This window comes from Somniosus microcephalus, unplaced genomic scaffold (genome assembly GCF_052327205.1).
Source record: "Somniosus microcephalus isolate GS21.2 unplaced genomic scaffold, FLI_Smic_1.0 scaffold38, whole genome shotgun sequence".
Taxonomy (NCBI): domain Eukaryota; kingdom Metazoa; phylum Chordata; class Chondrichthyes; order Squaliformes; family Somniosidae; genus Somniosus; species Somniosus microcephalus.
The window spans coordinates 769,595-841,683 of NW_028225225.1; the positions used below are offsets into that span (position 1 = coordinate 769,595).

A 72,089-nucleotide genomic window follows, 5' to 3' on the forward strand; every position below is an offset into this window, starting at 1 on the left:
AGGGAGCTTTACTCTGTATCTAACCCGTGCTGTACCTGCCCTGGGAGTGTTTGATGAGACAGTGTAGAGGGAGATTTACTCTGTATCTAACCCGTGCTGTACCTGCCCTGGGAGTGTTTGATGGGACAGTGTAGAGGGTGATTTACTCTGTATCTAACCCGTGCTGTACCTGCCCTGGGAGTGTTTGATGGGACAGTGTAGAGGGAGCTTTACTCTGTATCTGACCCGTGCTGTACCTGCCCTGGGAGTGTTTGATGGGACAGTGTAGAGGGAGCTTTACTCTGTATCTAACCCGTGCTGTACCTGCCCTGGGAGTGTTTGATGGGACAGTGTAGAGGGAGCTTTACTCTGTATCTAACCCGTGCTGTACCTGCCCTCGCAGTGTTTGATGTTGACACCAGGTGCTGAGAATGTTAAAATGTTCCTTTCCCTATAACGACATCCAGAATCTCGATGAGCACAAAAATTCACTCCACGAAAGTAACAGAAGCCCCTCAGCTTCTCTCCGGGACACAGTTATTGAGGACAGGGAATGTCTGTAACAAGTCATCAATTGGCTCTCGACTTATCTTACAAACAAGGACTCAATCGACTGTGTTTCTAATGAAACTGATTTATTGATACAGAATATAAAAATCCAGTCCAGTTATTGGGGTTTTTACATTAACAAGTCCCAGTTGCCTGAATTAACATGGTTCAGTCCTGGATGTGATTAAAGGCATCGGAAACAGTGGAATCGTCCCACCGCAGTCACACTGTGGACACTCTGGTGTGTCAGTGGGTGGGATACACCAGGGAATCCCTTTCCACACACTGAGGTTGACTCTAATGATCGGGAGTCCCAGGGTTTCGGATACCAGATAATCAAGCTCACAAGAACACAGATTGTCTCTCCAGACTTTATTAAGATCGCTGCATAACACAGATCGGGTGATAATTCCCTCAATCTGGAGAATAGAAGTACAGTGGATTCACGCGCGATCTTCTCGAGTCTGTTCCAACTGACAACGGCTTAAGTGGCCTGTTCTTATACACAAGCTTGGTTACCGCTCAGGAAATGGGATTGTTTGGACCCGTCTGTTGGCCGCCTCCTGAACTCCTGCTAATTCAGGGAATTTAGTCCATCTGTGACCAGACTATAACCACAAGCCCGTCTGGTTATCACACCTATACGGTCCGTGAGGTTATTATTAGATTCACACCCAGACGTTGTGCCTTTACTTGTCTGGCACTTCATCCCATAACACGGGTACAGGGGCTCAGTAATGTTTCATTCATCAGAAAAAGACAAAGTACAACAACATACTGGGCAGCTTAACAGAATCTCATCATATTTATGGGGCCATCAATATAAAAGGCACTAATAAATCCAGGAGGGAATTCAGGAGAAACTTCTTTACCCAGAGAGTGATGAGAATGTGGAACTCACTCCCACAAGGAGTAGTTGAGGCCAATGGTATAGATGTATTTAAGGAGAAGCCAGATAAACATAGGAGGATATGTCAGAGGAGGCTCGTGTGGAGCATAAACCCCGACATGGACCAATTGGGCCGAATGGCCTGTTTCTGTGCTGTACATTCGAAGTAATAACATGAACAGTCCACCGGCGCGCTCGAGGCCTTCCGTGACCGGTGGGTACCGGAGGGATTGGCGTGCATCATCACCACCGAAAATAGAATTTTAATTTAATTTAAGTTTCCTTTAAACTTTTTTTTGTTATGTTACAGGTTTTATTGGTAGTGATGGTTGACTTTTAATAGGCAATTGCCTGTGATAAGGAGAAAAACAAAAATAACCAACAGTCAAATCAAGGGAATCATCAGCACAACAGATTGAGAGTTTAAACAGCAGTACAAGAATTTATAAAACATTCATCCATTCCACGTTCATGTCACCCCAGCTGTCTACAGGGCCCTGCGCTACAGAACAGTGTGAACTCGCTGGTGTCTCAGCAGGTGATTGGAGCTTTTAAAGCTCTTCCCACAGTCAGAACATGTAAACGCTCTCATCAGTGTGAACTCGCTGGTGTGCCAGCAGGTTGGTGGACTGCAAGAATCCCTTCCCACACACAGAGCAGGGAAATGGCCTCTCCCCAGTGTGAACTTGCTGGTGTCTGGTCAGAGCCCCGGAGCTTTTAAAACTCTTACCAGTCAGAACATGTAAACGGTCTCTGATCTGTGTGAACAAGCTGGTGTTGCTTCATGTCCCGGGAGTATTTAAAGCTCTTCCCATAGTCAGAACATGTAAACGGCCTCTCATCAGTGTGAACAAGCTGGTGTGTAGTCAGAGCCCCGGATCTTTTAAAGCTCTTCCCACAGTCAGGACATTTAAAGGGTCTCTCATCAGTGTAAACAAGCTGGTGTGTCAGCAAGTTAGATGAATCAGTGAATCCCTTCCCACACACAGAGCAGGGAAATGGCCTCTCCCCAGTGTGAACTCGCTGGTGTTTGGTCAGAGCCCCGGAGCTTTTAAAACTCTTCCCACAGTCAGAACATGTAAACGGTTTCTCATCAGTGTGAACAAGCTGGTGTGTCAGCAGGGTAGATGAATTAGCGAATCCCTTCCCACACACAGAGCAGTGAAATGGCCTCTCCCCGGTGTGAACTCGCTGGTGACTGGTCAGAACCCTGGAGCTTTTAAAACTCTTCCCACAGTTGGAACATGTAAACGGTCTTTCATCAGTGTGGACAAGCTGGTGTTCCTGCAGATCCCTGGAGAATTTGAAGCTCTTCCCACACTCGGAACATTGAAACGGTCTCTCATCAGTGTGAACTCTCTGGTGTCTCAGCAGGTGGGATGTGCAAGTGAATCCCTTCCCACACACGGAGCAGGTGAACGGACTGTCCCCAGGGTGACTGTGCGGATGAACTTCTGATGTAGACGGGGAACTGAATCCCTTCCCGCTGTCCCCACCTTTACCCGGTTTCTCCCCGGTGTGACGGTGCACGTGTCTCGCCAGGTCAGGTGATCGGCTGAATCCGAGTCCACACATGGAACACGTGTGCGGTTTGTCTGCGCTGCGATCGCTGCTCTCTCCTTCCATGTGCAAAGGCCGATGATATTCAGGTCCTGATGAATCGAGCGACTCTGTCAGATCCTGACGTGATGTTTGGTCTGAGCTTCCTGTCTGTAAATGCTCCATTTCTAAAACCCTGTAAAAGGAGTGTAGAAAGGGGTAAGAGGGAGAATGTTGTCTCATGTCCCCCTTTCCCAGCCCAGGGGCAGTGAAGCTGATTTTCAGGCCCCAGCTGCTGCACAGGTTGGTTGAAAGTATCAACAGTAATGGCGGCTGCAATTCCCACAAGCCCCCGCGCTCCAGAAAGCGCTCCAGCCGCCGCGCTGAGTTGTGGCTGACACCACGCAGCGCCCCATGGCCCCGCCCTCTCCTGCTCCACAGGCGCCCGGCCCGCTCTGCGCATGCTCAGCACACCCCCTGGGCCCCTGTCAATCATCCTCCCCCGTGCCTGCGCGCTGGGCCCGAGCTCCAGGCTGCCGCGCGGGACTTTCTTTGTAAAGTCGGTGTTGGTGAAGAGCCGCAATCAGTGAGGGAAACATAGAAACATAGAAGATAGGAGCAGGAGTAGGCCATTCGGCCCCTCGAGCCTGCTCCGCCATTCAATGCGATCATGGCTGATCATCCAAATTCAGTAACCTGTCCCTGCTGTCTCCCCATATCCCTTTAGCCTTAAGAAATATATCCAACTCCTTCTTGAATATATTTAATGAATTGGCCTCTACTGCCTTCTGTGGTAGAGAATTCCACAGGTTCACCACTCTCTGGGTGAAGAAATTCCTCCTCATCTCTGTCCTAAATGGCTTACCCCTTATCCTTAGACTGTGACCCCTGGTTCTGGACTCCCCGGCCATCGGGAACATCCTTCCTGCATCTAGTCTGTCTAGTCCTGTTAGAATTTTATAAGTTTCAATGAGATCCCCTCTCATTCTTCTAAACTCCAGCGAGTATAAGCCCAATCGACCCAATCTCTCCTCATATGTCAGTGCCTCTCTATTTCTGTATCGTGTAAGAGCAGGGAGCTTGAACTGTACAAAACACCAGTTAGGCCACCGCTAGAGTGCTGCGTGCAGTTCTGGTCGCCCCATTGCAGGAAAGATGTGACTGCTCGAGACGGGAGATTTATGAGGATGTTGCCAGGACTAGAGAATTTCAGCTATGAGGAAAGATTGGAGAGGCTGGGGTTGTTTTCTTTGGAACAGAGGAGGCTGAGGGGAGACCTGATTGAGGTGTATAACATTGAGGGGCTTAGATAGAGTGGATAGGGAGGACCTATTTCCCTTAGCAGAGAGGTCAATAACCAGGGGGCACAGATTTAAAGTAATTGGTTGGAGGTTTAGAGGAGATTTGAGGAGAAATGTTTTCACCCAGAGGGTGGTGGGGGTCTGGAACTCACTGCCTGAAAGGCTGGTGGAGGCAGAGACCCTCATCACATTTAAAAAGTACTTGGATATGCACTTGAAGTGCCGTAACCTACAAGGCTACGGACCAAGTGCTGGAAAGTGGGATTAGGGTGGAGAGCTCTTGGTCAGCCGGCACGGACAAGATGGGCCGAATGGCCTCCTTCTGTGCTGTAGATTTCTATAATTCTATGAATTGTAGTTAAAGGGACAGACACCCCACAAACTCCGTTCCCTAGCCACTGACTCCATCCCTCTCCCTAACATTTGTCTGAGTCTGAACATAGAAACATAGAAGATAGGAGCTTACCCCTTATCCTTAGACTGTGACCCCTGGTTCTGGACTCCCCGGCCATCGGGAACATCCTTCCTGCATCTAGTCTGTCTAGTCCTGTTAGAATTTTATAAGTTTCAATGAGATCCCCTCTCATTCTTCTAAACTCCAGCGAGTACAAGCCAAATCGACCCAATCTCTCCTCATACGTCATTCCTGCCATCCCAGGTATCAGCCTGGTGAATCTTCGCTGCACTCCTTTCATGGCAAGAACATCCTTCCTCAGATAAGGCGACCAAAACTGCACACAATACTCAAGATGTGGTCTCACCAAGGCCCTGTGCAGCTGCAGCAAGACATCCTTGTTCCTGTACTCAAACCCTCTCGCTACGAAGGCCAACATACCATTTGCCTTCTGAACCGCCTGCTGCACCTGCATGCTTACCTTCAGCGACTGGTGCACAAGGACACCCAGGTTTCGTTGCACTTCCCCTTCTCCCAATCTATTGCCATTCAGATAATAATCTGCCTTCCTGTTTTTGACACCAAAGTGGATAACCTCGCATTTATCCACGTTATATTGCATCTGCCATGCTTCTGCCCAATCACCCAACCTGTCCAAATCATACTGGAGTTTCTCAGCATCCTCCTCGCAGCACACACGCCCACCCAGCTTTGTGTCGTCTGCAAACTTGGAGATATTACATCTAGTTCTCTCGTCTAGATCATTAATATATATTGTGAATAGCTGGGGTCCTAGGACCAATCCCTGCGGTACCCCACCAGTCACTGCCTGCCACTCGGAAAAAGACCCGTTTATTCCAACTCTTGGCTTTCTGTCTGCCAACCAGTTCTCTATCCAAGTCAATACCTTGCCCCCAATCCCATGTGCCTTAACTTTACACGCTGTCGAACGCCTTTTGGAAATCCATGTACACCACGTTAACCTCATTGCCCTCATCAACCCTCTCTGTTACCTCATCAAAAACCTCAATCAGAATCAGAGCGGCCGGGCCCGGTGGACGTGCGGCCAGAGCCCCGGTACCAGGAAACCCAGGGTGCAGTGCCTCCCCCATCCGAGCCGCTGCTTCCCGGTTTCTTCAGCCTGTTCCACCAAGTTCGACTCGGGACAAAGGACAGGAGCCAGGCTTCCAGAATGGCCCGCGGCCCCGGGGAGCATGCGCACTCTCAGTGGGGAAATCAGCCCGTTGGATAGAGCGGTTTCTGGGGCGCGGGGAATTGTGGGTGCTGCGGCCGCCATTAGTCAGCGGCTGTCGGGAAGAGTTTTATTGCAGGTGACGGAAGTCGGTCCCTGGCCGCCTGTGCAGGTCTTTTTGTTGCAGCAGTTTGAGCTGGAGTGGAGATGGAGGAGAAGCTGCTGGGTTTTCGATGGAATCTGGAGCAGTTCCCATGGATTGGAGGGTAGCAAATGTTACCCCACTCTTCAATAAAGGTGGGAGAGAGAAAACGGGGAATTACAGACCGGTAAGCCTGACATCGGTAGTGGGGAAAATGCTAGAGTCCATTATAAAAGACGTAATAGCAGAGCACTTGGAAAACAGTGACAGGATCGGACAAAGTCAACATGGATTTACAAAAGGTAAATCGTGCTTGACTAATCTACTGGAATTTTTTGAGGATGTAACTAATAAAATAGATAAGGGCGAACCAGTGGATGTGGTGTATTTGGACTTTCAGAAGGCTTTCGATAAGGTCCCACATAAGAGATTAGCGTGTAAAGTTAAGACACATGGGATTGGGGGGCAAGGTATTGACTTAGATAGAGAACTGGTTGGCAGATAGAAAGCAAAGAGTTGGAATAAACGGGTCTTTTTCCGAGTGGCAGGCAGTAACTAGTGGGGTACTGGAGGGATCGGTCCTTGGGCCCCAGCTATTCACAATATATGTTAATGATCTAGACAAGGGAACTAGATGTAATATCTCCAAATTTGCAGACGACACAAAGCTGGGTGGGCGTGTGTGCTGTGAGGAGGATGCCGAGAAACTACAGGATGATTTGGACAGGCTGGGTGATTGGGCAGAAGCATGGCAAATGCAATATAATGTGGATAAATGTGAGGTTATCCACTTTGGTGTCCAAAACAGGGAGGCAGATTATCATCTGAATGGCAATAGATTGGGAGAAGGGGAAGTGCAACAAGACCTGGGTGTCCTTGTGCACCAGTCGCTGAAGGTAAACATGCAGGTGCAGCAGGCGGTTAAGAAGGCAAATGGTATGTTGGCCTTCATAGCGAGAGGGTTCGAGTACAAGAACAAGGATGTCTTGCTGCAGTTGTACACGGCCTTGGTGAGACCACACCTTGAGTATTGTGTGCAGTTTTGGTCGCCTTATGAGGAAGGATGTTCTTGCCATGGAGGGAGTGCAGCGAATATTCACCAGACTGATACCTGGGATGGCAGGAATGACGTATGAGGAGAGATTGGGTCGATTGGGCTTATACTTGCTGGGGTTTAGAAGAATGAGAGGGGATCTCATTGAAACTTATAAAATTCTAACAGGACTAGAGGGTTTGAGTACAGGAACAAGGATGTCTTGTTGCAGTTGTGCAGGGCCTTGGTGAGACCACATCCTGAATATTGTGTGCAGTTTTGGTCGCCTTATCTGAGGAAGGATATTCTTGCCATGGAAGGAGTCCAGCCAAGATTCACCAGGCTGATACCTGGGATGGCAGGAATGATGTATGAGGAGAGATTGGGTCGATTGGGCTTGTACTCACTGCAGTTTAGAAGAATGAGAGGGGATCTCATTGAAATTTATAAAATTCTGGCAGGACTGGACAGACTGGATGCAGGGAGGATGTTCCCGATGGTCGGGGAATCCAGAACCAGGGGTCACAGTCTAAGGATCAGGGGTAGGCCTTTTAGGACAGAAATGAGGAGGAATTTCTTCACCAAGAGAGTGGTGAACCTGTGGAATTCTGTACCACAGAAGGCAGTAGAGGCCAATTCATTAAATATATTCAAGAAGGAGTTGGATATATTTCTTTGGGCTAAAGGGATCAAGGGGTATGGGGAGAAAGCAGGGACCGGGTACTGCACTTAGATGATCAGCCATGATCGCATTGAATGGCGGAGCAGGCTCGAGGGGCCGAATGGCCTACTCCTGCTCCTATCTTCTATGTTTCTATCTCTTATGCGGGACCTTATCGAAAGCCTTCTGAAAGTCCAAATGCACCACATCCACTAGTTCTCCCTTATCTATTTTACCAGTTACATCCTCAAAAAATTCCAGTAGATTAGTCAAGCACGATTTACCTTTTGTAAATCCATGTTGACTTTGTCCGATCCGGTCACTGTTTTCCAAGTGCTCTGCTATTACGTCTTTTATAATGGACTCTAGCATTTTCCCCACTACCGATGTCAGGCTTACCGGTCTGTAATTCCCCGTTTTCTCTCTACCACCTTTTTTGAACAGTGGGGTAACATTAGCTACCCGCCAATCCATGAGAACTGTTCCAGAGTCTATCGAATTTTGGAAGATGACCAGCAATGCATCTACTATTTCTAGGGCCACTTCCTTAAGTACCCCAGGATGTAGATTATCTTCTATGTTTCTATGTATTCAATCTTTCCTTGTAGCTGAAATTCTCTAGTCCTGGCAACATCTTTGTAAATCTCCCGTCTCGAGCAGTCACATCTTTCCTGCAATGGGGCGAGCAGAACTGCACGCAGCACTCTCGCCGGTGGCCTAACTGGTGTTTTGTACAGTTCAAGCAGAACCTCCCTGCTCTTACATGATACAGAAAGAGAGAGACACTGCCCCTTTAAATACCTGGGGGGCACCCATTCCCCTTTAAATGGCCAAGCAATTGTTTTTATTGAAAAGGGGCCGCAGTCCCCTTTGACTCACCCCCCACCCTCTCACCCACCACAAATACTCACAAGAGAGAGAGAGAGAGAGGAGGAAGAATGCTGGTCTTTGTCCCTTTAAAAGTGGCTGCCCACCAAAATGTTCACAGCACCACGACTCTTTGTTCTGGATAAAAGTCGAAAAGAGAAAAGGTTCACTTGTTTTTAAATGAATGCAGTTGATGAATAGCCTTGCAATAAAGGTAATGCAAAGGAATAAACACTCACAAACTGGGTTTTTTTCCCACCCCCTCCTCCCCTTCCCTTTAACAGCTCCTGCAGACAATGAAAGCAGGAAAGCGGCCTGCAGCCCACCGAGGTCCCGCCCCCCTCCCTCCCGCGCCGCCATTGGTTGGAGGACCGTCAGCCCGCCCGGTCCTCCCAGCGTTTTCCGCGCTCCTGATTGGCGGACGCCTCGCGTCAATCACCCCCCTCCGATTACGCGATGACGCCAGCACGCAACGCCCAAGGGTCGGTTGGATCGGCGCACGCCACCGCAGGGCCTCCGAGAAGCAGACAGAAGGCCGGGCCTGGGGAAGAGGCGGAATCAGCGGCCGGGGTAAAGTCAAGTGTTCGGGAATCGATTTAAATCGAGGTGAGGGGGGGAGCGGAGAGCGAGATTATAAAGTAAAATACGAGAAAAACCAAACCTGAGAATCGGGCGGGCGGGACCTCCGCGGAATCCAAACTGAGCTGCGCGGGGTGGCGGAGTGAGCCGGAGCAATGTGATTCTCACTGACGGGAGCGCTGACCAATAGGAAGAGGGCTGAGGTGGGAGGACTGACCTGGGCGGCCTGGTCCTCCAAGCAATGGCGGCGCGGCTAGGGGGCGGGACCTTCCTCCCCGGCGCTGAGGCTGGGGCTTGATTGTGATGTCATCAGAGGAAGAGGCCCAATCAGGTGGCTGGAGGCCGGCCCGGGCCTGTGACTGACGGGAGCGCTGACCAATAGGAAGAGGGCTGAGCTGGGCCGACTGAACTGGGCGGCCTGGTCCTCCAGCCAATGGCGGCGCGGCAAGGGGGCGGGGCGGGGCCCTGGGTCTCCAGCTCAGGTGCGCTGGGGCCGATTGTGACGCGCTGTCCCCAGGTGAGAGCAGCTCAGTCAGCACAGAGCTGGGGCTGGAATCTGGGAGAGGGGCCGCAGGCAGCGGGCCTGGCAAAGGGGCACAAGCTTCACAATACAAGCTGCTTTCAAATGCACAATTGTTTCCAACAGACAGCCTGGGTCACTCTGCAAAAAAAACTGTTTAACAATTCACCATAACTCCCCTGCATTTGCAGAGGCGTAGAGTGCAAAAGCAAGGAAGTTATGAGGAAACTGTGTAAAAGACTGGAGTCAGCTGTGGCTCAGTGGATAGCAGAGTCAGAAGTAACAACAGAAAATGCTGGAAAAACTCAGCAAGTCAGGCAACATCCGTGGAGAGAAATTTGAGTTGACGTTTCGGGTTTGACCCTTCTTCAAAACTGGAGAGAAAAGGAACTAGATCGAAGGCAGGGCTGCGATCGGACAAAAGAATAAAAGAACCAAAAGAAGTAAAAGAGATTAGAAGCTAGACGAGATGGTAATAGGCTGTGATTAGGTGTAAAGTGTACTGGCAGGGCAAAAGATAGCTGCCAGGTGTGAGAGAGAAACAAAAGGAAAGGGGGGGGGGAAAGGAAAGGAGTGGAAAAGTATAAGTGAAAATGAAATAGGGGCCGAGGTTATGATCTGAAATTGTTGAACTCGATATTGAGACCGGAAGGCTGCAGACTGCCTAATCAGAAGATGAGGTGCTGTTCCTCGAGTTTACGTTGAGCTTCCGTGGAACAGTACAAGAGGCCAAGGACGGTGAGGTCCGAGTGGGAATGGAGCGGTGAATTGAAATGACAGGCGACCGGAAGCTCGGGGTCACCCTTTACGGACTGAACGGAGGTGTTCCGCAAAGCGGTCACCCAATCTGCGTTTGGTCTCCCCAATGTAGAGGAGACCGCATCGTGAGCAGCGAATACAGTATACTAGATTGCGAGAAGTACAAGTAAATCGCTGTTTCACCTGGAAGGGGTGTTTGGGGCCCTGGACAGTGGGGAGGGGGGAGGTATAGGGGCAGGTGTTACATCTCCTCCGCTTGCACGGGAAGGTGCCAGGCGAAGGGGAAGGGCTGTTTGGGGTGATAGAGGAGTGGACTAGGGTGTCTCGGAGAGAGCGGTCCCTGCGGAATGCTGAAAGGGGATTCCGCAGGGACCGCTCTCTCCGAGACACCCTAGTCCACTCCTCTATCACCCCAAACAGCCCTTCCCCTTCGCCTGGCACCTTCCCGTGCAAGCGGAGGAGATGTAACACCTGCCCCTATACCTCCCCCCTCCCCACTGTCCAGGGCCCCAAACACCCCTTCCAGGTGAAACAGCGATTTACTTGTACTTCTCGCAATCTAGTATACTGTATTCGCTGCTCACGATGCGGTCTCCTCTACATTGGGGAGACCAAACGCAGATTGGGTGACCGCTTTGCGGAACACCTCCGTTCAGTCCGTAAGGGTGACCCCGAGCTTCCGGTCGCCTGTCATTTCAATTCACCGCTCCATTCCCACTCGGACCTCACCGTCCTTGGCCTCTTGTACTGTTCCACGGAAGCTCAACGTAAACTCGAGGAACAGCACCTCATCTTCCGATTAGGCAGTCTGCAGCCTTCCGGTCTCAATATCGAGTTCAACAATTTCAGATCATAACCTCGGCCCCTATTTCATTTTCACTTATATTTTTCCACTCCTTTCCTTTCCCCCCCCCCCCTTTCCTTTTGTTTCTCTCTCACACCTGGCAGCTATCTTTTGCCCTGCCAGTACACTTTACACCTAATCACAGCCTATTACCATCTCGTCTAGCTTCTAATCTCTTTTACTTCTTTTGGTTCTTTTATTCTTTTGTCCGATCGCAGCCCTGCCTTCGATCTAGTTCCTTTTCTCTCCAGTTTTGAAGAAGGGTCAAACCCGAAACGTCAACTCAAATTTCTCTCCACGGATGTTGCCTGACTTGCTGAGTTTTTCCAGCATTTTCTGTTGTTATTTCGGATTTCCAACATCTGCAGTATTTTGCTATCAGCAGAGTCAGAAGGTTGTGGGTTCAAATCCTGCTCCAGGGACTTGAGCATATAAAGCAAGGCTGACACTCCAGTGCGGTGCTGAGGGAGCGCCGCACTGTCGGAGGGGCAGTACTGAGGGAGCGCCGCACTGTCGGAGGGGCAGTGCTGAGGGAGCGCCGCACTGTCGGAGGGGCAGTACTGAGGGAGTGCCGCACTGTCAGAGGGTCAGTACTGAGGGAGCGCAGCACTGTCGGAGGAGCAGTACTGGGGGAGCGCCGCACTGTCGGAGGGGCGGTACTGAGGGAGCACCGCACTGTCGGAGGGGCAGTACTGAGGGAGCGCCGCACTGTCGGAGGGGCAGTACTGAGGGAGCGCCGCACTGTCGGAGGGGCAGTACTGAGGGAGTGCCGCACTGTCAGAGGGTCAGTACTGAGGGAGCGCAGCACTGTCGGAGGAGCAGTACTGGGGGAGCGCCGCACTGTCGGAGGGGCGGTACTGAGGGAGCACCGCACTGTCGGAGGGGCAGTACTGAGGGAGCGCCGCACTGTCGGAGGGGCAGTACTGAGGGAGCGCCGCACTGTCGGAGGGGCGGTACTGAGGGAGCGCCGCACTGTCGGAGGGGCAGTACTGAGGGAGCGCCGCACTGTCGGAGGGGCAGTGCTGAAGGAGCGCCGCACTGTCGGAGGGGTAGTGCTGAGGGAGCGCCGCACTGTCGGAGCGACAGTACTGAGGGAGCGCCGCACTGTCAGAGGGGCAGTGCTGAGGGAGCGCCGCACTGTCGGAGGGGCAGTACTGAGGGAGCGCCGCATTGTCGGAGGGGCAGTAATGAAGGAGCGCTGCAGTGTCGGAGTTGCCGTCCTACGGATGAGATGTTAAACCAAGGCCCCCGTCTGCCCCCTCAGGTGGATGTAAAAGATCCCGTGGTGCTATTTCGAAGAAGTTATTCCCGGTGTTTTGAGCCCAATATTTATCCCTCAATCAACATGATGAAGACGCAGATTATCTGGTCATGATCACATTGCTGTTTGTGGGAGCTTGCTGTGCACAAATTGGCTGCCGCGTTTCCCACATTACAACAGAAACTACACTTCAAAAAGTACTTCATTGGTGTAAAGCGCTTTGGGGCATCCGGTGGTCATGAAAGGCGGTTAACAAGGCAAATGGTATGCTGGCCTTCATTACAAGAGGATTTGAGTACAGGAGTAAAGAAGTCTTACTCCAATTATATCTTCTTAGGCAGTCCCTCGGAACCGAGGATGACTTGCTTCCACATTAAAAATGAGTTCTCAGGTGACTGATGAGTCCACACAGTTGGGCAGATGGTGGTTGAAGGGGCGGGTGGGTGGGGTGCTTGGGTTGACGTGCGCTCCTTGCGTTGCCTGCGCTTGGATTCTGCTTGTTCCCGGCGAAGAGACTCGAGGTGTTCGGCGCCTTCCCGGATGCGGTCTTGGGCCAGGGATTCCCAGGTGTCAGAGGGGATGTTGCACCTTTTCAAGGAGGCTTTGAGGGTGTCCTTGAAGGGTTTCCTCTGCCCACCTAGGGCTCTCTTGCCGTGCTGGAGCTCCGAGTAGAGCGCTTGTTTTGGGAGTCTCGTATCGGGCATGCGGACGATGTGACCCGTCCATCGGAACTGATCAAGCGTGGTCAAAGCTTCGATGCTAGAGTCCATTATAAAAGATGTAATAGCAGAGCACTTGGAAAGCAGTGACAGGATCGGACAAAGTCAACATGGATTTACAAAAGGTAAATCATGCTTGACTAATCTACTGGAATTTTTTGAGGATGTAACTGGTAAAATAGATAAGGGAGAACCAGTGGATGTGGTGTATTTGGACTTTCAGATGGCTTTCGATAAGGTCCCGCATAAGAGATTAGCATGCAAAATTAAGGCACATGGGATTGGGGGCAAGGTATTGACTTGGATAGAGAACTGGTTGGTGGACAGAAAGCAAAGAGTTGGAATAAACGGGTCGTTTTCCAAGTGGCAGGCAGTGACTAGTGGGGTACCGCAAGGATCAGTCCTAGGACCCCAGCTGTTCACAATATATATTAATGATCTGGACGAGGGAATTGGATGTACCCTGTAATATCTCCAAATTTGCAGACAACACAAAGCTGGGTGGGAGGGTAAGCTGTGAGGAGGATGTCGTGAAACTCCAGTACGATTTGGACAGGTTGGGTGATTGGGCAGAAACATGGCAAATGCACTATAATGTGGATAAATGTGAGGTTATCCACTTTGGTGGCAACAACAGGAAGGCAGATTATTATTTGAATGGCAATAGACTGGGAGAAGGGGAAGTGCAAAGAGACCTGGGTGTTCTTGTGCACCAGTCGCTGAAGGTAAGCATGCAGGTGCAGCAGGCGGTTAAGAAGGCAAATGGTATGTTGGCCTTCGTAGCAAGAGGGTTCGAGTACAGGAACAAGGATGTTTTGCTGTAGTTGTACAGGGCCTTGGTGAGACCACACCTTGAGTATTGTGTGCAGTTTTGGTCGCCTTACCTGAGGAAGGACGTTCTTGCCATGGAAGGAGTGCAGCGAAGATTCACCAGGCTGATACCTGGGATGGCAGGAATGACGTATGAGGAGAGATTGTGTTGATTGGGCTTATAGTCACTGGAGTTTAGAAGATTGAGAGGGGATCTCATCGAAACCTATAAAATTCTGTCAGGCCTGGACAGACTAGATGTTGGAAAGATGTTCCTGATGGTCGGGGAGTCCAGAACCAGGGGTCACAGTCTAAGGATAAGGGGTAGGACATTTAGGACAGAGATGAGGAGGAATTTCTTCACCCAGAGAGTGGTGAACCTGTGGAATTCTCTGCCACAGAGGGCGGTGGAGGCTAGTTCATTAAATATATTCAAGAAAGAGTTGGATATATTTCTTAAGGCTAAAGGGATCAAGGGATATGGGGAGAAGGCAGGGACAGGGTACTGAATTTGGATGATCAGCCATGATCTCATTGAATGGCGGAGCAGGCTCGAGGGGCCGAATGGCCTACTCCTGCTCCTATCTTCTATGTTTCTATGTTAGCCTGAGCGCGAACACGGACGTTGGTGCGTCTATCCTGCCAATGAATTTGCAGGATCTTGCGGAGGCAGCGTTGGTGGTATCTCTCCAGTGCACCTCAAATCACTGGAGAGGTACCACCAATGCTGCCTCCAATTATATAGGGCCTTGGTGAGACCACACCTGGAGTACTGTGTACAATTTTGGTCTCCTTACCAAAGGAAGGATATACTTGCCATAGAGGGAGTGCAACGAAGGTTCACGAGATTGATTCCTGGGATGGCGGGACTGTCGTATGAGAAGAGATTGAGTAAACTAGGCCTGTATTCTCTTGAATTCAGAAGAATGAGAGGGGATCTCATTGAAGCATACACAATTATTACAGGGCTTGATAGGGTGGATGCTGGGGGAATGTTTCCCTTGGCTGGGGAGTGTAGAACCAGGGGCCACAGCCTCAGGATAAGGGGTAGGCCATTCAGGACTGAGATGGGAAGAAATTTCTTCACAGAGGGTGGTGAATCTTTGGAATTCTCTACCACAGATATTCAAAACAGAAGTCGATAGATTTCTGACTAGTAAGGGCATCAAGGGATATGGCGATAGGGCCGGTGAATGGAGTTGAGGCAGAAGATCAGCCATGATCTCATTGAATGGCGGAGCAGGCTCGAGGGGCCGAATGGCCGACTCCTGCTCCTATTACTTTTGTTCTTTTAAATGCAAGTCTTTCTTTCTTTCTTATTGTGTCCAATTCTGGGCACCGCACTTTAGGAAGAATGTGAAGGCCTTGGAGAGGCTGCAGAAAAGATTTACCAGAATGGTTCCAGGAATGAGGGACTTCAGTGATGTGGAGAGACTGGAGAAGCTGGGGTTGTTCTCCTTAGAGCAGAGAAGGTTAAACATAGAAACATAGAAACATAGAGATAGGAACAGGAGTAGGCCATTCGGCCCTTCGAGCCTGCTCCGCCATTCAATGAGATCATGGCTGATCTTCGTCTGAGATCTTAGCTGATCTTACCAGTTCAGTACCCCGTCCCCGCCTTTTCTCCGTAACCCTTAATCCCCTTAGCCTTCAGAAATATATCCAATTCTCTCTTGAAAATATTTATTGAATTAGCCTTCACAGCCCTCTGTGGCAGGGAATTCCACAGGCTCACCACTCTTTGAGTGAAGAAATTCTTCCTCATCTCTGTTTTAAATGATTTGCCCGCTATTTTTAGACTGTGGCCCCTGGTTCTGTGCTCCCCGGCCATTGGAAACATTCTCTCTGAATTCAGCCTGTCCAGGCCTGCCATAATTTTATATGTTTCGATGAGATCCCCTCTCAATCTTCTAAACTCCAGTGAGTACAAGCCCAAACTATTCAATCTCTCCTCGTAGGTCATTCCCGCCATTCCAGGTATCAGCCTGGTGAATCGCCGCTGCACTCTTTCCATGGCAAGAACATCCTTCCGCAGATGGGGCGACCAAAACTGTACACAATACTCCAGATGCGGTCTCACCAGCACCTTGTACAGCTGTAGTAAGGTATCCCTATTCCTATACTCGAACCCCCTTGATATGAAGGCCAACATACCATTTGCCTTCTTAATCGCCTGTTGCACCTGCATGCTCTCCTTCAGTGACTGGTGCACAAGAACACCCAGGTCCCTCTGCACTTCCCCATCTCCCAATCTATTGCCATTTAGATAATAATCTACCCTCCTGTTTTTACCCCCAAAGTGGATAACCTCGCATTTATCCACATTATAGTGCATCTGCCACGTATCCGCCCATTCCCCCAACCTGTCCAAATCGCACTGTAGCCTCCTGACATCCTCATCAGAGCCCACCCCTCCTCCTAGTTTAGTGTCGTCAGCGAATTTGGAAATATTGCATCCAATTCCCTGATCCAGATCATTTATATATATTGTGAACAGCTGGGGTCCCAGGACAGATCCTTGCGGCACCCCGCTGGTCACTGCCTGCCACTCCGAAAACGAGCCGTTTATTCCAACTCTCTGTTTTCTATCCGCCAGCCAGTTCTCTATCCACGTTAATACTTTGCCCCCAATCCCATGAGCCTTAATTTTGCATGATAATCTTTTGTGTGGAACCTTATCGAAGGCTTTCTGGAAGTCAAGGTACACCACATCCACTGGCTCTCCCCCATCTATTTTACCAGTTACTTCCTCAAAAAATTCCAGCAGATTAGTCAAACACGATTTACCCTTTGTAAATCCATGTTGACTCTGTCCGATCCTTTCCCCATTTGTCAAGTGCTCCGCTATTTTATCCTTAATAATGGACTCTAGCATTTTGCCCACAACCGATGTAAGGCTTACTGGTCTATAATTCCCTGCTTTCTCTCTACCCCCCTTTTTAAATATTGGGGTAATATTAGCTACCCTCCAATCCACGGGTACTGTTCCCGAGTCAATGGAGTTCCGGAAGATGATCCTTAGAGCATCTGCTATCTCCAGGGCCACCTCCTTAAGTACCCTAGGATGTAGTTTTTCAGGCCCCGGGGATTTGTCGGCCTTCAGTCCCCTCAACTTACCCAACACCATATCCCTAGAGATACTAATTTCTGTCAGCTCCTCCCTCTCATTAGTCCCTATGTTTGTCGATATTCCTGGGAGGTTATTTGTGTCCTCCTTTGTGAATACAGAACCAAAGTATGAGTTTAATTGGTCTGCCATTTCCTTATTCTCCATTATATATTCTCCCGAATCGGACTGCAAGGGACCGACTTGGGATTTTACCAGTCTTTTCCTCCTGATATACCGATAAAAGCTTTTGCAGTCTGCCTTTATGTTTGCTGCAAGTTTACTTTCGTATTCTATTTTCCCCTTCCTGATTAATCCCTTTGTCCTCTTTTGCTGTATCCTGTACTGCCCCCAATCTTCCGGTCTGGTGCTTTTTTTTGCCAGTTGATATGCCCTTTTTTTTGATTTTATGCTGTCCCTAATTTCCCTCGTTATCCACGGTTGAGTCACCTTTTTAGGTTTATTTTTATGCCAAACCGGTATAAACATGTTCTGGAATTCTTCCATTCTATCTTTGAATGCTTGCCATTGTCTATCCCCTACCTTTTTGCCGATCCTTCCTAAATATTGTATATCCCTGGATGTTAAGTTCCCAGCCTTGCCCACCCTGCAGCCACGTTTCTGTAATCCCAATCAAATCATACTTGTTTACCTCTATTTCCACAACTAATTCATCCACCTTGTTCCTAATGCTTCTAGCATTAAGATACAAAGCCTTCAGGCTTGCTTTTTTCACACTCTCATTATGAATTAGTTTGGCCCTTTGTGTTACTCTCCTTTGCTTATTGCTTCTCACCTTTCTACCATCTATTTCTAACTTCATATGACTTCCCTCTTTTCCACTACCTAGGTTCCCATCCCCCTGCCAAATTAGTTTAAATCCTCCCGAACCGCCCTAGAAAATATTACCCCGAGGACATCGGCTCCCTCACAGTTCAGGTGTAGACCGTCCCCTTGGTACAGGTCACTCCTCCCCAAGAACTGGTTCCAATGCCTCAAGAATTTAAATCCCTCTCCCTTGCACCACTGCTCAAGCCACGTATTTAGCTTATCTATCTTACTCTCTCTAAACTTATTAGCTCGTGGCACTGGTAGCAATCCAGAGATTACTACCTTTGAGGTCCTACTTTTCAATTTAGCTCCTAACTCCCTAAATTCAGCTTGTAGGACCTCCTCCCTCTTTTTACCTACATCGTTGGTACCTACATGTACCACGACAACTGGCTGATCCCCCTCCCCCTTCAGAATGCTCTGCACCCGATCCGAGACATCCTTGACCCTTGCACCAGGGAGGCAACATACCATCTTGGAGTCTCGGTCTCGGCCACAGAAACTCCTATCTATCCCCCTTACAATTGAATCCCCTATCACTATAGCCCTATCCCTCTTTTTCCCGCCCTTCTGTGCAGCAGAGCCAGTCCTGGTGCCCTGAACCTGGCTGCTGGTGCCTTCCCCTGATAAGTCATCTCCCCCAACAGTACCCAAAACGGTAAACCTGTTTTGGAGGGAGATGACCGCAGGTGACTCCTGCACTACCTTCCTGCCTTTACCCTGCCTTTTGGTCACCCATTTACTGTCTGAGCTAGCCTTTACCTGCGGTGTGACCAACTCACTGAATGTGCTATCCACAACATCCTCAGCATCGCGTATGCTCCAGAGTGAGTCCATTCGCAGCTCCAGCGCCGCCATGCGGTCTGCTAGGAGCTGCAGCTGGACACACTTCCTGCACACATAGTTGTCAGGGACAGTGTCCCTGATTTCCCACATGGCACAGGAGAAGCATGACACGGGTCCGAGCTGCCCTTCCATGACTTAACCCTTACAATACCCTTTTATTTACTACGATTTAGCTTAATTATTGAATTCTACTTAGAATAAGTTTGTGAAAGTACTCACCAACCAGTCACCTACCTGTTTTCTGGTGTTGTATTTTCACTGCCGCCTCCTGTCCTGGAACCTTTTCCACCTAGGTTAGGCTCCTGAAATAAAATAAATTGAACCTACCTTTTCAACTTCCCCTAACCCCTAAAAGGTTAGAGGAGGTGGAAGGGTGGGAGACACTACACTGTAGTGTTTCGGGTTTAGCAACAGCTCCACCTATATAAGAGTTACTGGCCTCCTGCTCTCCCGACTGCACCAGCTGTGAAAGAAAAAGCCCGCGAAAGGTGAGCTTTTAAACTCACCAGTTACTGGCCTCCTGCTCTCCCGACTGCCCCAGCAGTTACTGGCCTCCTGCTCTCCCGACTGCCCCAGCAGTTACCGGCCTCCTGCTCTCCCGACTGCCCCAGCTGTGGTCTCGGGCCTCGCCTCTCTCCGGTTTTTATACCGGGCTCCGACTCACTGCTCCCGACTGGTCTCGGGCCTCGCTGGTCACCGGGTTTTCTCCCGAGCTCCTCCTCGCTGCTCCCGCTGGTCCCGACTCCGCCTCCACCCGCTGCCGATGCCGCACTGGGGCCTACCTGAGCCTCTGGGGCCTCTTGTAGTCGCTCTGCCGCTCAGCTCCGCCTCCACCCGCTGCCGATGCCGCACTGGGGCCTACCTGAGCCTCTGGGGCCTCTTGTAGTCGCTCTGCCGCTCAGCTCCGCCTCCACCCGCTGCCGATGCCGCACTGGGGCCTACCTGGGGAGATTGACCAGAATGGTACCAGGGATGAGGGACTTCAGTGATGTGGAGAGACTGGAGTTGTTCTCCTTGGAGCAGAGAAGGTAGAGAGCAGATTTGATGGAGGTGTTCAAAATCGTGAGGGGGTCTGGACAGAGTAGAATGAGGGAAACTGTTCCCATTGGCGGAAGGCTCGAGAACCAGAGGACACAGATTTAAGGGGATTGTCAGAAGGTCCAAAGGCTCCTCACAGCTTACTGTCCCACCTAGCTTTGTATCATCAGCAAACTTGGATACATTACACTCGGTCCCTTCATCCAGGTCATTAATATAGATTGTAAATAGCTGAGGCCCCAACACTGATCCACGCGGCACCCCACTAGATACAGCCTGCCAACCTGAAAAAGATCTGTTTATCCCTGCTCTCTGTTTTCAGTCCATTAACCAATCCTCTATCCATGTTACTATATTACCCCCAACCCCATGAGCCCTAATCTTGTGTAATAGCCTTTTATGTGGCACCCTATCGAATGCCTTTTGGAAATCCAAATATACTACATCCACTGGTTCCCCTTTATCTACCCTGCTAGTTACATCCTCAAAAAACTCTAATAAATTTGTCAAACACGATTTCCTTTTCATAAAACCATGTTGACTCTGCCTAATCATGTTATGATTTTCTAAGTGACTTGATACCACTTCCTTAACAATGGATTCCAGCATTTTCCCAATGACTGATGTAGCTTTCAAAAGCTGTTAATAATAATGTGTCCGTGACTACACAAACCACTCTGGGTACAGGTATATTGTGTATCAGTAAAACAGTCTGTGACTACACAAACCACTCTGGGTCCAGGTATATTGTGTGTCAGTAAAACAGTCTGTGACTACACAAACCACTCTGGTACAGGTATATTGTGTATCAGTAAAACAGTCCGTGACTACACAAACCTCTCTGGGTACAGGTATATTGTGTATCAGTAAAACAGTCCGTGACTACACAAACCACTCTGGGTACAGGTATATTGTGTATCAGTAAAACAGTCCGTGACTACACAAACCACTCTGGGTCCAGGTATATTGTGTATCAGTAAAACAGTCCGTGACTACACAAACCACTCTGGGTACAGGTATATTGTGTATCAGTAAAACAGTCTGTGACTACACAAACCACTCTGGTACAGGTATATTGTGTATCAGTAAAACAGTCCGTGACTACACAAACCATTCTGGGTCCAGGTATATTGTGTATCAGTAAAACAGTCCGTGACTACACAAACCGCTCTGGGTACAGGTATATTGTGTGTCAGTAAAACAGTCCGTGACTACACAAACCACTCTGGGTCCAGGTATATTGTGTATCAGTAAAACAGCCCGTGACTACACAAACCACTCTGGGTCCAGGTATATTGTGTATCAGTAAAACAGTCCGTGACTTACACAATATACCTGTACCCAGAGTGGTTTGTGATCAGTAAAACAGTCCGTGACTACACAAACCACTCTGGGTACAGGTATATTGTGTATCAGTAAAACAGTCCGTGACTACACAAACCACTCTGGGTACAGGTATATTGTGTATCAGTAAAACAGGTTTATTAAGCATTAAACATCGGTACAAAGAAGTAGTACTTAACAAGAAGATAGTCACGGTCTGTTCGTTCAAACCCCGGCGTTCCTTCCGAGTATCCGCGGCGCAAGTCTCCTGATGTATCTTGCTGTGTTCCGTTGACCCATGCGCGCTTCCTTGGGATCTTGCTGTGTTCTGTTGACCGAAGCTCCTATCAATCTCTGGTTACACGGTGCACGCTTTCGATGTTCAAAACCTGTATCTTTATACCCTTTTCCCTCTCGTTTTGCCTGCGTGGCAGTAATTAACCCTCTAACACCTGGTAAAAAGTCTTGCTCCCTCGTTACCCATCTTATGACCTTGTTTGATCCTTCTGACTTTTTCTCTCTACATTACAAAGTACCCTTATCTCAGATCTTCACTTTTCACAGAACACTTCCTAGAATGTTGACGACACAGTCGGTCCATCCGATAGCTGGACCAATGAAGGACGTCTCCAAATCTTATCTATCTCTCTAGTTTTTATCTCTTTAAGCATAATATTGCTGAATTCCTCGTCTCCATAAACTTAGCACAACATTCCATTACTTCAGTAATTTTAAACAGGTTTTTAGTCAGGTTGGCATAATCCCATCCTGCTTTGCTCTCAGCCATTCTCCATTTTATACAGGATTTTAGGCTCTTAACATACAATTTCACATATTATAGTTATATTAGAATGGTTATCGAATCTTAATAATGTTTACTAAATCCTACAGGTACACCCTATCCTACATATCCCTACCTTGAGGGCGAGGCATTTGCCGACCCCTCAAAACTAAAATCTTACAAATGGATTATTTTTCTTCCGTTTATGTAACTCTAGCATGTTCTGGGCTGTGATCATATTTAAATGTGATTGGGCATTGGACTTTAGGTGTTTCAGGTAGCAGGTGTAGAATAGTAAGCACATCATTACTGCAAGTTGGGATATGACCAGTACATGGGAAATTATCCTAATCCAATGAGGAATTTCCATGTTTGTCCCTATGTTGTCTTATTAGTCCTAACAATTTTTGACTCCCTACCTTGTGACATTTGTGTTTAACTGGGTAGATCTTAAACAAACTTCTGATCTTACATAGTTCAAAGTTTTACTGCATGGGTTACATATCTCAAATACAAAATCATTACAAGTTGGAGAACAACCAGAGCGTGTGAAATAATATGAGCCTAAGGGCATGCTGATGTATTAAGCCCAATATCCCACCAGTGTGTGTTGTTCCTTCTGCTTTCAATTTCAATATCTATTCTCCAGTTGTCTTGCTCCAAAACATAAAAAATGCTTTAGGGAGGAGTTCAGTCGTATCATGAGCTCACTGAAACCCTCAAACAATAGGGGAATGTCGGGTCTGAATTGTGCCACATAACTGTGCAGCTCGTACTTAAAAACATGTTGGTTGATGGGACAGGTCCTGTTAGACCCGTAAAGCATGGTAGTTGTGGTGGTAGTGACACAGGAGGCACCACCAAAATCACCTCATACTGGATTCGTACTGGTTTTTCCCCACGCTCTGTTACCTACAAAACACAATTATTACAGTCACAGTTAAATTCAGTCTCACAATCATTTCAAGCGACATTACAGTTTCACATCTACTTCCTGATCTTCCAAGTCGAGATCCATTCTCGCTTCCGTTTTTCAAAATAGCGGCCACGGGATCTTTTACACACACCTGAGAGGGCAGACGGGGCAGCGGTTTAACACCGCATCCGAAAGATGGCACCTCTGACAGGGCAGCTCACCCTCAGTACTGCCCTGGAGTGTCAGCCTAGATTACGTGCTCAAGTCTCCAGAGTGGGACTCAAACCCACGACCTTCTGACTCTAGAGGTGAGAGTGTCACCCACTGAGCTGAGGCTGACCCCTCTGAAACTCCAGCCTAGTTACTGGGGTTATTATCAGCATCTTCAAACAACCCCCCAACCCCGTAATTGCCATTATTAACACAGAACAGTCCTTCATGTGATTAACAGCAGAATGGGACCAGTGCGCTCAGGTGTGAACTCGCTGGTGTCTCAGCAAGTGAGATGGGCTGGTGAATCCCTTTTCACACACTGAGCAGGGGAATGGCGTCTTCCCGGTGTGGGCGAACTGGTGTTTCCGAAGATTGGATGAGTGGGTAAACCTCTTCCCGCAGTGAGAGCAGCTGAACTACCTCTCCCCGGTGTGGATGCGTCGATGCTTCTTCAGGACCTTGGAGCATTTGAAACTCTTGTCGCAGTCGGAACATTTAAACGGCCTCTCGTCAGTGTGAACCTGCTGGTGCAGCCGCAGAGAGGTGAGACAAGTGAATCCTTTCCCGCACTCGGAGCAGGAGAACGGCCTTTCGTCAGTGTGAACCAGCTGGTGTTCCCGCAGAAAGCAGGGACGAGTGAATCCTTTCCCGCACTCGGAGCAGGTGAATGGCCTCTCGTCAGTGTGAACTCGCTGGTGCAGCCGCAGAGAGGAGGGACGAGTGAATCCTTTCCCGCACTCGGAGCAGGAGAACGGCCTCTCGTCAGTGTGAACTCGCTGGTGCAGCCGCAGAGAGGAGGGACGAGTGAATCCTTTCCCGCACTCGGAGCAGGAGAACGGCCTCTCGTTAGTGTGAACCAGCTGGTGTTCCCGCAGAGAGTCCGAACGAGTGAATCCTTTCCCGCACTCAGAGCAGGAGAACGGCCTCTCGTCAGTGTGCCCACGTTCGTGTACCAGCAGAGTGTGGGACTGGACAAATCCCTTCCCGCACACTGAGCAGGTGAACGGCCTCTCCCCGGTGTGATGTCGCTGGTGTCTCACCAGGTTCGATGACTTAGCAAACCTCTTTCCGCAGTGAGAGCAGCTGAACGGCCTCTCCCCGGTGTGAATGCGTTGATGCTTGTTCAGATCCTCGGCGCTTTTAAAGCTCTTCTCACAGTCAGGGCACTTACAGGGTCTCTCGTCAGTGTGAGCTCGCTGGTGCACCCGCAGAGAGGTAGAATGGCTGAATCCCTTCCCACACACGGAGCAGGTGAACTCCTTGGTGTGAGCTCGTTGGTGTGTCAGCAGGGTGGAGGAGAGAGTGAATCCCTTCCCACACACAGAGCAGGTGAACGGCCTCTCCCCGGTGTGAACTCGCTGGTGCTGTACCAGGTCGCTGGATCTTCTGAAGCCCTTCTCGCAGTCGGAGCACTGAAAAGGTCTCTCATCGGTGTGAACATGCTCGTGTAGCAACAGGTGGCAACACCGGTTAAACCTCTTCTCACAGTGAGAGCAGGCGAACGGCTTCTCGTCGGTGTGCACTCGCTGGTGTCTCAGCAGGGAGAACGAACGAGTGAATCTCTTCCCACACACTGAGCAGGTGAACGGCCTCTCCCCGGTGTGAATGCATTGATGCCTTGCTACATCCTCGGCGCTTTTAAAGCTCTTCTCACAGTCAGGGCACTTACAGGGTCTCCCGTCAGTGTGAACTCGCTGGTGCACCCGCAGAAAGGTAGAATGGCTGAATCCCTTCCCACACACGGAGCAGGTGAACGGTCTCTCCCCAGTGTGTACTCGCTGGTGTGTCTGCAGGGAGAATGAATGACTGAATCCCTTCCCACACACGGAGCAGGTGAACGGCCATTTCACGGAGTGACTGCGTTGAAGAGTCTCCAGCTCGGAGAGGCAACTGAATCCCTTCCTGCATTCCCGACATTTGCACGGACTCTCCTCGCTTTGGTTACACTTGTGCCTCCCCAGGCTGCACCTTTGGTTGAATCCACGTCCGCACACAAGACACGTGTGCAGTTTGCCCGCATTCTGATTGCTGCTTTCCGCTTCCATATGTCAATGATATTCAGGTCCTGATGAATCGAGTAACTCTGTCAGATCTTCGTGTGAAGTTTGCGTTAAGCTGCCCGTCTGCAATTCTTCCCCTTGCAAGAGACAGTAAAAGAGGTTTATATAAGTAATTAATGTAAATACTGGAGAGAAATTAAAGAAAGACTGGCCTTTATACAGCACCTTTCACGAGCAACGGTTTTACAGCCAATGAAGTACTTTTTGAAGTGTAGTCGCTGTTGTCAACATGGATTTACAAAAGGCAAATCATGCTTGACTAATCTACTGGAATTTTTTGAGGATGTAACTGGTAAAATAGATAAGGGAGAACCAGTGGATGTGGTGTATTTGGACTTTCAGAAGGCTTTCGATAAGGTCCCACATAAGAGATTAGCGTGCAAAATTAAGGCACATGGGATTGGGGGCAAGGTATTGACTTGGATAGAGAACTGGTTGGCGGACAGAAAGCAAAGAGTTGGAATAAACGGGTCATTTTCCGAGTGGCAGGCAGTGACTAGTGGGGTACCGCAAGGATCGGTCCTAGGACCCCAGCTGTTGACAATATATATTAATGATCTGGACGAGGGAATTGGATGGAATATCTCCAAATTTGCAGATGACACAAAGCTGGGTGGGAGGGTAAGCTGTGAGGAGGATGTCGTGAAACTCCAGTACGATTTGGACAGGTTGGGTGATTGGGCAAAAACATGGCAAATGCACTATAATGTGGATAAATGTGAGGTTATCTACTTTGGTGGCAAAAACAGGAAGGCAGATTATTATTTGAACAGCAATAGATTGGGAGAAGGGGAAGTGCAAAGAGACCTGGGTGTTCTTGTGCACCAGTCGCTGAAGGTAAGCATGCAGGTGCAGCAGGCGGTTAAGAAGGGAAATGGTATGTTGGCCTTCGTAGCGAGAGGGTTTGAGTATGGGAACAAGGATGTCTTGCTGCAGTTGTACAGGGCCTTAGTGAGACCGCACCTTGAGTATTGTGTGCAGTTTTGGTCGCCTTACCTGAGGAAGGACGTTCTTGCCATGGAAGGAGTGCAGCGAAGATTCACCAGGCTGACACCTGGGATGACAGGAATGACGTATGAGGAGAGATTGTGTCGATTGGGCTTATACTCGCTGGAGTTTAGAAGATTGAGAGGGGATCTCATCGAAACCTATAAAATTCTGTCAGGCCTGGACAGACTAGATGCAGGAAGGATGTTCCTGATGGCCGGGGAGTCCAGAACCAGGGGTCATAGTCTAAGGATAAGGGGTAGGCCATTTAGGACTGAAATGAGGAGGAATTTCTTCACCCAGAGAGTGGTGAACCTGTGGAATTCTCTGCCACAGAGGGCGGTGGAGGCCAATTCATTAAATATATTCAAGAAAGAGTTGGATATATTTCTTAAGGCTAAAGGGATCAAGGGATATGGAGAGAAGGCAGGGACAGGGGACTGAATTTGGATGATCAGCCATGATCTCATTGAATGACGGAGCAGGCTCGAGGGGCCGAATGGCTGACTCCTGCTCCTATCTTCTATGTTTCTGCAGCCCACCGAGGCCCCGCACCCCTCTCTCCCGCGCTGCCATTGGTTGGAGGACCGTCAGCCCGCCCGGTCCTCCCAGCGTTTTCCGCGTTCCTGATTGGCGGGCGCGTCACGTCAATCAACCCCCCCCCTTCCGCTTACGCGCTGACGCATGCACGCAACGCCCAGGAGGTCGGTTGGATCGGCGCACGCAGCCCACCGATGTCTCGCGCCCCTCCCGCGCCGCTATTGGTTGGAGGACCGTCAGCCCGCCCGGTCATCCCAACGTTTTCCTCGCTCCTGATTGGCGGGCGCCTCACGTCAATCACCCCCCTCTGATTACGCGTTGACGCCAGCACGTAACACCAAGGGGTCGGTTGGATCGGCGCACGCCACTGCAAGTTAAAAAAAAAAGACACCCCACACAAATGAGGAAAAACAAAAATAATAATAATCGCACTTTAGAGGGGAGGAGGTTGGGGGAATTAATGAGTGTTTTCAATTTGTTTCGCAAAAAAAAATATTTGAAAAGCTTCCCAACGGTGCGAGGCGGGCGGCGCATGCGCTCCAGCCAGCCTTTGTCTCCCCCACGTGGGCCCGGGGGCCGGACACGCCCACTTGCCTTCCCCTGCACCAATCACAGCGCGGGCAGGCGCTTCTATCAATCGTCATCTGTCAATCACCCTCCCTTCCCCCTCGTGGTGTCGATTGACAGCGGTGTCAGCCAATGAGGTGCAGGAAGGGGCGGGACCAGGGCCAGGACTGACAGCAAGCCTGAACTCACTCAATTAAATACCTGCATGCAGCCAAAAATTTTTTTTAATATGGTCAGCCAAAAAACAGCAAAGCAAGCAAAGTCTATTTTAGAAACATAGAAGATAGGAGCAGGAGTCGGCCATTCGGCCCCTCGAGCCTGCTCCACCATTCAATGAGATCACGGCTGATCATCCAAATTCAGTCCCCTGTCCCTGCTTTCTCTCCATATCCTTTGATCCCTTTAGCCTTAAGAAATATATCCAACTCCTTCTTGAATATATTTAATGAATTGGCCTCCACTGCCCTCTGTGGTAGAGAATTCCACAGGTTCACCACTCTCTGGGTAAAGAAATTCCTCCTCATCTCAGTCCTAAGTGGCTTACCCCTTATCCTTAGACTGTGACCCCTGGTTCTGGACTCCCCGGCCATCGGGAACATCCTTCCCGCATCTAGTCTGTCCAGTCCTGTTAGAATTTTATAAGTTTCGATGAGATCCCCTCTCATTCTTCTAAACTCCAGTGAGTACAAGCCCAATCGACCCAATCTCTCCTCATACATCATTCCTGCCATCCCAGGTATCAGCCTGGTGAATCTTCACTGCACTCCTTCCATGGCAAGAACATCCTTCCTCAGATAAGGCAACCAAAACTGCACACAATACTCAAGGTGTGGTCTCACCAAGGCCCTGTACAACTGCAGCAAGACATCCTTGTTCCTGTACTCAAACCCTCTCACTACAAAGGCCAACATACCATTTGCCTTCTTAACCGCCTGCTGCACCTGCATGCTTACCTTCAGCGACTGGTGCACAAGGACACCCAGGTCTCGTTGCACTTCCCCTTCTCCCAATCTATTGCCATTCAGATAATAATCTGCCTTCCTGTTTTTGGCACCAAAGTGGATAACCTCGTTATATTGCATCTGCCATGCTTCTGCCCAATCACCCAACCTGTCCAAATCATACTGGAGTTTCTCGGCATCCTCCTCACAGCACACACGCCCACGCAGCTTTGTGTCGTCTGCAATCTTGGAGGTGTTACCCCTAGTTCCCTCGTCCAGATCATTAATATATATTGTGAATAGCTGGAGTCCAAGGACCGATCCCTGCGGTACCCCACTAGTCACTGCCTGCCACTCGGAAAAAGACCCGTTTATTCCAACTCTTGCCTTTCTGTCTGCCAACCAGTTCTCTATCCAAGTCAATACCTTGCCCCCAATCCCATGTGCCTTAACTTTACACGCTGTCGAACGCCTTTTGGAAATCCATGTACACCACGTTAACCGCATTGCCCTCATCAACCCTCTCTGTTACCTCATCAAAAACCTCAATCAGAATCAGAGCGGCCGGGCCCGGCGGACGTGCGGCCAGAGCCCCGGCACCAGAAAACCCAGGGTGCAGTGCCTCCCCGATCCAAGCCACCGCTTCCCGGTTTGTTCAGCCGGCTCAACCGAGTCCGACTCGGGACAAAGGACAGGAGCCAGGCTCCCAGAATGGCCCACGGCCCCGGGGAGCATGCGCACTCTCAGCGGGGAAATCAGCGCGTTGGATAGAGCGGTTTCTGGGGCGCCGGGAATTGTGGGTGCTGCGCCAGCCATTAGTCAGCAGCTGTCGGGAAGAGTTTTATTGCAGATAACGGAAGTCGGTCCCTGGCCGCCTGTGTAGGTCTTTTTGTTGCAGCAGTTTGAGCTGGAGTGGAGATGGATGAGAAGCTGCTGGGTTTTCGATGGAATCTGGAACAGTACCGATGGATTAGAGGGTAGCTAATGTTACCCCACTATTCAAAAAAGGTGGTAGAGAGAAAACGGGGAATTACATCGGTAGTGGGGAAAATGCTAGAGTCCATTATAAAAGATGTAATAGATAGCAGAGCACTTGGAAAACAGTGACAAGATCGGAAAAGTCAACATGGATTTACAAAAGGTAAATCGTGCTTGACTAATCTACTGGAATTTTTTGAGGATGTAACTCGTAAAATAGATAAGGGCGAACCAGTGGATGTGGTGTATTTGGACTTTCAGAAGGCTGTTGATAAGGTCCCACATAAGAGATTAGCGTGTAAAGTTAAGGCACATGGGATTGGGGGGCAAGGTATTGACTTGGATAGAGAACTGGTTGGCAGACAGGAAGCAAAGAGTTGGAATAAACGGGTCTTTTTCTGAGTGGCAGGCAGTGACTAGTGGGGTACCGCAGGGATCGGTCCTTGGGCCCCAGCTATTCACAATATATATTAATGATCTAGACAAGGGAACTAGATGTAATATCTCCAAATTTGCAGACGACACAAAGCTGGGTGGGCGTGTGTGTTGTGAGGAGGATGCCGAGAAACTACAGGATGATTTGGACAGGTTGGGTGATTGGGCAGAAGGATGGCAGATGCAGTATAATGTGGATAAATGCGAGGTTATCCACTTTGGTGCCAAAAACAGGAAGGCAGATTATTATCTGAATGGCAATAGATTGGGAGAAGGGGAAGTGCAACGAGACCTGGGTGTCCTTGTGCACCAGTCGCTGAAGGTAAGTATGCAGGTGCAGCAGGCGGTTATGAAGGCAAATGGTATGTTGGCCTTCATAGCGAGAGGGTTTGAGTACAGGAACAAGGATGTCTTGCTACAGTTGTGCAGGGCCTTGGTGAGACCACATCTTGAGTATTGTGTGCAGTTTTGGTCACCTTATCTGAGGAAGGATATTCTTGCCATGGAAGAAGTCCAGCCAAGATTCACCAGGCTGATACCTGGGATGGCAGGAATGATGTATGAGGAGAGATTGGGTCGATTGGGCTTGTACTCGCTGGGGTTTAGAAGAATGAGAGGGGATCTCATTGAAACTTATAAAATTCTGGCAGGACTGGACACACTAGGTGCAGGGAGGATGTTCCTGATGGTCAGGGAATCCAGAACCAGGGGTCACAGTCTAAAGATAAGGGGTAGGCCTTTTAGGACAGAAATGAGGAGGAATTTCTTCACCCAGAGAGTGGTGAACCTGTGGAATTCTCTGCCACAGAAGGCAGTAGAGGCCAATTCATTAAATATCTTCAAAGAGTTGGATATATTTGTTAAGGCTAAAGGGTTCAAGGGGTATGGGGAGAAAGCAGGGACCGGGTACTGAACTTGGATGATGAAAAGGGGACCACCACCACCACCACTCACAAGAGAAAGAGAGAGAGAGAGGAGGAAGAATGCTGGTCTTTGTCCCTTTAAAAGTGGCTGCCCACCAAAATGTTCACAACACCAGGGCTCTTTGTTCTGGATAAAAGTCAAAAAGGTTCAGTTATTTTTAAATAAATGCAGTTGATGAATAGCCTTGCAATAAAGGTAATGCAAAGGAATAAAGACTCACAAGCTGGGTTTTTTTCCACCCCCTCCTCCCCTTCCCTTTAACAGCTCCTGCAGACAATGAAAGCAGGAAAGCGGCCTGCAGCCCACCGAGGTCCCGCCCCCCTCCCTCCCGCGCCGCCATTGGTTGGAGGACCGTCAGCCCGCCCGGTCCTCCCAGCGTTTTACGCGCGCCTGATTGGCGGGCGCCTCGCGTCAATCAACACACCCTCCGATTACGCGCTGACGCCAGCACGCAACGCCAAAGGGGCGGTTGGATCGGCGCACGCCACCGCAAGGTAAAAAAAAGACACCCCACACAAATGAGGAAAAACACGAATAATAATAATCGCACTTTAGAGGGGAGGAGGTTGGGGGAATTAATGAGTGTTTTCAATTTGTTTCGCAAAAAAAAATTTGAAAAGCTTCCCAACGGTGCGAAGCGGGCTGCGCATGCGCTCCAGCCAGCCTTTGACTCCCCCACGTGGGCCCGGGGCCGCACACGCCCACTTGCCTTCCCGTGCACCAATCACAGCGCGGGCAGGCGCTTCTATCAATCGTCACCCTCCCTTCCCCTTCCCCTCGTGGTGTCGATTGACAGCGGTGTCAGCCAATGAGGTGCAGGAAGGGGCGGGACCAGGGCCTCCCAGCAGAAGACGGAAGGCCGGGCCCGGGGAAGAGGCGGAATCAGCGGCCGGGGTGAAGTAAAGTGTTGGGGAATCCATTTAAATCGAGGTGAGGGGGGAGCGGAGAGCGAGATTATAAAGTAAAATACGAGAAAAACCAAACCTGAGAGTCGGGCGGAACCTCCGCGGACGCCGAACGGAGCGGATTGAGCCGCGCAGGGTGGCGGAGTGAGCCGATACAATGTGATTTTGACTGACGGGAGCGCGGACCAATAGGAAGAGGGTTGAGCTGGGAGGACTGAACTGGGCGGCCTGGTCCTCCAACCAATGGCGGCGCGGCTAGGGGGCGGGGCCTCCTCTCCAGCTCAGGTGCGCTGGGGCCGATTGTGACGCGCTGTCCCCAGGTGAGAGCAGCTCAGTCAGCACAGAGCTGGGGCTGGAATCTGGGAGAGGGGCCGCAGGCAGCGGGCCTGGCAAAGGGGCACAAGCTTCACAATACAAGCTGCTTTCAAATGCACAATTGTTTCTTACACACAGCCTTGGTCACTCTGCAAAAAAACTGTTTAACAATTCATCATAACTCCCCTGCTTTAGGAGAGGCGTAGAGTGCAAAAGCAAGGAAGTTATGATGAAACTGTGTGAAAGACTGGAGTCAGCTGTGGCTCAGTGGATAGCAGAGGCAGAAGGTTGTGGGTTCAAATCCCGCTCCAGGGACTTGAGCGTATAAAGCGAGGCTGACACTCCAGTGCGGTGCTGAGGGAGCGCCGCACTGTCGGAGGGGCAGTGCTGAGGGAGCGCCGCACTGTCGGGGGGCAGTGCTGAGGGAGCGCCGCACTGTCGGAGGGGCAGTACTGAGGGAGCGCCGCACTGTCGGAGGGGCAGTGCTGAGGGAGCGCCGCACTGTCGGAGGGGCAGTATTGAGGGAGTGCCGCACTGTCGGAGGGGCAGTACTGAGGGAGCGCCGCACTGTCGGAGGGGCAGTACTGAGGGAGCACTGAACTGTCGGAGGGGCAGTGCTGAGGGAGCGCCGCACTGTCGGAGGAGCAGTGCTAAGTAGCACGGAGTCCAGTTCTACGGAGTACTGCTTCTACAGAGTACTTAACTCGGAGATTGGGTGAGTGAGCAATTTCGATGCGGTGGGGGTAAGAGGTGCTGCTTGATACGTAAAAAAAATAAACAACCAGAATTTAATTAGGACTGTGGGCTAAGTTACAGTAAAGATCTAAAGCATATAACTAAATGTAGTAAATTGAAGAAGGTTATATCCAGAAGGTAGCATTGGAGGAGCCTCAGCCCTTGCACTTGTCTAACAGGTACGAGGTTCTTGCAGCCTGTGTGGACGAGAGCAGGGACTGCAGGGAGGATGAGCAAACTGACCACAGCACCGTGGTACAGGGGGCCATTCAAGTAGCGGGAGTAAAAAGGAATGTAGTAGTGGTAGGGGACAGTATAGTTAGGGGGATAGATACTGTTCTCTGTAGCTGAGAGCGTGAGTCCCAAAGGCTGTGTTGCCTGCCCGGTGCCAGGGTTAAGGACATCTCCTCTGGGCTGGAGAGGAACTTGGAGTGGGAGGGGAAGGATCCAGTTGTCGTGGTCCACACAGGTACCAAGGACATAGGTAGGACTAAGAAAGAGGTTCTACTGAGTGAATATGAGCAGCTAGGGGCTAAATTAAAAAGCAGAACCACAAAGTAATCTCTGGATTACTACGTGAGCCACGAGCAAATTGGCATCGGGTCAATAAGATCAGAGAGTTGAATGCGTGGCTCAAGGATTGGTGTGGGAGAAATAGGTTTCAATTCATGGGGCACTGGCACCAGTACTGGGGAAAGAGGGAGCTGTTCCGTTGGGACAGGCTTCACTTGAAGTGTGCGGGGACCAGTGTCCTGGCGAATCGAATAACTAGGGCTGTAGATAGGGCTTTAAACTAAATAGTGGGGGGGGGTGGGTTCAGGTGAGGTGGAACCTAGAAAGTTAGAGAAAGGACAAGTCAATAGTGCAGGGTAGCGATAGGGGTAATGATAACCAGAGTGTGACAGGAAGGGACAGAGCGTACAAGCATAAGAGTGTACCAGCAAATAAGGTCAGAGTAGGGAAAAATGGTAAAAAGATAAAATTAAAGGCTCTTTATCTGAATGCACGCAGCATTCGTAACAAGATAGATGAGTTGACGGCACAAATAGAAATAAATGGTTATAATCTGATCGCCATTACAAAGACTTGGTTACAACGTGACCAAGGCTGGGAACTGAATATTCAGGAGTATTTGACATTTTGGAAGGATAGGCAGAAAGGGAAAGGAGGTGGGGTAGCTCTGTTAATAAAGGATGAGATCAGTACAGTGGTGAGAAATGATCTTGGCTCGGGAGATCAATATGTAGAATCAGTTTGGGTGGAGATAAGAAATAATAAGGGAAAGAAGTCACTGGTGGGAGTGGTCTATAGGCCCCCTAACAGTAGCTACACTGTGGGACAGAGTATAAATCAAGAAATAATGGGGGCTTGTAAGAAAGGTCCTGCAATAATCGTGGGCGATTTTAATCTTCATATCAAATTGGCAAAGGTAGCCTTGAGGACGAGTTCATGGAGTGTATTCAGGACAAATTCTTGGAACAATATGTTGTGGAACCCACCAGGGAACAGGTTATTTTAGATCTGGTAATGTGTAATGAAACAGGATTAGTGAATGATTTCATAGTAAAGGATCCTCTAGGGAACCTGCTCATTACATGATAGAATTTCAAATTTAATTTGAGGGTCAGAAACTTGGGTCTGAAACTAGTGTCTTAAACTTAAATAAAGGATATTACAAGGGTATGAAGACAGAGTTGGCTAAAGTGGACTGGGAAAATAGATTAAAAGTTAAGACGGTAGATAAGCAGTGGCAGACTTTTAAGGAGATATTTCATAACTCTCAGCAAAGATATATTCCAGTGAGAAAGACTCTGAGAAGGATGAACTAAGGAAATTAAGGAGGGTATCAATTTGAATGAAAAGGCATACAATGTTGTGAAGATTAGTGGTAGGCCAGAAGATTGGGAAATTTTTTAGAGACTTGCAAAGGATGACTAAAAAAATAATGGAGGGAGAAAATTGATTGATTAAACTAGCGAGAAATATAAAAACAGGCAGTAAGAGCTTCTACAAGTATATAAAAAGGAAGAGAGTAGCTAAAGTAAACGTTGGTCCCTTAGAGGATAAGACTGGGGAATTAATAATGGGAAACAAGGAAATGGCAGAGACTTTGAACAAATATTTTGTATCTGTCTTCACGGGAGAAGACACTAAAAGCATCCCAATAATAGCGGAAAATCAAGGGGCAAAAGGGAGGGAGGAACTTAAAACAATCACTATCACTAGAGAAAAAGTATCAGGCAAACTAATGGGACTACAGGCTGACAAGTCCCCTGGACCTGATGGCCTGCATCCTGGGGTCTTAAAAGAAGTGGCTGCAGAGATAGTGGATACATTGGTTGTAATCTTCCAAAATTCCCTAGACCCTGGAAAGGTTCCAGCAGATTGGAAAACTGCAAATGTAACGCCCATATTGAAGAAAGGAGGGAGACAGATAGCAGGAAACTATAGGCCAGTTAGCCTAACATCTGTCATTGGGAAGATGCTGGAATCCATGATTCAGGAAGTAGTAGCAGGACATTTAGAAAATCATAATACAATCAAGCAGAGTCAACATGGTTTTATGAAAGGGAAATAGTGTTTGACAAATTTACTAGAGTTCTTTGAGGATGTAACGAGCAGGGTGGATAAAGGGGAACCAGTAGATGTCGTGTAGTCCATTCTATTTCCCTCACTTCTGCTCTCACCCCTTCCCCTCCCTCCCAGAACCACGATAGGGTTCCCCTTGTGCTCACCTTTCACCCCACGAGCCTCCACATTTAACGGATCATCCTCCGCCATTTCCGCCACCTCCAGCGTGATCCCACCACCAAACACATCTTCCCCTCACCTCCCCTTTCAGCATTCCGAAGGGACCGCTCCCTCCGCGACACCCTGGTCCACTCCTCTATCACCCCCAACACCCCTTCCCCTTCACCCAGCATGTTCCTGTGCAAGTGCAGGAGATGCAACACCTGCCCTTTTACCTCCTCCCCTCCCACTGTCCAGGGCCCCAAACACTCCTTCCAGGTGAAACAGCGATTTACTTGTACTTCTTGCAATTTTGTAAACTGTATTCACTGCTCACGATACGGTCTCATAGAGTTATAATGGCACAGTAGGAGGCCATTCGGCCCATCGAGTCCGTGCGAGCTTTCTGTAGAGCAATCCAGTCAGTCCCATTCCCCCGCTCTATCCCCGTAGCCCTGCAAGTTTATTTCCCCCAAGTGCCTATCCAGTCTCCCCTTGAAAACATTGAGTGTCTCCGCTTCCACCACTTCCGTCGGCAGCGAGTTCCAGGTCATCACCACTCGCTGCGTAAAAAAGTTTTTCCTCACATCCCCCCTGTATCTCTTGCCCAAAACCTTAAATCTGTGTCCCCTAGTCCTTGTACCATCAACTGGTGGGAACAGCCTTTCCCCGTCTAGCCTTTCCAAACCCGTCATAATCTTGTACACCTCTATCAAATCACCCCGCAACCTCCTTTGCTCTAGTGAAAACAAATCCAGCTTCTCCAACCTGTCCTTGGAGCTAAGATCCCCCATCCCCGGAACCATTCTGGTAAATCTCCTCTGCACCCTCTCAAGGGCCTTCACATCCTTCCTAAAGTGTGGTGACCAGAACTGGACCCAATACTCCAGTTGTGGCCTAACTAGCGCTTTATAAAGGTTCAGCATAACTTCTCTACTTTTGTACTCAATACCTGTATTTATGAAGCCCAAGATCCCATATGCTTTGCTAACCACTCTCTCAATATGTCCTGCCACCTTCAGGGACCTATGCACATTAACTCCCAGGTCCCTCTGTCCCTGCACACTCTTTAAAACCGTGCCATTAAGTGTATATTGCCTCTCCCTGTTCCTTCTGCCAAAATGCATCACCTCACACTTCTCTGTATTAAATTCCATCTGCCACTTGTCTGCCCATTCTGCTCGCCTTTCCATGTCCTGTTACAGTCGATTGGTATCACCCTCACTGTCTGCCCATTCTGCTAGCCTTTCCATGTCCTGTTACAGTCGATTGGTATCACCCTCACTGTCTGCCCATTCTGCTCGCCTTTCCATGTCCTGTTGCAGTCGATTGGTATCACCCTCACTGTCTGCCCATTCTGCTCGCCTTTCCATGTCCTGTTGCAGTCGATTGGTATCACCCTCACTGTCTGCCCATTCTGCTCGCCTTTCCATGTCCTGTTACAGTCGATTGGTATCACCCTCACTGTCTGCCCATTCTGCTCGCCTTTCCATGTCCTGTTACAGTCGATTGGTATCACCCTCACTGTCTGCCCATTCTGCTCGCCTTTCCATGTCCTGTTACAGTCGATTGGTATCACCCTCACTGTCTGCCCATTCTGCTCGCCTTTCTATGTCCTGTTACAGTCGATTGGTATCACCCTCACTGTCTGCCCATTCTGCTAGCCTTTCCATGTCCTGTTACAGTCGATTGGTATCACCCTCACTGTCTGCCCATTCTGCTCGCCTTTCCATGTCCTGTTACAGTCGATTGGTATCACCCTCACTGTCTGCCCATTCTGCTCGCCTTTCCATGTCCTGTTACAGTCGATTGGTATCACCCTCACTGTCTGCCCATTCTGCTCGCCTTTCTATGTCCTGTTACAGTCGATTGGTATCACCTTCACTGTCTGCCCATTCTGCTAGCCTTTCCATGTCCTGTTACAGTCGATTGGTATCACCCTCACTGTCTGCCCATTCTGCTAGCCTTTCCATGTCCTGTTGCAGTCGATTGGTATCACCCTCACTGTCTGCCCATTCTGCTCGCCTTTCCATGTCCTGTTGCAGTCGATTGGTATCACCCTCACTGTCTGCCCATTCTGCTAGCCTTTCCATGTCCTGTTGCAGTCGATTGGTATCACCCTCACTGTCTGCCCATTCTGCTCGCCTTTCCATGTCCTGTTGCAGTCGATTGGTATCACCCTCACTGTCTGCCCATTCTGCTCGCCTTTCCATGTCCTGTTACAGTCGATTGGTATCATCCTCACTGTTTGCCACACCCCCAAGTTTGGTGTCATCGGCATATTTCGCAATTCTACTTTGTATTCCAATATCCAGGTCATTTATATCTATCAAAAAAAGCAGTGGCCCCAGCACTGACCCTTGGGGAACACCACTGTCTACCATCCTCCAGTCTGAAAAACAGCCATTTACCGCAACTCGCTATTTTCTGTCCTTAAGCCAATTCCTTATCCAAGCTGCCACTGACCCACCTATTCCATGAGCCTCAATTTTGTTAACCAGCCTTCTATGTGGTACTTTGTCAAACACCTTCCGAAAATCCATGTAGACAACATCCATTGCATTCCCTTCATCAATCCTCCCTGTTACTTCATCAAAAATTTCAATTAGATTAGTCTGTCACTTTAATTCTCCTCTGCATTGGGGAGACCAACCGCAGATTGGGCGACCGCTTTGCAGATCACCTCCGTTCAGTCGGTAAGGGTGACCCCGAGCTTCCGGTCGCCTGTCACTAATTCTCCGCTCGACTCCCACTCTGACCTCTCTGTCCTCGGCCTCTTACACTGTTCCAATGAAGCTCCATGTAAGCTCGAGGAACAGCACCTCATCTTTCGATTAGGCACTTTACAGCTTTCTGGACTCAACATCGAGTTCAACAATTTCAGACCATAACCTCGGACCCGATCTCTTTCTTTCATTGTTTTTCTCTCTCTCACATGGCAGCTGCCATTTCCATTTACACTTCATCTGGTGTCATCTTTTGTTTCTGAACTTGTCCCATTAAGGAAGTGATAGCAGGGCATTTAGAAAATCATAATATAGTCAAGCAGAGTCAGCCTGGTTTTATGAAAGGGAAATCATGTTTGACAAATTTGTTAGAGTTCTTTGAGGATGTAACGAGCAGGGTGGATAAAGGGGAACCAGTGGATGTGGTGTGTTTGGATTTCCAGAAGGCATTTGAGAAGGTAAACATAGAAACATAGTAGATAGGAGCAGGAGTCGGCCATTCAGCCCCTCGAGCCTGCTCCGCCATTCAGTGAGATCATGGCTGATCATCCAAGTTCAGTACCCTGTCCCTGCCTTCTCCCCATATCCCTTGATCCCTTTAGCCTTAAGAAATATATCCAAGTCCTTCTTGAATATATTTAATGAATTGGCCTCCACTGCCTTCTGTGGTAGAGAATTCCACAGGTTCACCGCTCTCTGGGTGAAGAAATTCCTCCTCATTTCTGTCCTAAATGGCTTACCCCTTATCCTTAGACTGTGACCCCTGGTTCTGGACTCCCCAACCATCGGGAACATCCTTCCTCAAATAAGGCGACCAAAACTGCACACAATACTCAAGATGTGGTCTCACCAAGGCCCTGTACAACTGCAGCAAGACATCCTTGTTCCTGTACTCAAACCCCCTCGCTATGAAGGCCAACATGCCATTTGCCGCCTTAACCGCCTGCTGCACCTGCATGCTTACCTTCAGCGACTGGTGCACAAGGACACCCAGGTCTCGTTGCACTTCCCCTTCTCCCAATCTATTGCCATTCAGATAACAATCTGCCTGTTTTTGCCACCAAAGTGGATAACCTCGCATTTATCCACGTTATATTGCATCTGCCATGCTTTTGCCCAATCACCCAACCTGTCCAAATCATCCTGGAGTTTCTCAGCATCCTCCTCACAGCAGACACGCCCACCCAGCTTTGTGTTGTCTGCAAACTTGGAGATATTACATCTAGTTCCCTTGTCTAGATCATTTATATATATTGTGAATAGCTGGGGCCCAAGGACCAATCCCTGCGATACCCCACTAGTCACTGCCTGCCACTCGGAAAAAGACCCGCTTATTCCAACTCTTTGCTTTCTGTCTGCTAACCAGTTCTCTATCCAAGTCAATACCTTGCCCCCAATCCCATGTGCCTTAACTTTACACGCTAATCTCTTATGCGGGACCTTATCAAAAGCCTTCTGAAAGTCCAAATACACCACATCCACTGGTTCTCCCTTATCTATTTTACCAGTTACATCCTCAAAAAAAAGGTGCCACATAAAAGGTTACTGCACAAGGTAAGAGCTCACGGGGTTGGGGGTAATACATTAGCATGGATAGAGGATTGGCTAACTTACAGAAAACAGAGAGTCGGGATAAATGGGTCATTTTCAGGTTGGCAAACTGTAACTAGTCGGGTGCCACAGGGATCAGTGCCGGGTCCTCAACTATTTACAATTTATATTAATGACTTGGATGAAGGGACCGAGTGTACTGTAGCCAAATTTGCTGACGATACAAAGATAGGTGGGAAAGTAAGTTGTGAGGAGGACACAGAGTCTGCAAAGGGATATCGATCGGTTAAGTGAGTGGGCAAAACATTGGCAGATGGAGTATAATGTGGAAATGTGAGGTTATCCACTTTGGTAGGAAAAATAGGAAAGCAAATTGTTATTAAATGGAGAGAGACTACAGAACGCTGCAGTACAGAGGGATCTGGGTGTCCTCGTACATGAAACACAAACAGTTAACATGCAGGTACAGCAAGTAATTAGGAAGGGAAATGGAATGTTGGCCTTTATTACAAAGGGGATTAAAAGTAGGGAAGTCCTGCTACAACTGTACAGGGCGTTGGTGAGACCACACCTGGAGTACTGCGTACAGTTTTGGTCTCCTTATTTAAGGAGGGATATACTTGCATTGGAGGCAGTTCAGAGAAGGTTCACGAGGTTGATTCCTGGGGTGAAGGGGTTGTCTTATGAGGAAAGGTTGGGCAGGTTGGGCCGATACTCACTGGAGTTTAGAAGAATGAGAGGTGATCTTATTGAAACATAAGATTCTGAGGGGGCTCGACAGGGTGGATGCTGAGAGGATGTTTCCCCTCGTGGGGGAATCTAGAACTCGGGGGCATAGTTTCAGAATAAGGGGCCGCCCATTTAAGACGGAGATGAGGAGGAATTTCTTCTCTGAGGGCCGTGAATCTTTGGAATTCTCTGCCCCAGAGAGCTGTGGAGGCGGAGTCACTGAATATATTCAAGGCTGAGACAGACAGATGTTTGAACTACAGGGGGGTCGAGGGTCATGGGGAACAGGCAGAAAAGTGGAGGTGAGGACAAGATCAGATCAGCCATGATCTTATTGAATGGTGGAGCACGGGTTAGATACAGAGTAAAGCTCCCTCTACACTGTCCCATCAAACACTCCCAGGGCAGGTACAGCACGGGTTAGACACAGAGTAAAGCTCCCTCTACACTGTCCCATCAAACACTCCCAGGGCAGGTACAGCACGGGTTAGATACAGAGTAAAGCTCCCTCTACACTGTCCCATCAAACACTCCCAGGGCAGGTACAGCACGGGTTAGACACAGCATAAAGCTCCCTCTACACTGTCCCATCAAACACTCCCAGGGCAGGTACAGCACGGGTTAGACACAGAGTAAAGCTTCCTCTACACTGTCCCATCAAACACTCCCAGGGCAGGTACAGCACGGGTTAGATACAGAGTAAAGCTCCCTCTACACTGTCCCATCAAACACTCCCAGGGCAGGTACAGCACGGGATAGGTACAGAGTAAAGCTCCCTCTACACTGTCCCATCAAACACTCCCAGGGCACGTACAGCACAGGTTAGATACAGAGTAAAGCTCCCTCTACACTGTCCAATCAAACACTCCCAGGGCAGGTACAGCACGGGTTAGATACAGAGTAAAGCTCCCTCCACACTGTCCCATGAAACACTCCCAGGGCAGGTACAGCACGGGTTAGATACAGAGTAAAGCTCCCTCTGCACTGTCCCATCAAACACTCCCAGGGCAGGTACAGCACGGGGTTAGATACAGAGTAAAGCTCCCTCTACACTGTCCCATCAAACACTCTCAGGGCAGGTACAGCACGGGTTAGATACAGAGTAAAGCTCCCGCTACACTGTCCCATCAAACACTCCCAGGGCAGGTACGGCACGGGTTAGACACAGCGTAAAGCACCCTCTGCACTATCCCATCAAACACTCCCAAAGCAGGTACAGCACGGGTTAGATACAGAGTAAAGCTCCCTCTACACTGTCCCATCAAACACTCCCAGGGCGGTACAGCACGGGTTAGATACAGGGTAAAGCTCCCACTACACTGTCCCATCAAACACTCCCAGGGCAGGTACAGCACGGGGTTAGATACAGAGTAAAGCTCCCTCTACACTGTCCCAGCAAACAATCCTAGGGCAGTTACAGCACGGGTTAGATACAGAGTAAAGCTCCCTCTACACTGTCCCATCAAACACTCCCAGGGCAGGTACAGCACGGGTTAGATACAGAGTAAAGCTCCCTCTACACTGTCCCATCAAACAATCCTAGGGCAGTTACAGCACGGGTTAGATACAGAGTAAAGCTCCCTCTACACGGTCCCATCAAACAATCCCAGGGCAGGTGCAGCACGGGTTAGATACAGAGTAAAGCTCCCTCTACACTGTCCCATCAAACACTCCCAGGGCAGGTACAGCATGGGTTAGATACAGAGTAAAGCTCCCTCTACACTGTCCCATCAAACACTCCCAGGGCAGGTACAGCACGGGTTAGACACAGCATAAAGCTCCCTCTACACTGTCCCATCAAACACTCCCAGGGCAGGTACAGCACGGGTTAGATACAGAGTGTCAGCCGTGCCTCAGGCGGCAGCACTCTCCCCTCTGAGTCAGAAGGTTGTGGGTTGAAGTCCCACTCCAGAGACTCGAGTCTAAAACTCTGTGCTGCCCCTCCAGTGCAGTGCTGAGGGAGTAAAGCCCAGTGCAGAGTAAAGTTCCCTCTGCACTGCTCCACTAACGGGCCTGAGCCCCAAACTCAGAAGAGCGCCCTCTGCTGCATTCCACTTGTCTCAGCAGTGGGAGAAGCGGGTGGCGGAAGTCCCGCCCCTCTGACACTCCGATTGGTTGGAGGACCCGCTGCCATCTCAGTGCTCCGAGCTCCGCCCGCTCTCTCCCTATTGGTCGGAGCTCCCGTCAGTCACCGCCGTGGAGTTGATGACGTGCCCCAGTCAGGCTCCCTGCAGAAGACAAGGTGCTGCGGCCGCTCCATGCCGGGAGGGCGCTGGGACGGTGCGGTTTGTATTTTCTTTTTATTCATCTCCCCGCCCGCGCTTCTCTCCGCTATATATAAAAAACCCTGATAAAACTCACTTTCCGCCGGTGACCCCGGGCCTTCCCCAGAATGCGAGGCCCTGCGCAGGCGCGGTAGCGACTCATCCTCGGGAGCGGGGCCCAGCGGCGCATGCGGAGTAGGGGGAGGGGCGGGGTCTGTTCAGAGCCCATGCTCACCTTGGAGCGGCGCATGCGGAGTAGGGGGAGGGGCGGGTCCTGTTCAGAGCCCGCGCTCACCTTGGAGCGGAGTAGGGGGAGGGGGCGGGGCCTGTTCAGAGCCCGCGCTCACCTTGGAGCGGCGCATGTGGAGTAGGGGGAGGGGGCGGGGCCTGTTCAGAGCTCACATCCAACAATGAGAACAACAACAACTTGTATTTCTATAGCGCCTTTAACGTAGGAAAACATCCCAAGGCGCTGCACAGGAGTATTGTAAGACATTGAAAAATGTGACCCCGAGCCACAAGGAGAAATTAGGGCAGATGGCCAAAAGCTTGGTCACAGAGGTGGGTTTTAAGGAGCGTCTCGGCAGGAATGATGTATGAGGAGAGATTGGGTCGATTGGGCTTATACATAGTCATACAGCACGGATAGAGGCCCTTCGGCCCATCGTGTCCGCGCCGGCCATCAAGCCCTGTCTAATCTAATCCCATATTCCAGCATTTGGTCTGTAGCCTTGTATGCTGTGGCATTTCAAGTGCTCATCCAAATGCTTCTTAAATGTTGTGAGGGTTCCTGCCTCCACAACCCTTTCAGGCAGTGAGTTCCAGACTCCAACCACCCTCTGGGTGAAAAAGTTCTTTCTCAAATCCCCTCTAAACCTCCCGCCTTTTACCTTGAATCTATGCCCCCTAGTTATTGACCCCTCTACTAAGGGAAAAAGCTCCTCAGCATCCATCCTATCTATGCCCCTCATAATTTTGTACACCTCAATCATGTCCCCCCTCAGCCTCCTCTGCTCCAAGGAAAACAAACCCAATCTGCCCAGTCTCTCTTCATAGCTGAAGCGCTCCAGCCCTGGTAACATCCTGGTGAACCTCCTCTGCACCCTCTCCAACGCGATCACATCCTTCCTGTAGTGTGGCGACCAGAACTGCACACAGTATTCCAGCTGGAGTTTAGAAGAATGAGAGGGAATCTCATTGAAACTTATAAAATTCTAACAGGACTAGATGCAGGCAGGATGTTCCCGATGGTTGGGGAGTCCAGAACCAGGGGTCACAGTCTAAGGATAAGGGGTAAGCCATTTAGGACAGAGATGAGGAGGAATTTCTTCACCCAGAGAGTGGTTAAACTGTGGAATTCTCTACCACACAAGGCAGTTGAGGCCAGTTCATTAAATATATTCAAGAAGGAGTTAGATATATTTCTTAAGGCTAAAGGGATATGGGGAGAAGACAGGGACAGGGTACTGAATTTGGATGATCAGCCATGATCGCATTGAATGGCGGAGCAGGCTCGAGGGGCCGAATGGCCTACTCCTGCTCCTATCATCTATGTTTCTAGAACCAGGGGTCACAGTTTTACATCTCCACCTTTCCCAGCCCAGGGGCAGTGAAGCTGATTTTCAGGCCCCAGCTGCTGCACAGGTTGGTTGAAAGGATCAGCAGTAATGGCGGCTGCAATCCCCACAAGCCCCCGCGCTCCAGCAAGCGGTCTGGCCGCCGCGCTGAGTTGTGGCTGACCCCGCGCATGCGCCCCATGGCCCCGCCCTCTCCAGCTCCACAGGCGCCGGGCCCGCACCGCGCATGCTCAGCACACACCCTGGACCACTGTCAATCATCCTCCCCCGCGCCTGCGCACTGGGCCCGAGCTCCAGGCTGCCGCGCGGGGCTTTCTTTGTAAAGTCGGTGTTGGTGAAGAGCTGCAATCAGTGAGGGAAAGTGAGTTTTCCCCCAGATCCGATTGAGATCAGAGGAGGGGAGAGAATAAAGGGGAATCCAAACCTGAGAGTCCGCGGATCCGGGCCCCGAGCGGAGCTGCTTCAATTTGGCGGAGCGCGCTCCAGGGACACGTGACCCGGGCCCAGGGCTTGATTGACGGGAACTTCTGACCAATAGGGAGCGAGCGGGGTGGGGCTGGAGGAGCGAGCCGGCGCCCCGCGCGCCCACCCCGCTCTTCGCCCAACCAATCACGTCAAGACGTCGCCGTCGTACAATGATAGACGTGAGCTCTCCACCAATGAGCGAGGGGAGGCTGAGCCTGGAGGACTGACCGAGGGGCTTTGGTCCTCCAACCAATCGCGGCGAAGGAGGAGGCTGGACCTGGAACCGGCTGATTGGACGGATCGGCCCGCCGCCATTTTGTAAAGTGGCTCAGGATCTGTGAGCCCGGAAAAGTTTATTTTTAATGTTCCTTTCACATTTTACAGCTCAAACTAATTTTGTTTTGCAGTAGATACTTTTTATTAAATAAAAGAAGTTCGCTTTTAAATTGATGAAATAACAAACCCTGTGGAACAAATACTTGTGAGTAAAAATATTTCTTCTCCCTGAATTAATTTTCTTAATATTAATTTTCAGCATTTTTAATTATTAATTTCAAGCACTTGAAGAGAAATATGGGAGTGGTGGGGGTTCTCTTAAAGGGACAGGCGCTCTCTTCTATATGATTTTCATTAAAGTGACCGCGTCCCCGTGGATGACTGATTTTAAAGGGACAGCGTCTCCCTTTTTATAATGTATATTTAAGAGACTGACATTTAAAGTAGGGCTAATCCCCTGCTCCCCTGAGTGCTTGGTGAGAAATCAGGTGCTGTTTGCTCTCGCCCCCTCACAATTTTCTGCCAAGGGACAGAAAGCAGAGAGTAGTGGTGAACGGTTTCTTTTCAGACTGGAGGGAGGTAAACAGTGATGTTCCCCAGGGGTCGGTATTAGGACCAATGTTCCCTCTTTTTTTGAGGTGCGTGGCCCCTTTAACGGGCTGCACGGCCCATTCAAATTTCCGTGCATGCGCGTTTATTCCATTTATAGGGCGGTGAGCCGGCTGCGCGGGACCTCCAGACCGCTGCGTGGCCGCGCAACTTAACGTGAACATTGATTCGGACCACTGATTTTTTTGATATATATCAATGACCTGGACTTGGGGATCCAGGGCAAAATTTCAAAATTTACAGATGACACGAAACTCGGAAATGTAGCAAACAATGAGGATAGTAACAGACTTCAGGAGGATGTAGCCAGACTGGTGAAATGGGCAGAAACGTGGCAGATTAAATTTAATGTAGAGAAGTGTGAAGTGATTCATTTTGGTAGGAAGAATGAGGAGAGGCAATATAAACTAAATGGTCCAGTTTTAACGAGGGTGCAGGAACAGAGAGGCCTCGGGGGGTATGTACACAAATCTTAGAAGGTGGCAGGACAAGTTGAGAAGGCTGTTAAAAAAGCATACAGGATCCTTGACTTTATTAATAGAGGAATAGAGTACAAAAGCAAGCAGGTTATGCTAAGCCTTTATAAAACACTGGCTAGGCTTCCGCTGGGCACCACACTTTAGGAAGGATGTCAAGGCCTTAGAGAGGGTGCAGAAGAAATTTACTAGAATGGGACCAGGGATGAGGGACTTGAGTTACGTGGAGAGACGGGAGAAGCTGGGCTTGTTCTCCTTAAGCAAAGAAGATTAAGAGGAGATTTGATAGAGTTGTTCAAAATCAGGATGGATTTTGAGAGAGTAAATAAGGAGAAACCGTTTCCAATGGCTGAAGGGACAGAAACCAGATTTAAGGCGATTGGCAAAAGAACCAGAGGTGACATGAGGAAACAGATTTTTACACCAAGTTGTTGTGATCTGGAATGCACTGCCTGAAAGGGTGGTGGAAGCAGATTCAATATTATAATTCAAAAGAGATTGAGATAAATACTTGAAGGGAAAACATTTACAGGACTTTGGGGAAAGAGCAGGGGGAGTGGGATTAATTGGATCGCTCTTTCAAAGAACCGGCACAGGCACGATGGGCCGAATGGCCTTCTTCTGTGCTGTATCATTCTATGATGCTATTCTACACAGACACACACACATACAGTCAGACAGACACACAGACACAGATACTCACTAAAATACAGTCAGACACACACACACATTTTTTCTGCATTAACTTTTATTATTAATTTCAAAGACTTTAAGAAAAAGGTGGGAGTGGTGGGCGGAGGGCTCTTAAAGGGACAGGGACTCTTCTTTTCAAAGTGGTATTCATTAAAGGGACCGAGTCACTCCTTGCCTGTGGAGGACCAATTTTAAAAGGACAGCGTCTCGAAATCAGGTGCTGTCTGCGTGTGAACCACCTCCTCCCAATTTCCTGCCAAGCGATCCCTGCGGGCACCACTCCACTCGAGGAGTGGCTCCTAGAATCATACAGCACAGAAGGAGGCCATTCAGCCCATCGTGCCTGTGCCGGCTCTTTGAAAGAGCTCTCCATTTAGTCCCACTCCTGCTCTTTCCCCATAGCCCTGCAAATTTTTCCCCTTCAAGTATTTATCCAATTCCCCAGTGAACGTTATTATTGACTCTGCTTCCACCGCCCTTTCAGGCAGCGCATTCCAGATCACAACAACTCGCTGCGTCAATAAAATTCTCCTCACCTCGCCTCTGGTTCTTTTGTCAATGACCTTGTATCTGTGTCCTCTGGTTACCGACCCTCCTGCCACTGGAAACAGTTTCTGCTTATAAGCTACAGCTATACAAAGCCCTGGATAGACCCCAGAGAGTCATAACAGCACAACAGGAGGCCATTCGGCCTGTGGAAATGTGAATAAAATGGATGATGAATTGGCTTACAAAAATGGCTTCGCACAAGGAAAGTCTAGATTAGATTAAAGAGCAGCCCCCAGCTTTGCAAAGTGCAAAGCTAGCAGAAAAGAGAGACACCTGCCCCAGCCTGCGGCCAAGTGTTAACGAGCAATAAAGGTCACTGAAAGGCCTTAACTGCTAGCTAGAAGATGATTGACTAGCTATTGTGCGGTGCCCAATCACGATCCGCTACTTCAGGAAGGCATATGCAGCAGTGAGACAAGTCAGGACTTGCCCGCCAGACTGAAGACCAGATCATGGCCAAACTGAAAGGGCTTAAGTGATCCCCATTGGAGAACGCTTGTTGCCAGGGAAGTGATGTAATGACCCTTGTCCCACTGTATAAAAGGGGCTTCCCTACCGGTATTCGCTCTTAGCCAGAAGACGTGTGGATCATCAAGAGAGTCAGACACCTCCCGGGGACGTAAATGCTGGCAACACGTGCCTAACCCGGTGTGACTCTCGGGACACGAATGTACTGTAAAAGACCTCAATATACTGTGTGACAACTGCGAACAGTTGGAAGTAATAAAATGTTGTTTTAACTCTCCGAACCCTCGAGCCTGAAATCATTCTTCGTATTACGGAACTCAAGACGAGGACCAGGAAAACCCGGTTCTAACAGGCTCATCGAGTCCGTGCTGGCTCTCTGTAGAGCAATCCAGTCAGTCCCACTCCCCCGCTCTATCCCCGTAGCCCTGCAAGTTTATTTCCCTCAAGTGCCTCTCCAGTCTCCCCTTGAAAACATTGAGTGTCTCCGCTTCCACCACTTCTGTCGGCAGCGAGTTCCAGGTCCTCATCACTCGCTGCGTAAAAAAGTTTTTCCTCACTTCCCCCCTGTATCTCTTGCCCAAAACCTTAAATCTGTGTCCCCTAGTCCTTGTACCATCAACTCGTGGGTACAGCCTTTCCCCGTCTAGCCTATCCAAACCCGTCATAATCTTGTACACCTCCATCAAATCACCCCTCAACCTCCTTTGCTCCAATGAAAGCAAATCCAGCTTCTCCAACCTGTCCTTGTAGCTAAGATCCCCCATCCCCAGAACCATTCTGGTAAATCTCTGCACCCTCTCAAGGGCCTTCACATCCTTCCAAAAGTGTGGTGACCAGAACTGGACGCAATACTCCAGTTGTGGCCTAACCAGCGCTTTATAAAGGTTCAGCATAACTTCTCTACTTTTGTACTCAATACCTCTATTTATGAAGCCCAAGATCCCATATGCTTTGTTAACCACTCTCTCAATATGTCCCGCCACCTTCAGGGACCTACGCACAGTAACTCCCAGGAACTCCCTGGAGCACTGTGTACAGTTCTGGGCACCGCACCTCAGAAAGGATATACTGACCTTGGAAGGAGTGCAGCACAGATTCACCAGAATGTTACCCGGGCTCCAAGGGTTAGATTATGAGGGAGAGATTACACAAACTAGGCTTGTGTTCCCTGGAATCTAGAAGGTTAAGGAGTGATTGAGGATTTTAGGATTTTGAAAGGAATTGGTAGAGTAGATAGAGAGAAACTTTTTCTGCCAGTGGGGCAGTCGAGGACAAGGGGACATCACCTTAAAATCAGAGCCAGGCCATTCAGGAGAGAAGTTGGGAAACACTTCTTCACACAAAGGGTGGTAGAAGTGTGGAACCCTCTCCCACAGAAAGCAGTCGATGCGAGCTCAATTAATCATTTTAAGTCCGAGAGCCATAGATTTTTGCTAGACGAGGGAGCAAAGGGATATGGAGCCAAGGCAGGTGGGTGGAGTTAAGACACAGATCGGCCATGATCTCATTGAATGGCGGAACAGGCTGGAGGGGCTGAATGGCCTCCTCCTGTTCCCATGCTCCTATTTACTCTATCAAAACCCTTCATGTTTTGAACACCTCTATTAAATCTCCACTGCACCTTCTCTGCTCCAAGGAGAACAATCCCAGCTTCTCCAGTCTCTCCATGTGACTGAAATCCTCTGTGTATTTGTCGTGGCGCAGCAGGCTATAGCAAATAGCTTTCTTAAGAACATAAGAAATAGGAGCAGGAGCAGGCCATTCGGCCCTTCGAGCCTGCTCCGCCATTCAATAAGATCATGGCTGATCTTCTTCCTCATCTCCACCTTCCCGCCCGATCCCCATATCCCTTGATTCCCCATGAGTCCAAAAATCTATCGATCTCAGCCTTGATTATACTCAATGTCTGAGCCTCCACAGCCCTCTGGGGCAGAGAATTCCAAAGATTCACCACCCTCTGAGTGAAGAAATTTCTCCTCACCTCAGTCCTAAATGGCCGACCCCTTATTCTGAGACTGTGACCCCTGGTTCTAGACTCCCCAGCCAGGGGAAACCGTCTCCCAGCATCTACCCTGTCAAACCCTGTAAGAATTGTAGATGTTTCAATGAGATCACCTCTCATTCTTCAAAATTCCTGGGAATATAGGCCCAGTCTCCTCAATCTCCCCTCACAGGACAATCCCCCCATCCCAGGAATCAGTCTGGTGAACATTTGTTGCACTCCCTCTGAGGCAAGTATATCCTTCCTTAGGTAAGGAGACCAAAACTGTACACAATACTCCAGGTGTGGTCTCACCAAGGCCCTGTATAATTGCGGTAATACTTTACTCTTATACTCCAATCATAAGAAGTAGGAGCAGGAGTAGGCCATACGGCCCCTCGGGCCTGCTCCGCCATTCAATAAGATTATGGCTGATCCGAATCGAGACTCACGTCCACTTCCCTGCCCTCTCCCCGTAACCCCTAATTCCCTTATCTGCTAGGAAACTGTCTATCTCCATTTTAAATTTATTTAATGTTGCAGCTTCCGCAGCTCTCTGGGGTAGCAAATTCCATAGATTTACTACCCTCCTGAGTGAAGAAGTTTCTCCTCATCTCAGTTTTGAAAGGGCAGCCCCTTATTCTTAGATTATGCCCCCTAGTTCTAATCTCAGCCATCAGTGGAAACATCCTCCCCGCATCCACCCGATCAAGCCCCCTCACAATCTTATATGTTTCGATAAGACCGCCTCTCATTCTTCTGAACTCCAATGAGTAGAGTCCCAACCTACTCAACCTTTCCTCATACGTCAACCCCCTCATCTCCGGAATCAACCGAGTGAACCTTCTCTGAACCACCTTGAGAGCAAGTATATCTTTTCTTAAATATGGAAACCAAAACTGCACGCAGTATTCCAGGTGTGGCCTCACCAATACCCTGTATAACTGCAGCAAGACCTCCCTGTTTTTATACTCCATCCCCCTTGCAATAAAAGCCAAGATTCCATTGGCCTTCCTGATCACCTGCTGCACCTGCACACTAACTTTTTGTGTTTCATGCACCAGGACCCCCAGATCCGTTTGTACTGCAGCACTTTGTAGTTTATCTCCATTTAGATAATAACTTGCTCTTTGATTTTTTCTGCCAGTGCATAACCTCACACTTTCCAACATTATGTTGCATCTGCCAAATCTCTGCCCACTCACTTAGCCTGTCTATGTCCTTTTGCAGGTTTTTTATCTCATCCTCACTCATTGCTTTCCCTCCCATCTTTGTATTGTCGGCAAACTTGGATATGTTGCACTCGGTCCCTTCCTCCAAATCGTTAATATAGATTGTAAAGAGTTGGGGTCCCAGCACTGACCCCTGCGGAACACCACTAGTTACTGATTGCCAGCCCGAGAATGAACCATTTATCCCAACTCTTTGTTATCTGTTAGATAGCCAATCTTCCACCCATGCCAGTATATTACCCCCAATCCTGTGATTTCTTATCTTGATCAGTAATCTTTTGTGTGGAACCTTGTCAAATGCCTTTTGGAAGTCCAAATACAACACATCCACTGGTTCCCCTTTATCCACCCTGTATGTTACACCCTCAAAGAATTCAAGCAAATTTGTCAAACATGACTTCCCCTTCATAAAACCATGCTGACTCTGTCCTATTAAATTATGTTTATCCAAATGCTCTGTTACTGTTTCCTTAATAATGGACTCCAACATTTTGCCAACCACAGATGTTAGGCGAACTGGTCTATAGTTTCCAGCTTTTTGTCTACTTCCCTTCTTAAATAAGGGTGTTACATTAGCAGTTTTCCAATCTGCCGGGACCTTTCCTGAGTCCAGGGAGTTCTGGAAAATAATCACCAATGCATCCACAATCCCTACCGCCACTTCTCTCAAGACCCTAGGATGTAGGCCATCAGGTCCGGGGGATTTATCCGCCTTAAGTCCCTACAATCCTTTTGTAATAAAGACTAACGTACCATTTGCTTTCCTAATTGCTTGCTGCACCTGCGTGTTAAGATGAGAAATGATAAAGGCAAGAAGTCACTTGTGGGAGTGGTGTACAGGCCCCCTGACAGTAACCACACGGTAGGATGGAGTATAAAGGAAGAAATAATGGGAGCTTGTCAGAAAGGTATGGCAATAATCATGGGGGATTTTAATCTACATATAAACGGGAAAAATCAGATGGGCAAAGGTAACCTAGATGAGGAGTTCATAGAATGTTTTCGGGATAGTTTCTTAGAACAGCACGTTCTGGAACCAACCAGAGAGCAGGCTATACTAGACCTGGTATTGTGCAGTGAGATAGGATTAATTAATGACCTCACAGTGAAGGCACCCCTAGGTAGCAGCGATCATAATATGATTGAATTTTACATTCAGTTTGAGGGAGAGAAGAATGGGTCCAAGACTAGTATTTTAAACTTAAATAAGGGCAATTATGAGGGCATGAAAGCAGAGCTAGCTAAAGTGAACTGGCAAATTAGGTTAAGGGAGAGGTCAATAGCGTTGCAGTGGCAGACATTTTAGGGGATATTTCAGAATACACAGAATAGATACATTCCAACGAGAAAGAAAAATTCCAAGGGGAGGACCCACCATCCGTGGTTAACTAAAAAAGTTAAAGATAGTATCAAACTTAAAGAAAAAGCATATAATTGTCCAAAGATGGCTGGCAGGTCAGAAGATTGGACAGAATATAAAAAACAGCAAAGAATGACTAAAAGATTAATAAGGAGAGAAAAATGAGAGTACCAGAGAAAGCTAGCTAGAAATATAAACACAGATAGTAAGAGTTTCTATAGATATTTAAAAAAGAAAAGAGTTAACAAAGTGAGCATTGGTCCTATAGAAAGTGAGACTGGGGAATTAATAATGGAAAATAAGGAGAATGCAGTTGAATTGAACAGGTATTTTGCATCGGTCTTCACTATAGAGGATTCAAGTAACATCCCAGAAATAGCTGTAAATCAGGAAATGGAAGGGAGGGAGGAACTCAAGAAAATTACAATCACCAGGGAAGTGGTACTGAGCAAATTGTTGGAGCTGTGGGCTGACAAGTCCCCGGGTCCTGATGGACTTCATCCTAGGGTCTTAAAAGAAGTGGCTGGTGAGATAGTTGATGCGTTGGTTTAAATTTTCCAAAATTCCCCAGATTTGGGGAAGGTTCCATTAGGTTGGAAAATAGCGAATGTAACTCCTTTACTCAAAGGGAGGGAGACAGAAAGCAGGAAACTACAGGCCAGTTAGCTTAACATCTGTCATCGGGAAGATGTTAGAAGCTATTATTAAAGACGTTATAGCAGGGCACTTGGAAAAGTTCAAGGTAATCAGGCAGAGTCAACATGGTTTTGTGGAAGGGAAATCATGTTTAACCAATTTATTGGAGTTCTTTGAGGAAGTAACATGTGCTGTAGATAAAGGGGAACCGGTGGATGTACTGTACTTAGATTTCCAGAAGGCATTTGATAAGGTGCCACATCAAAGACTATTGCGGAAAATAAAAGCTCATGTTGTACGGGGTAACATGTTGGCATGGATAGAAGATTGGCTAGCTAATAGGAAACAGAGAGTAGGCATAAATGGGTCATTTTCTGGTTGGCAAGATGTAACGAGTGGTGTGCCACAGGGATCAGTGCTGGGGCCTCAACTCTTTACAATTTATATAAATGACTTGGATGAAGGGACCAAAGGCATGGTTGCTAAATTTGCTGATGACACAAAGATAGGTAGGAAAGTAAATTGTGAAGAGGACATAAGGAGGCTACAAAGGGATATAGATCAGTTAAGTGAGTGGGCAAAGATCTGGCAAATGGAGTATAATGTGGGAAAATGTGAAGTTGTCCATTTTGGCAGGAAGAATGAAAAAGAAACATATTATCTAAATGGTGAGAGATTGCAGAGCTCTGAGATGCAGAGGGATCTGGGTGTCCTAATGCATGAATCGCAAAAGGTTAGTATTCAGGTACAACAAGTAATCAGGAAAGCTAAGAATGTTATTGTTTATTGCGAGGGAAACTGAATACAAAAGTAGGGAGGTTATGCTTCAGTTATACAGGGCATTGGTGAGACCACATCTGGAGCACTGTGTACAGTATTGGTCTCCTTATTTAAGGAAGGATGTAAATGCATTGGAAGCAGTTCAGAGAAGGTTTACTAGACTAATACCTGGAATGGGCGGGTTGTCTTATGAGGAAAGGTTGGACAGGCTAGGCTTGTATCCGCTGGAGTTTAGAAGAGTAAGAGGTGACTTGATTGAAACATATAAGATCCTGAGGGGTCTGGACAGGGTGGATGTGGAGAGGATGTTTCCTCTTGTGGGAGAATCTAGAACTAGGGGTCACTGTTTAAAAATAAGGGGTCGCCCATTTAAGACAGAGATGAGGAGAAATTTTTTCTCACACAGGGTCGTGAGACTTTGGAACTCTCTTCCTCAGAGGGCGGTGGAAGCAGAGTCTTTGAATATTTTTAAGGCAGAGGTAGATAGATTCTTGATAAGCAAGGAGGTGAAAGGTTATCGGGGGTAGGTGGGAATGTGGAGTAATCAGATCAGCCATGATCTTATTGAATGGCGGAGCAGGCTCGAGGGGCCGAGTGGCCGACTCCTGCTCCTAATTCGTATGTTCGTATGTAACCTGTGCAGCAGCTGGGGCCTGAAAATCAGCTTCACTGCCCCTGGGCTGGGAAAGGGGGACATGAGGTAACATTCTCCCTCTTACCCCTTTCTACACTTCTTTTACAGGGTTTTAGAAGTGGAGCATTTACAGACAGGAAGCTCAGACCAAACATCACTTCAAGATCAGACAGTCACTCTATTCATCAGGACCTGATTCAGTCGCTCCTCCAATCTGCTGGCACACCAGCTTGTTCACACTAATGAGAGACCTTTTAAATGTTCTGAGTGTGGGAAGAGATTTAAAAGGTCCCAGGACCTGAACAGGCACCAGCTGGAGAGAGCAGGAGAGATTATGTTCACCTGCTCAGTGTGTGGGAAGGAATTCACTCGGTCCTCGAATCTGCTGGCACACCAGCGAGTTCACACTGGGGAGAGGCTGGCGAAACATTCTGACTGTGGGAAAAGCTTTAAAATCTCCCAGAAGCTGAAGGGACACCAGCTGGAGAGAGCAGGAAAGAGGCCATTCACCTGCTGCGTGTGTGGGATGGGATTCACTCGGTCATTCAATCTGCTGAGACACCAGCAAGTTCACACTGATGAGAGACCATTTAAGTGTTCTGACTGTGGGAAGAGCTTTAAAAGCTCTGGGGATCTGAAAGAACACCAGCGAGCTCACACTGATGAGAGACTATTTAAATGTTCTGACTGTGGGAAGAGCTTTAAACGCTCTGGACATTTGACGGCACACCAGCGAGTTCACACTGGGGAGCGACTGTTCACCTGCTCCGTGTGTGGGCAGGGATTCACTCGGTCCTCAACACTGCTAGAACACCAACAAGTTCACACCGGGGAGCGGCCTTTCACCTGCTCTGTGTGTGGGAAGGGATTCACTCAGTCATCCCACCTGCTGCCACACCAGCGAGTTCACACTGGGGAGAGGCCGTTCACCTGCTCTGTGTGTGGGAAGGGATTCACTCAGTCATCCCACCTGCTGAGACACCAGCGAGGTCACACTAATGAAAGGCCTTTCACCTGCTCTGTGTGTGGGAAGGGATTCACTCAGTCATCCCACCTGCTGACACACCAGCGAGTTCACACTGGGGAGAGGTCGTTCACCTGCTCTGTGTGTGGGAAGGGATTCACTCAGTTATCCCACCTGCTGACACACCAGCGAGTTCACACTGGGGAGAGGCCTTTCACCTGCTCTGTGTGTGGGAAGGGATTCACTCAGTCATCCCACCTGCTGACACACCAGCGAGTTCACACTGGGGAGAGGCCTTTCACCTGCTCTGTGTGTGGGAAGGGATTCACTCATTCATCCCACCTGCTGACACACCAGCGAGTTCACACTAATGAAAGGCCTTTCACCTGCTCTGTGTGTGGGAAGGGATTCACTCAGTCATCCCACCTGCTGAGACACCAACGAGTTCACACTTCTGTAGCTGGGGCGACATGAACATGGAATGGATGAATGTTTTAGAAATTCTTGGACTGCTGTTTAATCTTTAAGACTGTTGTGCTGATGATTCCCTTTGTTTGACTGTTCATGGTGTTACATAGAATGTACAGCACAGAAACAGGCCATTCGGCCCAACTGGTCCATGCCAGTGTTTATGCCCCACACCCACCCTACTTCAATTAACCCGATCAACACATCCTCCCATTCCTTTCTCCCTTGTGGGGCTTCCCCATAAATCCATCTGTGCTGTTCACCTCAACTACTCCCTGTGGTAGCGAGTTCCCCATTCTCACCACTCTCTAGGTAAAGACATTTCTCCTGAATTCCCTACTTGATCTGTCAGAGACTATTTTATATTGATGGCCCCTTAAATATGATGAGATTCTGTTAAGCTGACCAGTATGTTGTTGTACTTTGTCTTTTTCTGATGGATGAAACATTACTGAGCCCCTGTACCCGTGTTATGGGATGAAGTGCCAGACAAGTGAAGGCACAACGTCTGGGTTTGAATCTAATAATAACCTCACGGACCGTATAGGTGTGATAACCAGACGGTCTTGTGGTTATAGTCTGGTCACAGATGGACTAAATTCCCTGAATTAGCAGGAGTTCAGGAGGCGGTCAACAGACGGGTCCAAACAATCTCATTTCCTGAGCGGTAACCAAGCTTGTGTATAAGTACAGGCCACTTAAGCCATTGTCAGTTGGAACAGACTCGAGAAGGTCCTAGTAAAGGACCTAGAAAATGTCCTAGTAAAGGATCCCCTTGGAATGAGTGACCATAACATGGTTGAATTCCATATTCAATTAGAGGGTGAGAAGGTTGGATCTCAAATAAGCGTGCTAAGCTTGAATAAAGGAGACTATGAAGGTATGAGAGCGGAATTGAGTAGAGTGGATTGGGAAAATAGATTAAAGGGTAAGACGATACATGATCAGTGGTGTACATTTAAGGAGTTATTTTACAACTTCCAAAAAATATATATTCCACTGAGAAGAAAAGGGTGTAAAAGAAAAGACAGCCATCCATGGATAAGTAAGGAAATTAAGGATAGCATTCGACTAAAAACAAGGGCATATAAGGTAGCCAAATCTAGTGGGAGGATCGAGGATTGAGAAAACTTTAAAAGACAGCAAAAAATAACAAACATTGATTAAGAAAGGGAAGATAGATTATGAAAGTAAATTAGCAAAAAATATAAAAACAGATAGTAAGAGTTTTTATAGTTATATAAAAAGAAAAAGGGTGGCTAAAGTAAATGTTGGCCCCTTAGAGGATGAGACCGGGGAATTAATGGTGGGAAATATGGAGATGGCAAAAACACTGAATGAATATTTTGTATCAGTCTTTACAGTAGAAGACACTAAGAATATCCCAACACTGGACAAACAGGGGGCTATAGGGGGGGAGGAGCTAAACACGATCAAAATCACTAAGGAAGTGGTACTCGGTAAAATAATGGGACTCAAGGCGGATAAATCACCTGGACCTGATGGCTTACATCCTAGGGTCTTGAGGGAAGTGGCGGTAGGGATTGTGGATGCATTGGTAATAATTTTCCAAAACTCCCTGGACTCCGCAAAGGTCCCGGCAGACTGGAAAACTGCTAATGTAACACCCTTATTTAAAAAGGGCAGTAGACGGAAGACTGGAAACTATAGCCTAACATCTGTGGTAGGTAAAATATTGGAGTCCATTATTAAGGAGACAGTAACAGGACATTTGGATAATCATAATTTAATAGGACAAAGTCAGCATGGTTTTATGAAGTGGAAGTCATGTTTGACAAATTTGCTGGAGTTCTTTGAGGAAGTAACATATAGGGTGGATAAAGGGGAACCAGTGGACGTAGTGTATTTAGACTTCCAAAAGGCATTTGACAAGGTGCCACACAAAAGATTATTGCTTAAGATAAAAAATCACGGGATTGGGGGTAATATTCTGGCATGGATAGAGGATTGGCTATCTAACAGAAGGCAGAGAGTTGGGATAAATGGTTCATTCTCGGACTGGCAATCAGTAACTAGTGGTGTTCCACAGGGTTCAGTGCTGGGTCCCCAACTCTTTACAATCTATATTAACGAATTGGAGGAGGGGACTGAGTGTAACATATCAAAGTTTGCAGATGATACTAAGATGGGAGGGAAAGTAGTGAGTGAGGAGGACATAAAAAACCTGCAAGGGGACATAGACAGGCTAAGTAAGTGGGCAGAGATTTGGCAGATGGAATACAATACTGGAAAGTGTGAGGTTATGCACTTTGGCAGGAAAAATCGTAGAGCAAGTTATTATCTTAATGGCAAGAAACTGGAAAGTACTGAAGTACAAAGGGATCTGGGGGTCCTGGTGCACGAAACTCAAAAGGTTAGTATGCAGGTGCAGCAAGTGATTAAGAAGGCCAATGGAATGTTGGCTTTCATTGCTAGGGGGATAGAATATAAAAATAGGGAGGTATTGCTTCAGTTGTACAAGGTATTGGTGAGACCGCACCTGGAATACTGCATACAGTTTTGGTGTCCATACTTAAGAAAAGACATACTTGCTCGCGAGTCAGTACAAAGAAGGTTCACTCGGTTAATCCCGGGGATGAGGGGATGGACATATGAGGAGAGGTTGAGTCGATTGGGACTCTACTCATTGGAGTTCAGAAGGATGAGAGGCGATCTTATTGAAACATATAAGATTGTGAAGGGGTTGGATCGGGTGGATGCGGGGAGGATGTTCCCGATGATGGGTAAAACTAGAACTAGGGGGCATAGTCTTAGAATAAGGGGCTGCTCTTTCAAAACTGAGATGAGGAGGAACTACTTCACTCAGAGGGTGGTAGGTCCATGGAATATGCTGCCCCAAAAAGCTGTAGAAGCTACATCATTACATAAATTTAAAACAGAAATAGACAGTTTCCTAGAAGTAAAGGGAATAAAGGGTTATGGGGAGCGGGCAGGAATTTGGACATGAGTCTAGGTTCGGATCGGTCATGGCCCTGTGGGTAGCGGAGCGGGCCCAGGGGCCATGTAGCCTGATCCTGCTCCTAATTCTGTTAGATTCAGGAGATGGTTCTGTGATAGTAGATTGGCGGTTAGGATCAGATCAGCCATGATCTTATTGAATGGCGGAGCAGGCTCGAGGGGCTGATTGGCCTACTCCTGCTCCTATTTCTTATGTTCTTAAGATCGCGCGTGAATCCACTGTACTTCTATTCTCCAGATTGAGGGCATTATCACCTGATCTGTGTTATGCAGCGCTCTTAATAAAGCCTGGAGAGACAATTTGTGTTCTTGTGAGCTTGATTATCTGGTGTCCGAAACCCTGGGACTCCCGCTCATTTGTCAACCTCAGTGTGTGGAAAGGGATTCCCTGGTGTGTCCACATTGTGACTGCGGTGGGTCGATTCCACTGTTTCCGATGCCTTTAATCACATCCAGGACTGAACCATGTTAATTCAGGCAACTGGGGCTTGTTAATGTTAAGAGCCCCCAATAACTGGGCTGGATTTAAAGATTATTCCCTGTTCTCTCAGTACCAGTGAGCAGAGAGAAGCTGATGTTATAGAATCATAGAGCACAGTGGGATGCCTTTCGGCCCATCATGCTGGTGCTGGCTCTCTGAAAGAGCGATGCAATTAGTCCCACTGCCCTGCTATTTCCCCACACCTCTGCAAATTTCTGCTTTTAGTATATATCCAATTCCCTTTTGAAAGTTACTATTGAATCTGCTTCCACCTCCCATTCAGGCAGTGCATTCCAGATCATCACAATTCGCTGTGTAAAAATAGTCTCCTCATTTCCTCTCTAGATCCTTTTGCCAATGATCTGAAATCTGTGTCCTCTCGTTACCAACCCTCCCGCCAGTGACAACAGCTTCTCCTTGTTTGCTCGATCAAAACCCCTCATAATTTTGAGCACCTCGATCACAGCTCCACTTAACCGTCTCTGCTCCAAGTTATATTGCCAGTGTTTTGTGAATTGTTGCTGTGATCGAGGTGCTGGATGTCCGTGCCTGGGGAATGGGACATTCTATCCTCATGAGCACCGAGTGTCAGCATCCAGCAATCTCTGGTCAGGGACTGTCTTTTTAAACTGCCTCACCTGAGCTTTTTGACTCCCTGATTACATTATTAAACATTTCAGAGTTTTTGCAGAGTGACCAAGGCTGAACAGATAAATGTGAGTTATTACATTTTGGGAGGAAGAATGGGGAGGTCACTTATCACTGGGAGGGTGCGAGTCTAGGTGGGGTAGAGGAGCAAAGGGATCTCGGAGTACAAATACACAAATCACTAAAAGTTGTGACACAGGTTAGCAAGGCCATAAAAAAAGCAAACCAAGCCCTCGGGTTTATTTCTAGAGGGATAGAATTGAAAAGTAGTGAAGTTATGCTAAACCTGTATCGAACCTTGGTTAGACCACACTTAGAGTACTGCGTACAGTTCTGGTCGCCATATTATAAAAAGGATATAGAGGCACTGGAGAGGGTGCAGAGAAGATTTACAAGGATGATACCAGCAATGCGAGGGTATACATATCAGGAAAGGATGAACAGGCTGGGTCTCTTTTCTCTTGAAAACAGAAGGCTGAGGGGTGACCTAATAGAGGTCTTTAAAATTATGAAAAATGTTGATAGAGTGGATACAGAGAGAATGTTTCCACTTGTGGGGAAGAGCATAACTAGAGGCCTCAATATAAGATAGTCACCAAGAAATCCAATAGGGACTTCAGAAGAAACTTCTTTACCCAGAGAGTGGTGAGAATGTGGAACTCGCTGCCACAGGGAGTGGTTGAAGCGAATAGTATCGATGCATTTAAGGGGAGGCTAGACAAGCATATGAGGGAGAAGGGAATCGAGGGTTATGCTGATAGATTTAGATGAGGAAAGACGGGAGGAGGCTCGAGTGGAGCATAAACACCGGCATGGACTGGTTGGGCCGAATGGCCTGTTTCTGTGCCGTATATCCGATGTAATCCCATGTCAAGTATCCCAGCTGGCTTAGCTCCAGGCACTTCAGCTCAGTGGGCAGCACTCTCACCTCTGAGTCAGAAGGTCGTGGGTTCAAGTCCCAGCCCAGAGACTTGAGCATAAAAATCTAGGTTGACACTCCAGTACTGAGAGAGTGCTGCGCTGTCAGAGGTGCCGTCTTTCGGATGAGATGTTAAACCGAGGCCCCCGTCTGCTCTTTCAGGTGGATGTAAAAGATCCCATGGCACTACATTGAAGAAGAGCAGGGGAGTTCTCCCCGGTGTCCTGGGGCCAATATTGATCCCTCAATTAACATCACTGAAATAGATTATCTGGTCATTGTCACATTGCTGTTTGTGGGAGCTTGCTGTGCACCAATTGGCTGCCGCGTTTCCTACATTACAACAGTGACTACACTTCAGAAGTTCTTCATTGGCTGTAAAGCGCTCTGGGACATCCTGAGGTTGTGAAAGGCGCTACTGATGAGAGAGCTTTTCAATGTTCTGTCTGTCAGAAGAGCTTTAAATACTCCGGGGAGTCCTGAAGCAACACCAGCTTGTTCACACTGATGAGAATCCATTTCAAAGTTCTGACTGTGGGAAGAGCTTTAAATGCTCCGGGGCTCTGACCAGACACCAGCGAGTTCACACCGGGGAGAGGCCGTTCACCTGCTCTGTGTGTGGGAAGGGATTCTTGCAGTCCACCAACCTGCTGGCACGCCAGCTTGTTCACACTGATGAGAGAGCCTTTAAATGTTCTGACTGTGGGAAAAGCTTTAAAAACTCTTATAATCTGCTGAGACACCAGCGAGTTCACACTGTTCTGTAGCGCAGGGCCCTGCGGATAGATGGGGAGACATGAACGTGGAATGGACAAATATTTTATAAATTCTTGTACTGCTGTTTAATCTTTCAAACTGTTGTGCTGATGATTCCCTTTATTTGGCTTCATGTTATTTTGCTATTTTTCCTTATCACAGGCAATTGCCTATTAAAAGTCAACCACGTGCCCCCTTTTTAAAGGGGCATGAGAAATAAGAGCAGGAGTGGGCCATACGGCCCCTCGAGCCTGCTCCGCCATTCAATAAGATCATGGCTGATCATCGACCTCAACTCCACTTTCCCGCCCGATCTCCATGTCCCTCGATTCCCCTAGAGTCCAACAATCTATCGATCTCAGCCTTGAATATACTCAAAGACTCAGCATTCACAGCCCTCTGGGGCAGAGAATTCCAGAGATTCACAACCCTCTGAGTGAAGAAATTCCTCCTCATCTCAGTCTTAAATGGCCGACCCCTTATCCTGAGACTATGGCCCCTGGTTCTAGACACTCCAGCCAGGGGAAACAACCTCTCAGCATCTACCCTGTCAATCCCCCTCAGAATCTTGTATGGAACAAGTTCCCTGAATTAGCAGGAGTTCAGGAGGCGGTCAACAGACGGGTCCAAACAATCCCATTTCCTGAGCGGTAACCAAGCTTGTGTATAAGAACAGGCCATTTAAGCCGTTGTCAATTGCAACAGACTCGAGAAGCTCGCGCACTAATCCACTGTACTTCTATTCTCCAGATTGAGGGAATTATCACCCGATCTGTGTTATGCAGCGCTCTTAGTAAAGCCTGGAGAGACAATTTGTGTTCTTGTGAGCTTGATTATCTGGGTTCCAAAACCCTGGGACTCCCAATCATTAGAGTCAACCTCAGTGTGTGGAAAGGGATTCCCTGGTGTATCCCACCCGCTGACACACCAGAGTGTCCACATTGTGTCTCAATTTCTCTGCTCCCCTCACTCACTCCAACCTCCCTCCCTCTGAGCTTGCAGTATCCCGTTCTCTCCGGTCCAACCCTAACATTGTTATTAAACCTGCTGACAAGGATGGTGCTGTTGTTGTTTGGTGAACCAATCTCTACTGTGCGGAGGCTGAACACCAACTCTCTGACACCTCCTCCTACCACCCCCTGGACCATGACCCCACTACCACATCAAGCCATTGTTTCCAGAACTGTCACTGACCTCGTCTCCTCTGGAGATCTTCCCTCCATGGCTGTGAACCTCATAGTCCCCCAACCCTGCACAGCCCGCTTCTACCTCCTTCCCAAGATCCACAAACAGGGCTGCCCTGGTAGACCCATCATTTCAACCTGTTCTTGTCCCATGGAACTGATTTCTTCCTATCTAGACTCTTTTTTTCTCCCCTTGGCCAGTCTCTTCCCACCTATATTCACGACTCTTCCGACGCCCTCCACCACTTTAACAGTTTCCAGTTTCCTAGCCCCAACTGTCTCCTTTTCACCATGGATGTCCAATCCCTCTACACCTCCATCCCCCACCAGGATGGCCTGAGGGCGCTCTGCTTCTTCCTTGAACATAGGCCCAACCAGTCCCCGTCCACCACCACCCTCCTCCGCCTGGCTGAACCTGTTCTCACATTGAACAACTTCTCCTTTGACTCCACTCACTTCCTCCAAATTAAAGGTGTTGCTATGGGAACCGCATGAGCCCTAGCTGTGCCTGCCTTTTCGTGGGATATGTGGATCATTCTTTAAGAAATAAGAGGAGTAGGCCATATGGCCCCGCCATTCAATGAGATCATGGCTGATCATCGACCTCAACTCCACTTTCCCGCCCGATCTCCATATCCCTTGATTCCCCTAGAGTCCAACAATCTATCGATCTCAGCCTTGAATATACTCAAAGACTCAGCATTCACAGCCCTGTGGGGCAGAGAATTCCAAAGATTCACAACCCCAAGTGAAGAAATTCCTCCTCATCTCAGTTTTAAATGGCTGACCCCTTATCCCGAGACTGTGCCCCCTAGTTCTAGACACTCCAGCCAGGGGAAGCAACCTCTCAGCATCTACCCTGTCAATCCCCTTCAGAATCTTGTATGTTTCAATGAGATCACCTCTCATTCTTCTAAACTCCAGAGAGTATTGGCCCATTCTACACAATCTCTCCTCATAGGACAACACTCTCATCCCAGGAATCAATCTAGTGAACCTTCGTTGCACTGCCTCCAAGGCAAGTATATCCTTCCTTAGATAAGGAGACCAAAACTGTGCACAGTACTCCAGGTGTGGTCTCACCAAGGCCCTGTACAATTGTAGCAAGACTTCCTTACTCTTATAGTCCAACCCCTTTGCAATAAAGGCCAACATGCCATTTGCCTTCCTTATTGCTTGCTGTACCTGCATGCTAGCTTTGTTCCAGTCCTACTCGGGTCCCCTCCCTCACCTCTTTTTCCTGTACATTGATGACTGTATTGGTACCGTTTCCTGCTCTCGCCCTGAACTAGAACATTTCATTCACTTTGCTTCCAATTTCCACCCTTCCCTCACCTTCACATGGTCCATCTCTGACTCTTCCCTTCCCTTCCTCGACTTCTCTGTCTCCATTTCTGGGGATAGGCTATCGACCAACATCTACTATAAGCCCACTGCCTCCCACAGCTACCTGGACTACACTTCCTCCCACCCCGCTTCCTGTAAGGACTCTATTCCATTCTCCCAGTTTCTCCATCTCCGCCGCATCTGTTCTGACGATTCCACCTTCCATACTAGTGCTCCCGGTATGTCTTCCTTTTTCCTCAGCCGAGGATTCCCCTATACTGTGGTTGACATGGCCCTTGACCATGTCCGTTCCATTTCCCGTATTTCTGCTCTCACCCCTTCCCTTCCCTCCCAGAACCACGATAGGGTTCCCCTTGACCTCAACTTTCACCCCACCAGCCTCCACATTCAACGGATCATCCTCCGCCATTTCCACCACCTCCAGCGTGATCCCACCACCAAACGCATCTTCCCCCCCCTTTCAGCATTCCGAAGGGACCGCTCCCTCCGAGACACCCTAGTCCACTCCTCTATCACCCCAACAGCCCTTCCCCTTTGCCCGGCACCTTCCCGTGCAAGCGCAGGAGATGCAACACCTGCCCTTTTACCTCCTCCCTTCCCACTGTCCAGGGCCCCAAACACCCCTTCCAGGTGAAACAGTGATTTACTTGTACTTCTTACAATCTAGTCCACTGTATTCGTTGCTCACGATGCGGTCTCCTCTACACTGGCGAGACAAACACAGATTGGGTGACTGCCTTGAGGAACACCTCCATTCAGTCCGTAAGGGCGACCCCGAGCTTCCGGACGCCTGTCACTTTAATTCTCCGCTCCACTCCCACTCTGACCTCTCTGTCCTCGGCCTCTTACACTGTTCCAACGAAGCTCAATGTAAGCTCGAGGAACAGCACCTCATCTTTCGATTAGGCACTGGACTCAACATAGAGTTCAACAATTTCAGACTATAACTTGTATTTCTTTATATATTTTAATATTTTTCTCTTGTCTCACATGGCAGCTGTTAATGTTGCTGCCATCATCATTCACACCTCATCTAGAGTCATCTTTTGTTTCTTAACTTGTCCCATTACCTCTCCTTTTGCCTCGCACCATCATCCCTTTTGTCAGTCAATCTCTCCTGCCTTCCATCCTATCACAGACCTTCCCTTTGTTCTTCCATCCTATCACAGACCTTCCCTTTGTTCTTCCATCCTATCACAGACCTTCCCTTTGTTCTTCCATCCTATCACAGACCTTCCCTTTGTTCTTCCATCCTATCACAGACCTTCCCTTTGTTCGCTCCTCCCCTCCTCCCTGCCCCTGCTTAAAAATCTCTCTTCTCTAACCTTTTCCAGTTCTGACGAAGGGTCCTCGACCCAAAACGTTGACTCGGTTTCTCTCTCCTCGATGCTGCCGGACCTGCTGAGTGTTTCCAGCATTTTCTGTTGGTATTTCTATCTTGATACTATTCGACTGCCTGGGGCTGCACGTAGGCCTCTCTGTTCTTATCCACTAGTCATTGATCATCCCGTCCCCAGGCTGACTCTGTGTTAACACCTCAGACAAGCTTCCACTTGTTCTCCCGGTTACAGAACCAGTTTGTCTCTCTCAGGAATGCCCAAGACTCTGTTTTCTGTGCACCAACTCACTCGTGACCTCACATGTTGCAACAAGTCTGCTGCCTGAGCAGTTTGCAGTGTTATTATGTCTGTGGGTCTCTTAGCAACCACCTCCCTTCTCTAGGCAAAGGGCTCATCTCCTGACTTTGGGTGTTATCATTCCAAACTTCAGCATTCTCTGTCTTTTAGCTTCAATCTATCTGTGTCCACCCAGTGACAACACTGAGCTCCTCCCTCCAACCAGTGACACTCGCCCTCTTGCTGAGGAAGAAAGACTTGCATTTATATAGCGCCTTTCACAACCTCAGGATGTCACAGAGCGCTTTACAGCCAATGAAGAACTTCTGAAGTGTAGTCACTGTTGTAATGTAGGAAATGCGGCAGCCAATTGGTGCACAGCAAGCTCCCACAAACAGCAATGTGACAATGACCAGATAATCTATTTCAGTGATGTTGATTGAGGGATAAATATTGGCCCCAGGACACCGGAGAGAACTCCCCTGCTCTTCTTCAATGTAGTGCCATTGGATCTTTAACATCCACCTGAGAGAGCAGACGGGGGCCTCGGGTTAACATCTCATCCGAAAGACGGCACCTCTGACAGCGCAGCACTCTCTCAGTACTGGAGTGTCAGCCTAGATTTTTATGCTCAAGTCTCTGGACTGGGACTTGAACCCACGACCTTCTGACTCAGAGGTGAGAGTGCTGCCCACTGAGCTAAAGTGCCTGGAGCTAAGCCAGCTGGGATACTTGACATAGGATTACATCGGATATACAGCACAGAAACAGGCAGATTATTATCTGAACGGCAATAGATTGGGAGAAGGGGAAGTGCAACGAGACCTGGGTGTCCTTGTGCAACAGTTGCTGAAGGTAAGCATGCAGGTGCAGCAGGTGGTTAAGAAGGCAAATGGTATGTTGGCCTTCGTAGCAAGAGGGTTCGAGTACAAGAACAAGGATGTCTTGCTGCAGTTGTACAGGGCCTTGGTGAGACCACACCTTTAGTATTGTGTGCAGTTTTGGTCGCCTTATCTGAGGAAGGATGTTCTTGCCATGGAGGGAATGCAGTGAAGATTCACCAGACTGATACCTGGGATGGCAGGAATGACATATGAATAGAGATTGAGTCGAATAGGCTTATACTCGCTAGAGTTTAGAAGAATGAGAGGGGATCTCATTGAAACTTATAAAATTCTAACATGACTAGACAGACTAGATGCAGGAAGGATGTTCTCGATGGCCGGGGAGTCCAGAACCAGGGGTCACAGTCTAAGGATAAGGGGTAAGCCATTTAGGACAGAGATGAGGAGGAATTTCTTCACCCAGTGAGTGGTGAACCTATGGAATTCACTACCACAGAAGGCAGTAGAGGCCAATTCATTAAATATATTCAAGAAGGAGTTGGATATATTTCTTAAGGCTAAAGGGATCAAGGGATATGGGGAGAAGGCAGGGACAGGGTACTGAATTTGGATGATCAGCCATGATCTCATTAAATGGCGGAACAGGCTCGAGGGGTCGAATGGCCTACTCCTGCTCCTATCTTCTATGTTTCTAGAGCAGAGAAGGTTAAGGGGAGATTTACTAGAATGGTACCAGGGATGAGGGGCTTCAGATACGTGGAGAGACTGGAGAAGCTGGGGTTCTCCTTGGAGCAGCGAAGGTTAAGGGGAGATTGACCAGAATGGTACCAGGGATGAGGGGCTTCAGTTATGTGGAGAGACTGGAGAAGCTGGGGTTGTTCTCCAATGAATGATCTGGATGAGGGAATTGGATGTAATATCTCCAAATTTGCAGATGACACAAAGCTGGGTGGGAGGCTGTGCTGTGAGGAGGATGTCGTGAAACTCCAGTACAATTTGGACAGGTTAGGTGATTGTGCAGAAACATGGCAAATGCACTATAATATGGATAAATGTGAGGTTATCCACTTTGGTGGCAAAAACAGGAAGGCAAATTATTATTTGAATGGCAATAGATTGGGAGAAGGGGAAGTGCAAAGAGACCTGGGTGTTATTGTGCACCAGTCGCTGAAGGTAAGCATGCAGGTGCAGCAGGTGGTTAAGAAGGCAAATGGTATGTTTGCCTTCGTAGCAAGAGGGTTCGAGTACAAGAACAAGGATGTCTTGCTGCAGTTGTACAAGGCCTTAGTGAGACCACACCTTGAGTATTGTGTGCAGTTTTGGTCGCCTTACCTGAGGAAGGACGTTCTTGCCATGGAAGGAGTGCAGCGAAGATTCACCAGGCTGATAACTGGGATGGCAGGAATGATGTACGAGGAGAGATTGTGTTGATTGGGCTTATACTCACTGGAGTTTAGAAGATTGAGAGGGGATCTCATCGAAACCTATAAAATTCTGTCAAGCCTGGACAGACTAGATGCAGGAAGGATGTTTCCGATGGCCGGGGAGTCCAGAACCAGGGGTCATAGTCTAAGGATAAGGAGTAAGCCATTTAGGACTGAAATGAGGAGGAATTTCTTCACCCAGAGAGTGGTGAACCTGTGGAATTCTCTGCCACAGAGGGCAGTGGAGGCCAATTCATTAAATATATTCAAGAAGGAGTTAGATATATTTCTTAAGGCTAAAGGGATCAAGGGATATGGGGAGAAGGCAGGGACAGGGTACTGAATTTGGATGATCAGCCATGATCTCATTGAATGGCGGATCAGGCTCGAAGGGCCGAATGGCCTACTCCTGCTCCTATCTTCTATGTTTCTAGAGCAGAGAAGGTTAAGGGGAGATTTACTAGAATAGTACCAGGGATGAGGGGCTTCAGTTATGTGGAGAGACTGGAGAAGCTGGGATTGTTCTCCTTAGAGCAGAGAAGGTTAAGGGGAGATTGACCAGAATGGTTCCAGGGATGAGGGACTTCAGTTATATGGAGAGTCTGGAGAAGCTGGGGTTGTTCTCCTTAGAGCAGAGAAGGTTGAGAGGAGATTTGATGGAGGTGTTCAAAATCATGAGGGGGTCTGGACAGAGTAGAATGAGGGAAACTGTTCCCATTGGTGGAAGGCTCAAGAACCAGAGGACACAGATTTAAGGTGATTGGCAGAAGGTCCAAAGGCTCCTCACAGCTTACTGCCCACCTAGCTTTGTATCATCAGCAAACTTGGATACATTACACTCGGTCCCTTCATCTAGGTCATTAGTATAGATTGTCAATAGCTGAGGCCCCAACACTGATCCATGCGGCTCCCCACTAGATACAGCCTGCCAACCTGAAAAAGATCTGTTTATCCCTGCTCTCTGTTTTCAGTCCGTTAACCAATCCTCTATCCATGCTACTTTATTACCTCCAACCCCATGAGTCCTAATCTAGTGTAATAACCTTTTATGTGGCACCTTATCGAATGCCTTTTGGAAATCCAAATATACTACATCCACTGGTTCCCTTCTATCTACCCTGCTAGTTACATCCTCAAAAAACTCTAATAAATTTGTCAAACACGATTTCCTTTTCATAAAACCATGTTGACTCTGCCTAATCATGTTATGATTTTCTAAGTGACTTGATACCACTTCCTTAACAATGGATTCCAGCATTTTCCCGATGACTGATGTAGCTTTCAAAAGCTCTTGTAATAATGTGTCTGTGACTACACAAACCACTCTGGGTACAGGTATATTGTGTATCAGTAAAACAGTCCGTGACTACACAAACCACTCTGGGTACAGGTATATTGTGTATCAGTAAAACAGTCCGTGACTACACAAACCACTCTGGGTACAGGTATATTGTGTATCAGTAAAACAGTCCGTGACTACACAAACCACTCTGGGTACAGGTATATTGTGTATCAGTAAAACAGTCCGTGACTACACAAACCACTCTGGGTACAGGTATATTGTGTATCAGTAAAACAGTCTGTGACTACACAAACCACTCTGGGTACAGGTATATTGTGTATCAGTAAAACAGTCCGTGACTACACAAACCACTCTGGGTACAGGTATATTGTGTATCAGTAAAACAGTCCATGACTACACAAACCACTCTGGGTACAGGTATATTGTGTATCAGTAAAACAGTCCATGACTACACAAACCACTCAGGGTACAGGTATATTGTGTAGCAGTAAAACAGGTTTATTAAACATTAAACATCCGGTACAAAGAAGTAGTACTTAACAAGAAGATCGTCACAGTCTGTGCGTTCAAACCCTGGTGTTCCTTCCGAGTGTCCGCGGCGCAACTCTCCTGATGTACCTTGCTGTGTTTCGTTGACCCATGCGCGCTTCCTTAGGATCTTGCTGTGTTCTGTTGACCGAAGCTCCTATCAATCTCTGGTTACACGGTGCGCTGCTTTCGATGTTCAAAACCTGTATCTTTATACCCTTTTCCCTCTCGTTTTGCCGACATGGCAGTAATTAACCCTCTAACACCTGGTAAAAAGTCTTGCTCCCTCGTTACCCATCTTATGACCTTGTTTGATCCTTCTGACTTTTTCTCCCTACATTACAAAGTACCCTTATCTCAGATCTTCACTTTTCACAGAACACTTCCTAGGATGTTGACAAAACAGTCGGTCCATCCGATAGCTGGACCAATGAAGGACGTCTCCAACTCTTATCTATCTCTCTAGTTTTTATCTCTTTAAGCATAATATTGCTGAATTCCTCGTCTCCATAAACTTAGCACAACATTCCATTACTTCAGTAATTTTAAAGAGGTTTTTAGTCAGGTTGGCATAATCCCATCCTGCTTTGCTCTCAGCCATTCTCCATTTTATACAGGCTTTTAGGATCTTAACATACAATTTCACATATTATAGTTATATTAGAATGGTTATCGAATCTTAATAATGTTTACTAAACCCTACAGGTACACCCTATCCTACATATCCCGACCTTGAGGGCGAGGCATTTGCCGACCCCTCAAAACTAAAATCTTACATATGGATTATTTTTCTTCCGTTTATGTAACTCTAACATGTTCTGGGCTGTGATCATATTTAAATGTGATTGGGCATTGGACTTTAGGTGTTTCAGGTAGCAGGTGTAGAATAGTAAGCACATCATTACTACAAGTTGGGATATGACCAGTACATGGGAAATTATCCTAATCCAATGAGGAATTTCCATGTTTGTCCCTATGTTGTCTTATTAGTCCTAACAGTTTTTGACTCCCTACCTTGTGACATTTGTGTTTAACTGGGTAGATCTTAAACAAACTTCTGATCTTACATAGTTCAAAGTTTTACTACATGGGTTACATATCTCAAATACAAAATCATTACAAGTTGGAGAACAACCAGAGCGTGTGAAATAATACGAGCCTAAGGGCATGCTGATGTATTAAGCCCAATATCCCACCAGTGTGTGTGATGCGCTATCAATTACTCATAAAAGACTGAGAGTTAGAAGAGTAACTAAAGGCTTTTATTAACAACAGAATGGAGGTCTGCCTCGAGTGGTCGACCGGTCCAGGATACAAAGGGCTGGGGAGCAGTCACCTTTATACTAGGACCTGTGGGAGGAGTCAGCCGAGGCATGTCCAGGCATGTACACAGTGGAATACAAACAGGACAAACAGGAATACAAACAGTGGTTTACCACAGTGTGTTGTCCCTTCTGCTTTCAATTTCAATATCTATTCTCCAGTTGTCTTGCTCCAAAACATAAAAAATGCTTTAGGGAGGAGTTCAGTCGTATCATGAGCTCACTGAAACCCTCAAACAATAGGGGAATGTCGGGTCTGAATTGTGCCACATAACTGTGCAGCTCGTACTTAAAAACGTGTTGGTTGATGGGACAGGTCCTGTTAGACCCGTAAAGCATGGTAGTTGTGGTGGTAGTGACACAGGAGGCACCACCAAAATCACCTCATACTGGATTCGTACTGGTTTTTCCCACGCTCTGTTACCTACAAAACACAATTATTACAGTCACAGTTAAATTCAGTCTTACAATCATTTCAAGCGACATTACAGTTTCACATCTACTTCCTGATCTTCCAAGTCGAGATCCTTTCTCCCTTCCGTTTTTCAAAATAGCGGCCACGGGATCTTTTACACCCACCTGAGAGGGCAAACGGGGCAGTGGTTTAACGTCGCATCCGAAAGATGGCACCTCTGACAGAGCAGCTCTCCCTCAGTACTGTCCCAGTGTGTCAGCCTAGATTACGTGTTCAAGTCTCCAGAGTGGGACTCAAACCCACGACCTTCTGACTCGAGAGGTGAGAGTGTCACCCACTGAGCCGAGGCTGACCCCTCTTAAACTCCAGCCTAGTTACTGGGGTTTTATCAGCATCTTCAAATGCCCCCCCCCCCCCCCCGACAACCCCGTAATTGCCATTATTAACACAGATCAGTCCTTCATGTGATTAACAGCAGAATGGGACCAGTGCGCTCAGGTGTGAACTCGCTGGTGTCTCAGCAGGTGAGATGACCTGGTGAATCGCTTTTCACACACTGAGCAGGGGAACGGCCTCTTCCCGGTGTGGGTGAACTGGTGTTTCCGAAGATTGGATGAGTGCCTAAACCTCTTCCCGCAGCGAGAGCAGCTGAACGGCCTCTCCCCGCTGTGGATG

At 48.3% G+C, this 72,089-nt stretch overlaps 1 protein-coding gene across 1 annotated transcript; it reads right to left on the bottom strand.

The window, feature by feature from the left end:
- Positions 1-21,325: 21,325 nt before the first annotated feature.
- On the bottom strand, positions 21,326-25,447 carry LOC147083847 (uncharacterized). The gene has a single exon (XM_085980107.1). The coding sequence runs from the start codon at positions 25,135-25,137 to the stop codon at positions 23,509-23,511; it is 1,629 nt and encodes a 542-aa protein (XP_085836233.1). The 5' UTR covers positions 25,138-25,447; the 3' UTR covers positions 21,326-23,508.
- Between the last annotated feature and the right edge of the window lie 46,642 nt (positions 25,448-72,089).

Excerpts from the sequence above, each read along its gene's own strand:
- LOC147083847 (XM_085980107.1), bottom strand. The coding sequence starts at position 25,137 with ATGGAAGCGGAAAGCAGCAATCAGAATGCGGGCAAACTGCACACGTGT.